General features: G+C 30.5%; 6 protein-coding genes across 9 annotated transcripts; 1 reads left to right on the top strand and 5 right to left on the bottom strand.

Moving 5' to 3' along the window:
- Positions 1 to 9,020: 9,020 nt before the first annotated feature.
- Positions 9,021 to 10,840, bottom strand: LOC124930501 (protein IWS1 homolog 1-like). Its single transcript, XM_047470839.1, has 7 exons — positions 10,781 to 10,840; positions 10,643 to 10,705; positions 10,017 to 10,097; positions 9,652 to 9,740; positions 9,511 to 9,561; positions 9,278 to 9,431; positions 9,021 to 9,140 (listed from the first exon to the last, which is right to left on the bottom strand). Exons 1-7 carry the CDS (start codon positions 10,838 to 10,840, stop codon positions 9,021 to 9,023), a joined length of 618 nt encoding a protein of 205 aa, XP_047326795.1.
- A 1,168-nt stretch (positions 10,841 to 12,008) lies between these two features.
- Positions 12,009 to 13,603, bottom strand: LOC124930500 (11S globulin seed storage protein 1-like). The gene is made up of 3 exons (XM_047470838.1): positions 13,019 to 13,603; positions 12,479 to 12,937; positions 12,009 to 12,401 (listed from the first exon to the last, which is right to left on the bottom strand). The coding sequence occupies exons 1-3, from the start codon at positions 13,586 to 13,588 to the stop codon at positions 12,009 to 12,011; spliced, it is 1,422 nt and encodes a 473-aa protein (XP_047326794.1). The 5' UTR covers positions 13,589 to 13,603.
- Positions 13,604 to 18,549: 4,946 nt separating this feature from the next.
- On the bottom strand, positions 18,550 to 19,250 carry LOC124930499. The gene is made up of 2 exons (XM_047470837.1): positions 19,175 to 19,250; positions 18,550 to 19,124 (listed from the first exon to the last, which is right to left on the bottom strand). Exons 1-2 carry the CDS (start codon positions 19,248 to 19,250, stop codon positions 18,550 to 18,552), a joined length of 651 nt encoding a protein of 216 aa, XP_047326793.1.
- LOC124928558 lies at positions 19,195 to 20,088 on the bottom strand. The gene is made up of 2 exons (XM_047468797.1): positions 19,451 to 20,088; positions 19,195 to 19,365 (listed from the first exon to the last, which is right to left on the bottom strand). Exons 1-2 carry the CDS (start codon positions 20,001 to 20,003, stop codon positions 19,304 to 19,306), a joined length of 615 nt encoding a protein of 204 aa, XP_047324753.1. The 5' UTR covers positions 20,004 to 20,088; the 3' UTR covers positions 19,195 to 19,303.
- An 11,391-nt stretch (positions 20,089 to 31,479) lies between these two features.
- On the bottom strand, positions 31,480 to 32,046 carry LOC124930497. Its single transcript, XM_047470836.1, has one exon. It carries the CDS (start codon positions 32,044 to 32,046, stop codon positions 31,480 to 31,482), a length of 567 nt encoding a protein of 188 aa, XP_047326792.1.
- Positions 32,047 to 37,506: 5,460 nt separating this feature from the next.
- On the top strand, positions 37,507 to 42,305 carry LOC124931525 (inactive poly [ADP-ribose] polymerase RCD1-like). Of its 4 annotated transcripts, none has more exons than XM_047472006.1 (7): positions 37,507 to 37,641; positions 38,528 to 39,546; positions 40,020 to 40,261; positions 40,708 to 40,754; positions 41,353 to 41,484; positions 41,581 to 41,673; positions 42,024 to 42,305. In XM_047472006.1, exons 1-7 carry the CDS (start codon positions 37,540 to 37,542, stop codon positions 42,036 to 42,038), a joined length of 1,650 nt encoding a protein of 549 aa, XP_047327962.1. In that variant the 5' UTR covers positions 37,507 to 37,539; the 3' UTR covers positions 42,039 to 42,305. The 4 variants fall into 4 exon arrangements, with proteins under 4 accessions (XP_047327962.1, XP_047327965.1, XP_047327964.1 ...); XM_047472008.1 differs by having other exon boundaries at positions 37,554 to 37,646; XM_047472007.1 differs by lacking the exon at positions 37,507 to 37,641 and adding an exon at positions 37,960 to 38,013.
- The last annotated feature ends 14,279 nt before the right edge of the window (positions 42,306 to 56,584 follow it).

Raw genomic sequence — 56,584 nt, 5'->3', positions numbered from 1 at the left:
TGAATATTGGAGTACATGGAAGTTGTTCATTTGTTGTTGGAGCTGAGTTGTCATACTATTGAAAACAGTAACTACAGATGGGCTGAGTGAGAACGAAGTTAGACGCTTCTTCGGTCGTCTAAAGGAGTTAGACGACGTCTAAATGAACTTTCCTTTAGACCGCGTTAAGGAGTTAGACCTCGTCTAACTACGCTTCCCTTTAGACCGCATCTAAAGGAGTTAGACCTCGTCTAACTGCACTTTCCTTTAGACCGCGTCTAAAGGAGTTAAACTTCGTTTAACTGTGTTTCCCTTTAGATCGCGTCTAAAGGAGTTAGACCTCATCTAATTGCGCTTCCCTTTAGACCGCATCTAAGGGAGTTAGACCTCATCTAACTACGCTTCCCTTTAGACCGCGTCTAAAGGAGTTACACCTCATCTAACTACGCTTCCCTTTAGACCGCGTCTAAAGGAGTTAGACCTCGTCTAACTACGCTTCCCTTTAGAACACGTCTAAAGGAGTTAGAACGTCTTCTTTAGATCTGTACATGCATAACGACAAATAACCCAACTTAGTTTTGTTCAAACCAAATCATCAAAATTATGTTGTTCATATTCTTTTACGTTAATTAATTATTTCTATATTAATTAATTTTCTCTTTTCTTTGTTTAATTTAACCCAACATTTTACCAGTTGTGAAGGTCACTTCGTAAAACAAAAAGAAAAAAAAGGTCTTGTTCAAATACTCCCTAAATGATAAAAGTCCTCTAAAAGTCGACTGTTTTAATCCAGCTGTGAAGGACATTTTGTCACAAAGACTTAAGAACCCTTCAACAAAATTGGTCGATATTTCACCTCTTTGTGAAGGACATTTTTTCAAAACCAAAAGAGATAAGTTGTTAATTAGAGCAGCTCCTCTCATAAATAATCTCCAACTAAATATGATTTTCAACCAACTATGAAGGTCACTTTGTATAAGACCTTTCCAAAGCCCTCTTTGTTGATAGGAAAACTAAGTCATTGTTATGATTCGTAGAAGCCCTATTATAATAGGCATTGACATAGGTCATTGTTATAACCTATCCCCTTAGATTTATTTTTATCACCCTTCTTCATATAAGCCTAATCTCATGATAGGCATCCATGGAAGTTATTACTATGACTAATCTCTAACAGTAAATTCCATCTCTTGAAAGATATAGCGTGATTGTTATCGCCATTCCTGAGAAAAGTATTCCCTAATAAGAGTCTTGCTTACTCCTAACAAGCGTAAGACTATTGTGATAGTCTATTCCCAAACAAGATTCAACCTACGAATGATCATGTAACTGTCCCCACCTATAAGTCCTTGTTATGATTCATCCCTAGCTTCTGTAGTCATCTAGGTTTTTATCCTTCTATCTTATTATAAGTTAGGGTACAAATTTCGAGATGTTCAAACCTCGAACCCAGTTTTCCAAAAATAAAGTTTGTTTTACTAAAACTCGATTCAAGAGTGGCATTCTTTAAGCATAAAGGTTTGACATACCCTAATTTATAAGATATTATTAAATTATAATAATATTAAAATAATATTTTGAATTTTTAAATTCAAAATAACCCAAAAGGAGGGATTAAGAATCAAATTAGTGTTAATTATTTAGATAATTAAACCTTAATTAGGAATATTAAATAAATATCCAAAAAATAATTTGAGGTTAAAATATTGTAACCAAATTAAACTCGAGAAGGGGTTGAAATTATTTAATTGTGATTTTAAACATAAATTATGTATAATTTATGACTTAAAACAATTAAATAAATAACTTAAAATACCTAAAAATAATGAACATAATTTTTATTATGGTTCTAGAAATAAATTTTGTGTAATTTTTGGTGAAGAAAAATGCAAGAAAGAGATTAAAATTCAATTCCAAATAACCCTTTTATAATAAATAAAATTTTTAATCGGGTGTAGCCGAAAATGGGAAATTAAATTGCAGCATGATCTTGGGCCATCGATAAGCACCTAAGCATCATCCAACGCCTAGGAAGACGCCATGCACACCGTTGTAGCGGAAGCACGCACGTTCCTAGTCCACACATAATCAACTAATGGGACGTCAAGTCTATTATCCGAAATGCCCAAACGTATACGAATCTCCAACTGAATGCAACGACGCAATTTGTTTTTAAACAAAACGACGTCGTTTTGACGATTCTTCTTCACTGATGCAGGGGATCGCAAGGAACACGATCGATTGCCAGAAACGCGATCGATCAAAGACGATTCTTTCAGATCCTCCAGCTCATCCGTTTCTCAACCTTATCCCTTCATTTTTTTATCCTCGTGCACGTCTCCTCTCCGCCATCATTTCCCTTCCTAGAATCTCTACTTTAGCCTATAACTAGGCTGTCGAAGATAAGATCAAAATTAGGGATAAGAACTTCAATGGAGAAATTGAAGTTGAATTAGTCCACCAACACCGACTTATTTGAGTATAAATACTCCTAGGTGTTAAACTTCAAGTTCATCAAACAATTATCACATATCATAGTCTAAATCAAAGAATCAAGGATTCCGGTCAAATTGGATTTTTGTAAAATCCTCTCTAGAGATCAAAGCTTTGATTTAGGCTTCGGGAAAGCTTCACTTACATCCTAGGAGTGTTCTCCAACTGTTTGTAAGAATCTAGGAATATTGTATTTCAATTTGTGATTGAAAATTGGTTTTTACCAAGTTTGATCGGTTTGATTTGTTCTAGGGTTAAATTATGTGACTTCTTTGTTTAGAATCATTCCCTAGATGTTATATGAACTTTTTTTTGAAAGAGTTTTAATCAAATAAACCTAAAACAAAAAAAAATGAAAAATTAGATTTAAATTCTTGATTTTTTAAAATTGATTTTCTTGAGCTTTAAACTTGAATTTTTTAATCAAATAGTTTCTAAACATGTTAGGAGGATTTCCAGATCATTAAAATAACATCTCGATCATGTTTGATCAAACTGAAATTTTGAAAAAAAAAATGGGTTTTAATTTCATTTTCAAAAGTGGTTAGAAAGCTTGAATGATGTTATTGTTTTAGATGTGTTCAACTATGTTCATCATTTGAAAGCTAATGGAAGAAGAATTAGGCCTTGAGATGGCTTAACTCAAAAGATCCCAAATTTTGACCTAAAAATGATTTTTAGAAATTGATATTGGTAGAGATCGATTGATCGTGATTAGGATTAGGGTTTTTAATCCCCACTATCATATTAGTTATTTCAACTTACATATCATGATTTCATGATCTATATTAAAAAGTTACAACACTTGCAATTCTTGAATAATTCAAGAACACTCGGTCTTTGACGACCTAGTCTTGTAGCACCGGGACCGAAAAATTGGACTAAGAATCCTCGGTCCTGACCGAAACTAGGGAGAGTCCTTTGGTCCCTCAAATGGACAGTCTGAGTTCGAGACTAAGCCTCTCAAACCCAGGACCGAGCCCTCCGAATCCATGGACCCATGCTCCCAAGCCCTAATTCAAACTATCCCGGTCTAGACCGAGCCCGTTTGAGCCCAAATCGGACCCATACCCTAGGACTTCATTTCTAAGGCCTGTTTGGTTCCACTTTTCAAAATCCAAAATTATTTTTTTTTTATTTTGGAACCGCAATCCATTTTCAAATAATCCCGAAAGTTAAAAAATGACATTTAAATATTTTCGGGATATTTTCTAAAAAATATTTTGGATAAGGACCCATTTGGAATTTTTTTTAAATTCTAATACTTTTCTGATATTTTTTAGGGTTTTGTACTCTGTTTTATATCAACGTAGTCGTAGGTACGCCATTTAAAATAATTTTTTACAATTATTTACATAGTTTAAATCTATCATTGTTTAGGACACTCGGACTACTAATTAAAGGAAATAAATCTTATAATAGCCCGACTTTATTTTAATAAAATAAAACCGTCCTATGACGGGCTCGGATGACAAAGCGCAAAAGCTCTTTCTCGAGCGTAATAAGAAACCAAACCCCTTATAGAAACTCTAGTATAAAGTACGTTTATACACATACATTTTACTGATTTTCTAAAATCATTTGGCGACTCTATTTTCAAATAAATAATTTTTTAAATTAGTTATGTTTGATTAATTTAAACTGGGTTTTAGCCAAATTATTATTTGGTCCCCAGATTATTAAAACTTGAATAAAATTAATTATTTTAACATGATTAATTTTAAAGTCCCTCAGATATTCTCAAAATATTTTAAAATAAGATTTTCTTTTAAAATACACGTGACATGCAAACCAAGGTTGAAACGCATTGAACATCGAGCCACTCTGCGATCCCTTGTATTGCCACATGTCGTCCAAACGTGTTATAAGCTACGGAAGGGAATTCTTGGGGTTACAACATGGAATGCGATACACTCTTAGGTAAAGCATGCTTCACTTGAAAGCGTACAGCAACGACATATGAAGTGTGTTTCACCTGAAAGCGTATAACAAGCACGCTTCACATGGATGTTGGACATGAAATACTATAAACATAATATGTTTACAGTATTAATGAAATACATTACCTCACATTATTATCGTTGTTGTTTATTTCCTGAATATTAACAAAACAAAATATTGTTAAATCTTGAAAAAAATAAAACTTTTTGTTTCGTGCAAGTAATGTTCAAATCGTATCATTTTCGCGAACTATAGAACTTATTACCGATAGAGATTCGTGAAAAATGTTTCCAAAAAAGATTCCTCAAATATGTTTCCAGCAAAGAAGCATGAATCGTCTAGAGAGAAACTGTAATCGTAATAAAATTGTGAAATTGGTAAAGATCATAACTGATGGGAACGATTATGACAGATGATGTTACAAAATGGAAAAATATTTAGGTTACAAACAAAACGGGTCGAGCTTTATTGGATTAATTTTTTTAGCCCAACTCAATTTAAATAATAAAATATTTGAAAGAATTTTGATTGGTTAGCAACAAGACCATAAGAGTCTTTCGCAACAGAAGATCCAATTGAAAAGGGACAGTCGACAACTCTTTTTTTTTTTCTAATTTCTTTAATCTTTAAAACGTTTTTGAGTATAATCATTTCTTTATTTTAAGTTCCATCTGAATTTTGAATTATTTGAAAGAATAATGATTGACAATAACGTTGAAATTTGATATTTTTTGATAATATTTTTTACAAGGTATTAATATATAATTATAAAATAAATAATTTTAAAAAATATATTTTAATAGTTTGATTAATGAATTAAGTAATATAATTGATGGAACTCAAATTTTAAAAAATATTAGTAATTCTTGTTGACAATGAGTTTGAATCTTATATTCTTTTGGTTTATAAAATTTAGCTATACAATTTTATATGAGTTTTTATTAAGAAATTCTAAATTATTATTGTATATACTAAAATACAACACATGCATGCTTTGCACACTTTTCTTTGCAAAATTAAAATATCAAATTATATTTATTTAGAAGAAAAAGTAATTAAAAAGTCAGAGTTGTTTAAATTTTTTATAACAAGATATATAATAATTGACCTATATATATGTAATATATATACATACGTACAGATTATATAAACAAAATATTTTCAATAAATATTAAAAAAGATTTAAACAAAATATTAGTAAAATTCACCACAAACTTAAATATTTTTACATATATATTTTTGTAGTCTCCTTTTTTTTTTCTTGAAGTTTTACTATGATGATGAAATAAATAAATAAATATTTTTACTTATTATTCTTTATGTTCATATCAATGAAACCTATTGTATTTTATCATTAAACAAAAATTAATAAAACTTTATCTTCAAATTTATAATGAATTCGAATATGAACAATAAAATGCATTAGATAGTTGTTATTCTATTTTTAACAATTTAAGATTAATATATGCTAAAAAAAATGCTTCTATATTTGGGTGGTAATATGGCGACAAATAAGCCAAGCCGAGCTCTAATGAGTCTAAGCTCGAGCTAATCTCAATTCATTTTCTATTGGCTTAGCTCGAACTCGAACTCGGACGAGTTTGTAAATTTGAGCTCAAAATCGACTCGATAATTTATCAACAAATTTGAGTTCACCTCGAAAATTTTGAACTAGAATTAAAATTTTAAACTTGAATTTTAACTAAAGCCAAACCAATTTTTAAAATGAAAATATTAAACCACCGTAACTATGAAATCGTAAATAAACACTAACATTCTAATATCAGAAAAAAAAATGAAACTATTAAATCGTAAACAAGACTTGTCGGTTGATTGACTAACAAAAGAGTTCATGATTTCTTGCTTGTTTAATCTCTCTATCTATCTTGCTAAAATTTGTGATGATTATGTGGACATGAAGCTCTTTTCTGATTGATAGAAGGGAAGGGAGACGCCGATGAGAGTAGGTTAAGTGTGATTATCGGAAGAGATTGACTAATGGAGTATGATTTTAAATAAAATGATTATAAATAAAGATGTCTACGAAGGGGATTAAGGTTTATGAATTAGTAGTATTAGTTTTGCCGATGCAAAAGATGAGTGTGATAATACCTCAACAGAATGTGATTGATTTTTTTTGTGATATCATTATTACTACGGGAGTATGGCTATACCATGTTTATTTTTTAAGTTTTATTTTTAAGTTTGACATTAAATTTATTAAAAATAATACATTATATATTGTTTGGCTAAAAAAACTCGACAAGTCATTGATTCAATATAATATGAACTCAAACTCGGCTTAAATATTAAATAGTCACAAACTATCCAATCTTTAAAATACAAATAACAAATACCTTTTGACTACCCATATTATATCCTTTTAATATCATTGTGATCTCACTTCGAGCATCTTGCACAAGTCATCTCATTATTACTAGTTTCTTCTCATTTTAATCAACCAACCATCTCATCTCGTGATTACGATTATTCACATCTTACTCTCACACATCCCTCGTGTTCTCAATCATAAAATTTTGTACTCAACCATTTCAACATCATTACATATCTTTTACCTACACTTTGATCAACCAACAATCTCATTCAAATAATTAACCATCAATAATTCTTCATATAAATTTTAGTAATTGTTTCAAAATTACGTATGGCGGATTCAAACATATTATTGTGTATTATAAACAATTTAACCATGAGAGAACTTAATTTATATTTATAAATTTTTGTATTAATATATAATTGATATTATTAACCATTCAAGATAAATTATTCAACTTAAATTGAAAAGAAACTTTATCCTCTAACATAAAAAAAATATATATAAGCAATTAATAAATAGAAAATGTCATAGGTTTATCGTTGTATGTTTATAAAATCATTTAGCTGAATTTTATATAAAAATGTCAAGTAACCTAGTTAGTTATAGTGTTGTAGGTCAAATAAATTAGCATAAAGTATTATTAATATTATATATATAATATATTAGTTAGAGTGCATATTTAGGCCTTGTTCTCTTTGGGTTTTTTAAAAAACCCACCCCAAATCAATTTTTCAATCAATCACTTCTCAACAATCACATCACTCATTTCATTAACCAAAATACTAAAATACCCTCTATTTTAAATTATTATTTTTTATTTTATTCATATATATCAATACTCTTTAAGTCTTTTTATCAAAAATAATCATCACCTCTTCAAAATCATCATTAATCATTACCTTTTTCCCTCTCTAGGTTTTTTCAAAAACCCCAATACGAACAAGGCCTTAATGATAGGTTTCAAGTTCAGCACATTTATATATCATTTTAGTTTTATTTGTTTTTTTATTATGAGTAAAAAATACTTTTATTTTGATTTCTTTTTTATTATTTTTTTTTCTACTTTTTATATAATTTTATTTAATTATTAATGAATTAAACTAAATATAAATAACCTATAATTAATTTTTTTTTTGGACAAATCTCAAAAAACTAAAAATAAGCTTTTAGATGTAACTTTTTTAAAATAATAAAATATATATAAAATTAAACCTTGAACCTTAAAAAATAATATCAACTATCCATTATTAGGTATATTTTTAGTATAATGATATTATTTTTCTTATTTTTTATTTTATTTAAAAATGGTTGAAACTAATTAATTTATATAATTTATTTAAAATATATTGTTTTGAATTTAATAAAATTTAAAATTAAGTTAAAAAATTCAAGATTGTAATTAAATAATAATAATAATAATAACAGAAATCAAAATAAAGTTATAATAATATTGTTTTAATTATAAAAAAAATTGTAATTACACATAACCACATTGTGTGTCTAGCTATAAAAATAAGTTATGATATAATAGAGTAAAATTAAACAAAAATAAATGTATAATGAAGTTTATAAACATGTTAGTGTGAGGAAGATATTTCAAACAAAACATAATGTACAAAGAGTTTTTTTAAGAAATTAGTGTAAATGAAATTATATCAAACAAAATATAATGTACAAGGATCAAAATAACTACTACCGTAACAATATAGCTATTACCCTAATTTATATCTATATAGAAATAAAACGACTACACCAAAAAATTGAAAATAAGGACGAAATGACATCGAAAATCCAATATAAAATCATTTAAAAAAGAATTCAAAGTATCATTCTATTGATAAAAGCATTTTAAAAAAGAATTCAAAGTACATAGACAAACAAATCATAGGCCTAAAAAACATAAAAAAAATAAAGAAAGAGCATACAGTCAACATTATTTAATTAAGATAAACATCCAAATAGTTTTAGGACATTGTTTTATAAGTTATGAACCATACCATTTTAAGTTCACAAGTCATAACTATCAATCAATTTATTCAACAAAATCCAAATAATCCATAAATAAGAATAGTTCATGAACAAGCAATGTGGTTGGCTTAAAAGACCATTCCACGGCCTTCCACACTTAGCTTTGTGGCCTGCAGTTGTTTCATTTTAGGTGCTTTCAACTCCTTCCACTTCTTTTGCATCTGCATAAATTTAATAATGCGCCCATCTTATATATATTTTGAATCTATATAAGACTAAATTTAGTTTCAAATTCTGATACTCATATTAGCTTTGGTAAACTTGATAAAATAATCCTCTCTTCTAGCCTAGCAGTAACAAGATGTGGATATCCTCCATCTTCCTGAGAGCTTATGGGTTCGAGCCCGTTAGACGGAAAATTCTGCGTGTGGTTAAATGGTTAAGTGTGTTTGTGGATTATGTGCTTAATCCTTTTGTGGCGAGGAGCTATGGTTTTGGGGTGTCAAGCTAGTTCTCCTTTAATTAAAAAAAACATGATAAAAAGAGTAAAAAATAAACCTTAAGTTGTATATGATCTCGAACAACATGCTTAGAACGAGCCCTTATTGCATCAGGGTCAACTTTAGATGGTGGGCGAACAACAAAGTCCATTGGCATTGCCTCAGGCCTTGAAACATGATTCCGAGAGGATGAGTGTCTTGAATTTTGACCCCTGCAAGTTTAACCAATAGAATTTAGTTTAATGAAAATGCATGCAAGAAAAGATATGTAAGTAGCAATGAAATTCCTACTTTGGTAGTTCAGCAAAGTTAATATCATCATCCCTATATTTCATTCTTGTCCTGTCAAAAACATTTTCAAATATATTACATAAGCTAAATTTTATATAAAAAACAAATAAAAATTCATAATTAATCGAATAACAGCCCTACTTTTTAGATGACTTCCGAGATGGAATCCTCTCATCCCCGTACTTCTTCCTGTCTTCAAATCTTGCGTTGTTATTGAATATTGATCGACACTGCACTCCATTAAGGATATTGGTTAGTAATAGGAGGGTAATCATCACTGCTTTGAACTTTAACTTTAATCAATCAAGGTGTTTTCATTCAGAATCTAAACCGAGACCTCAAACTATTACTTCAATACTCTTGTAAGAACCACATTAATGGGTGAAGTTAGTCAGTAGTAATATAGATTTGTGCAAACATGTATTTTCAAGACAAATTTATGAGAAAAATGACATTGCAATAAAGAATAAAGACAAAAATGATAAATGGGAAAATAAAACAATTACCCATTTATCAACCTGTAGTTCCTTTGCAAGTCTTTTGTTGGACATGATCTCTTCATCTGACTTCGATAAAAACATAATCACCTATATAGAAAAAAAAAACAAATTTGGTAATGATTGAACCAGTAAAGTCTTTGAAAATAAATGCCAAAAAAAAATTTAAGTAAAAAAATCTTTTATCCTTATAATCATATATATTGTATATATAATGATGTTTAATTCGAATTTATCGGTCGAATGATTAATTTGAATATAAATGAGACTAAATAGATATTTGATCGGATTATTGGTTAACCCACCCATATTAATAAAACAGTTAAATTTTAAAAATAAAATGCAAATACTATATATAAGTCACATACTTACATCTTAATAGTATAAGTACCATATTTTAACCAACTAATTTTATTAAGTATGTTTGTTTAGCTGCAAACCTTATGGAACTAAGTCATAGTCTCATAAGTTAACTATTAAAAAAAATGATGCAATTCAATTAATTTTTCGAGTTAAAGTTGTGTTTTAATGAATTTTCTTAATCATATATAGCTTATTAAAAAAAGACAAATTTTTAAACTTAATTTGAGTTATCACTCATAAATATTCCCACAGAATACAAAATGAAGCCTGACCTTTCCAAGACCACTCTTCTTTAGTTGATCCCTTATGCCAGACTGCTCTAAATCAATTGGAAACTGTCCAAAAAAGACAATATAAACATATTCATTATTTTGACAAAATAATATTTTGAATTATACGCAAGTTCATACATACATCTTGTAAGATCTGTAATATAGCTTCCCGGATGTTAATATTTGGCAAGCTTCCATCTGGGAGAGGTTCTAACCAAGTCTTTACATTTTTGAATAATCTTAAATAGTTAAATTATGATAGTGAGTGGTTAGAAACTTATATAACAAGGATTCAAATTTCGAGTTTCATTATAAAAAAAAATTATCATAAATTTTAGACTTAAATAAAAATTAAAATTTAGAAGGTTTATAACATACAAACATTGGAATGGAAAGTGCAGAATGATAAGATAAGGTAAGTTATAATGTTATTTGAGTTTTTTTTTTTTATTATTTTTGTTATTTCAATATTATAATTATAAGACATTTTTTAATATGTTGTTATATATATATTATATATATATATATAATATAATTATATAAAATAATTAAAATAAATTCATTTAAATATTTTATAAATAAATTTTAAAATATTTTTTTTACAAATTTATTTAAATATCTTATACAGAATTATTTTTAATATGTTTACATATATATATAATTATATAAATTATAAAATAATTCAAAAAAATTAATTTAAATATATTACAAATAAATTTATAAATAAAATAATTAGTATATTTTATTTAAATAGTCAAAATGATGCTTCATTCAGTTTTTCATTCAGTTTTACAGTCAAACTTTATTCAGTTTTATATTGTAAAACACATGTAAAAACATAATTATGTTTTTTACACCTGGTAACGTAAAATGAAGTGAAGTAAATTTAAATTTCGGATATCTCTTCTTTCAACAACCCAGTCCTTAATTGGTCCATAGGAACATACCCACTACTTGATTGGTCCATAGGAACATGGCAGTGGTTTGAACCTCTCCTCCTTTAATGTGACAAAAAATAGTCTGGTCTGAACTGGATTAATGTCTTACTTTATAATATTCTAAAATGGGAAATCTTTCATCAATCATAACATGTCATTATATATTCTGTCATGCTAATTAATAAGGGTTATAGGAAGAGACAGATGAGTTGTATGCAGCTGAGAAAGACAAAAACAACAAGTAATCTTAAGAGCAAATTATTACCTCTTCTCTTCAAAGTGTTATTTATCATCTAGTTCAATGACATATATCTCATCTCATAAAAAGGAAGCTAAAATTGAAAAATAATGCTGAAAATCCTTTTATGTGCTCGATCTATATTATTTATTTATTTATTTGGTACGTAGTTTTAAGTACTAGGATTTAATTAAGCCGCCGCCACTCTGGGGGAACGGGACCTGGACTCAAACATCAAAGTCTCCTCCCGGTTGGTCTTCAACCTCATGGCTTGTTCCCTTGAAACACGGTAAGAAGCCGCAATCACGTCGGCGGGAAGGCCGCGAAGGGCCGACGTCCGTCCTGCTAGGGTTCCTTGCATGGCGACGTCATTGGTCCTGAAGGCAACCCATTCGAATCCCTGTTCACCGGCTTGTTTAACCATCACGAAGTTCTGCGGGACCACCACCATCTGTCCTTCACGGACCACCTCATCGAACACGCAGCTGCCGCTCTGGTCAGTTATCTGAATCTTAGCGTCTCCTCTCGTACAGTATAGAATGCTGTGTGCGTTTAGCTTATAGTGAGGACTCACCAGTGCGTTCTGTTGTAGTCAAATAGTTAGATTTATCATTTAGTTTAGTTTAGGCGATTCAATAAATAAATAAATAGTATACTTACCCTGTAAAGAACCCCTCTCTCTGCGCTTAATTTCAAGGATTTGAGAATGGGTAGGTCGTAGCTGGTTAGGGTATTGAACCTGCCGGCCTGTGGGTTGAAGATATCGGCGCGGGAAGGGTCGTTGATGTTCTCGATTAACTTGGTAGAGCAAACGGTTTCTTCCAAGCCGTTGTTGTCGAATCTTCTTTCTTGCTCCTCCCTCCTCGATGGTGGGCTGATGACTTGAAAGCCCTGTTCCACGCGGACAATGTGACCTCTCTTATCGTCTTCTCCGCGAAGCTTCCTGGCTGTCTCTCTGTCTATTCCGAAAATCTGAACCAGAAGTTCCTCCTCGATTCCATGGAAGACGTTGCCGGCGTTCTGCTTCTCGCCTTTCTGGTGGGCCTGGTAGTATTTTTCTCTCCCCTGTTGTTCTGCCCCTCCGAATCCTTGTTGTGGGTTTCCAGCGAGGAAGAATTTCTGCATACATACATACATAGATATACTAATTAATTTTTATCTATCTAGAATAAATTATGTTCTGTCCGACGTCTGTCTTACGCGTGGGTTTTGGTCGAGCTGATTTAGGTTATTGCCGGTATCCTCAACGACTATGGCTACCACATCCTCGTTACCGTCGTTGTAGCACCAGTGGGTCCAGCCGGCGCCGATGGCAATGACGTCTCCTTGTCGGAATCGTCGGATCTTTTGGTGCTGGTCGTGGAACCTAGTGGATTTCTCATCATCCTGCTGCTGGGATTCCTGGGATGATTGGAATGTCTCTGGGCATCCAGGCATCAAAACTCCAGACATACCGTTACCTTTTACAATGTACATGAGGAGAGGGGCGTTGGAGTAGGAAGGCAGGAAGAGTCCACGTGGGTTAATAGTATGCCTGGCGGCGACAACTCCGGCGCAGCGGAACTGATCATCCTTCCAGTCCCAGATCTGGGACTCGCCGGCCTCGGCCTGGATTCTAAATGTGGGTTCTTGGGCATTGAGCCTCTGAAGTTGGCACTGTGCCTGGTCTTCTTGGCTAAAGCCATGTTCAGACTGTCCCCTGCTCCTGGCGGAGACAGTGCCCAAGAAGATGATGAGGAGGAAGGAGAGAGAGAGCAGTGAAGTGTTCATGGCGCTCTCTGAGTATTAATTGTTGGATGAGAATTAAGGGAAGAGAGATGGGGAATTTATAAGGGGGAGGGGGAGTATTGGATGATGATTGCATGCAGTTTTGATGCCATGTTTCATGTTTGCATGGACATGGGATATTCGAATTGCTTGTGTGCTTACAGCTAAGTGAGATGAGCAACGGCAGGTGGCCGCATCAAATGGATAATGACTTATATATACTGTGTGCTTCAATTGCTTGCAGATGTTAATGGTATTGTAATTTTAAGGAACTCTTTTATTTTGAGAATATATATATATATATATATATATATATATATATATATATTTTTTTTTTTTTTTAAAGAAAAAATATCAATTTTATCTTTGAACTATAACAGAATATTCACGTATATCACTGAACTAATTTTTGTTCATTCATACCACTTTAGTTGAGTTTAATGTTCATCTATGTCACTACTGAACAAAAACATCTAACCTGTCAAGTTTTTCGTTAAATGATGATTTGTGTAATTGATATGTCATCTTTTTAAAATTAATATATATTATATATTTATTTTTATTCACTGTTATAACTTTTTCTTATGAGAACCTTTATACTTTATTATAGGTAAGAATGTCAATTTTATCACTGAACTATAATGGAATATTAACATATATCATTGAACTAATTTTTGTTCACTCATACCACTGAAATTAATATTAATGTTCATCTATGTCACTATTTCACCAAACCTCTAACTCCATTAAATTTCTTTTAAATGAGATGAAATGTGAAATTGACATATCATCTTTTTTTAATTAATATATGGTGGGATTGACATGTCATCTTTTTAAATTAATATATATTATATATTTTTTTATTTATTTAAAATTCTAAATAATAAAATATTTATGAAGTCATTAATAATTTCCCTCTCCTACCCTAATTAACTAAGCCCGCTATTCTTCTTCTCCGATTCTTGTTCTTCAGAGATTCGATTTCTCAAATAAAGATATCGAAGGAAGACTGACGAGTTAGCGAGATAGCGAGAGAATTGAGGGCAATGGGAGATGAGATTTTGATTTCAGAACCCTACCATGACCAACTTTGACATTTAGCCGAACCTTAGACCTCAACTTTTTTTTCTTACTTCGACCCGTCTCAAACAAAGTTCAAAATAAACAAAAGTAGATAAGGAAGCATATATAGGAAGAGAACAAAAACAATATTCCAGAAATAAGTCTTCAATTCTCCCGCTAACTCGTCAGTCTTCATTCGGTTCCTTTATTTGAGAAATCGAATCCTTTGAAGAAGAAGAACGGGAGAAGAAAAATGTTGGACTTAATTAATTAGGGCAGGAAAGATAAATTATTAATGACTTTGTAAATGTTTTATTATTTAGAATTTAAAATAAATAAAAATATATATAATATATATTAATTAAAAAAGATAACATGTCAAGCCCACCATATATATATTAATTAAAAAAAGATGACATGTCAATTTTACCTTTCATCTCATTTAACAGAAACTTAACGGGGTTAGAGGTTTTGTGGAGTAGTGACATAGATGAATATTAATCTCAACTTCAGTGGTATAAGCGAACAAAAATTAGTTTAATGATATATATGTGAATATTCCATTATAGTTCAGTGATAAAATTGACATTCTTTCCCTTTATTATATGTATATATCTATTAAACTATAATTCTAGATTTGCAAGAATTAGCTGGTGAATAATTTGATTATTTTTAAACAAAATGAATAGAGTTGATTCATTTAAATTTAAACTCCCTAAGTTAATGGATATGAATATAATAAATAAATAATTAGTTGTGAAAAATCATTAATAAAATCACTTATATAATTATTAAATCGCTTATATATATATTTATTTTTTTATCATTAATTTTTATATTTATATAATTATTAAATCTCTTTTATATAGAATATATATATATATATATATATATATATATATATATATATATATATATATATATCATTTATTTTTATCTATACATATTTATCCCTAAATTATTTTAATTATTTTCCTCTTTTATATATAGATAAAATATGAGAAAAGAAATGACGGGCACTAATCCTCTATGTCTCGTCTCGAGATTTAGGTAAATTTGAAATTGGTTCTCTCTTCCTCTTCCTCTTCCTCTTCCTCTTCCTCTTCCTCTTCCTCTGAAATCGCAGATTCTCTAAAGAAACCAAAACTCTGATAAAAAAAATGGATTCGCGACCATTGGTGGCTTTACTCTCTCCATTAATCTCACATCTTTTAGGTCTCTTCCTCATTCTCATTCTTTCCTTTTTAACAATTCCTCTCTCAATCCCTAATTCTGTGTTCGACAACGCATTAAAATAGAATTTTCTTTCAATCATAACTCACTTTGTAACCACGGCCGAAATCGTCGCTTCCTTTTTCTCTTTCCTAGAGAAATGATACGTATAGATAAAAAATGATATATATATATATTTCGTCTATATATAAATATAAAAGAAATTTAATAATTATATAAATATAAAAATTAATGATTAAATATAATATATAAAAAATAATATTTTAAGTTTAACCCGTTATGTTTAACCAAAAAGTTAACGGAAAGTTCATTGGTGACCTTTTTAAAAGTTGAAGGGGAGAATTGTTTTAAAAATTAATTTGAGGGTTAAAAGTAAGCGATAAGAGTAATTAGAGGGTCGCCCAGGTAATTTTTCCTTAATAAATAGAATTTCAAAATTTTTGATTTTCTTTTTAATTATATTTTTTCCAATAAATAAATAATTATATATTAAATATTTATATATATATATATAACAATTTAATTAAAAATTAATTTATAATATATTTAAATAAAAATAAATTAATCTAATTTAATTATTTGTCTATAATTTGTATTAACATATTTTCTCTCTCCATATTTATTAAATTAATTTTTAATGTTTTTTAATTTAAATTAGAATATTTTTAACTTATCTCCATATTTATTAGATATATTATTATTTTAACTTTTTTTTCTTAATTTAATTTTTTAAATAAATTAAATATATATATAAAGTATAATTATTTTATTTGTATTAATTATTTTATAATATAAAAATTACTACTTTTTATATATTCTCTCTATATATATTATTTATTTAATTATATTTTTATTATTATTTAATAAAATGATTAAATATATATGCATACATAAAATTATAAATTAAACTTAACAATCACAAGTGGTCCAATGATTAAATGATTAACATTTCAAACTCTAGAATAAGATTTCAAGTCTCACTTGGTATAAATTTTAAATTTTGTATAATAAAATTATGGTGTAAATTTGAGGGTGATCGATGTTAATAATGAGAATTAGAAGGAATGATTTCGAGTCTCACTTAGTGTAAATTTTAGAGTTTGTATAATAAAATTATGGTGTAAATTTGAGGGTGATGTTAATAATGAGAATTAGAAAGAATGAGGGAACGATTGTATGAATTTGATGGTGGTGTTAATAATGAGAATTTGAAATAGATGGATTGAGGGAATGGTAGTGTAAATTATAGAATGAAATCTTTGAAGGCTTTGAAAGAAGATATAATGAAATATGTGAATTCGAATTTAAAGAAATTGAAAGGAAATTTAATAGTGGAATTCTAGAAGGATAAGATATGATGAAATATATGAATTTCAATTAGAGATTGATGAAATGGTGGTGCGAATTTGAAGATGAAAGTGAATTATGTTAATTCAAATTATGTGAATTTAAGGAAATGTGGAATTAGAGAGTTGAGGGAATAGGGGTGCGAAGAATGGCTTTGAAAGATAAGATCTCATGAAATATGTGAATTTGAAAGATAAGATCTCATGAAATATGTGAATTCGAATTAAGTGAATTGAGGAAAATGTGAAATTTTTTAAGATTAAAGATTAATGGTCATTGTAGTTAATAATGAAATCTTTGAAAAATAAGATTTATAGTGAATTTTTTTTTCTTAAATTTTAAGAATATCTTATAATCTTTTTAATAGGTCATTTTATATCTATTTTACTAATAATTTAATAAATGTATATCATTAATAGTAAAATAGACATAAAATCACATATTAAAAGAGGTCAAATAAATGTTTACCAAATTTAAATTCGATATTATAATTTGTCCAATAGAACAGATATAAATTTAATGTCACTATTCTTTAATGTCAATTTTGCTATTATGTTTTGTCTTTTCTTCCTGTTATATTTTTTTATGTTAATTTAACTGGTTAATTTAAATATTAAAAATTAATCTTAAAAATGCATCTAAATGGGATAAAATATTTATGTACAAAGTATGTTTCAACTGTTCTCAAAAGAATCTACAATGGGCATCTCTGTCATACGGAATCTTCATGTACCTTAGCTTCGTCCGATCTGTGACTTTGAATTCCTGATGTTTGATTCTTCTTAGACCACCCACAGCAGGGTGTCAAAAATTTTCATTTAACACCCTGCCACGTCAGCTTAACACCTCTTTTAACACCCACTTTTTAACATGTCATACAGCAGCGTGTTATTCAAGGTATCAAAATTACTTTTTCACTTTCTCTCACTTCCACATCATTTAAACATATACATAATTTCATTTTTTTTAACCACAAACAATATTATTCATCACTTGATAAATCAAACATACAAATATTATTTAAAACAAAGAAGAAAACAAACACTCTAAACATTGGTAATTTTTTAAATAGTGTTTTTAAAACTCTAATCGAGAGTTGTTCCAAATTTATTACAAATGTGCATGACAAGATCTTTCTTCAATTGAATATGTTGTGCTTTGTCACGTAGATCGGCCCTAGTATGAATATTTGATTCAGATCGGCCTTAAACATGCACTTGAAATTGAGGTAGCACTTCTCTTTGGACATTACCTGAGGAACTAGACCCGGAATTATTCGAACGTTCGAAGTCGATATTTTCCCAATTTCGTGAATACGAATCTCATTCATCCTCCACAATCATATTATGTAAAATTATGCATGCCCTCATTATTTTACCTAGGACATCAATATTCCACATCCTAGCTGGTTGGCGAATAATAGCAAACCGTGCTTGGAGTACCCCAAATGCACGTTCTACATCTTTCTTGCATGCTTCTTGTTGTTTTGCAAACAACTGCGCTTTGTCTCCTTGGGGCATTTGAATTGATTGGACAAAGACGGGCCATTTAGGATAGATTCCATCAGCAAGATAATAGGCAAGATTGTATTGTCGACCATTCACAGTGAAGTTCACAGTAGGAGCTTCACCAGACTCAATGTCGTCAAAAATTGGTGACCTGTCTAATACATTAATATCGTTCAATGTTCCGGGCATGCCAAAAAAAGCATGCCATATCCACAAATCATAAGATGCCACTGCCTCGAGGATAATTGTTGTTGTGCCCTTGTGTCCATTAGTAAACTGTCCTTGCCAATCCTTAGGACAATTCTTCCACTCCCAGTGCATGCAATCAATACTTCCAATCATTCCAGGAAAATCGCGCTCTTGTCCAACTTGGAGTAACCTCTGCAAGTCTTCATCATTTGGTCGTCTTAAGTATTCATCTTGAAACAAGACAAGTAACCTCCACTTTTTCTCTTTGATCCACTACTTCCAGATTCATTTGCTCCTACCATATATCTTGGTTGGTCACGGACCATCTTCCACTCTTCCAACAAGGAAAACCTTTGCTTTTCATTATCGCGGTACAACTCTAAAGCCTTTTCCACGTAGTTATCATCGGACCAACCACTACACTTAGTTCTGCATGCTGAACTATAATAACCAATAAAACTTGCGATTTTTTTATTGATGGATCAAAAATGACTTTTGCATTGTAATACAGTCCTTGGTTTCTCACCTTCAAACTTGTCATTTACAAATTCTGCAATTTTACCCCAGAAAGTGTCGCCCTTTTGGTTCCTCCCCAATTCACTATCATTACTAAAATGGAAATAACCATTTAGTAAAGCTTTGTTGTCCTCCGTGCTCCAAGGATCGTATGATTTTCGGGTTGATTGTTGGGTTGGAGCAAGAAAAGTGGTTTGGGTATTCCCATCAACATCCCCTAGAGATATTTGTGTAGAAAAATCGGGAATATCAGTTGAACCACTACTGAAACGTTGTGTGTTTAAATTATTTGGTTGTTCACTGTTTGGATAGTTGGTATGAGCGACATGAAAGTTATTTCCAGAGATAGGTGGATAGCCATAAGGCATATAATGATGGTTATACGGGTATTGCATGCCAAAGTTGGGTGGCATCATATATTGTTGTGGAATATTAGGATGGATTCCAGTATTCATGGGATCTTCCGGACATTCAATGTTTTGGTTCGAAGGTTGTATATTTGGGTTTTGAGCTTGATTTGGGAAGTAATTTGGAAAGAAGTTGTAGTTTTGTGAAGGATCCATGAAAGAGTTTGAAGATTTCAAAAGAAAGGTGATACAAACAAGGATGATAATATGGTAGAAAATTTCTGAAATTTTTTGGTGTCCAAATGACACAAACCAAGTCTCTATTTATAGATCGTGAAAAATAAAAAATATTGATATAATTTTTTTTTATTGATCAATTATTATTAAAATGTATTTTTAAAATAAGAAAACTAAAATCAAAAGGTAGATATTATCCTGCCACATGGCAGCCTCTCATTGGGCCAAACAAAATTTGACACCCACTTTTGCCCCCTGCCTCCCACCCTCCTCTTTTGACACCCAAATGACACCCCAAATGCCCCCCTGCTGCGGCTGGTCTTAGGAAGATGGAAGTTGGTGGAAACGATAAGATAACTGAATTACTCTAGTTATGGAGTTCTTGAGGAGGCGAACATCGTTTAAAAATACAATACAAATGATGCCGCAATTTATCGCAATCGCATCAGGCGATCGCCGAGGGTAAGCCGTGGGCGGGATTCACCTGTAGTGAAGGAAAACCTAGGGTCAAACTAGAAAAAACCGTTGCTTGGTGGTCGTAAGACAGGGGATTCAGGTGAAAATATATTTGGATGAGAAAGTTTGGGTAGTTACGACTAGGGATAGCAATGAGGCAGTTTGAGTCGGGGGAATTGTATTAACATACCTGCCCCGAATCTACCGATCTCAATCTTAGGCGATAATTTTAAATAAAAATTATAATAATTTTCCTACTTTTGACCATTTTCGAACACCTCATAATATTTTTGGGTGGTATTAAAAACTGAAAAATAATTAATCTTAAATATAAATAATAACAAAAAATAATTCATATATTTAGTTATAAGTTATAAATTATTAAAATATCAAATACCAAATAAAAATAACATTCAATAACAATAATTTTAAAATATTAAATACTCAAACAAATAAACATTTAATAATAATAATTTTTGAAAATATAATATAAACTTTAAGATTGCATTAAATAATAAAAAAAAAAAATTTTAGTGAAAAAAAGTAATGATTAATTAAATAAGTATATATTAATTATTATAAACTATTATTAAAAAAATCTATTTTCCGGTTACGTTTAGAGATCGGTGTGTGGGTTTTCGGATAAATATCATCCCGGATCAACATATTTTAGGTTTTCTCCAATCTGCCCCGATTCTTAGTCAAAACGGAAAAAAAACCATACAAATCAATTCGGTTCGAATCAATTACCGCGGAATGGTTTCAAGTCCTTAGTTACGACGACAAAAGATAAGGTTAATATCGTTAACTGGATGGAAGGGGACTGAGATGATTTAAAAAACATTTATCATATTACTATAATTTTAATCATTAAATTTATTAATTCATCAATTAAAATATTAAAATATAATTTTATTTTTATTAAATTTTAATTTTAAATCAAAACATTTTTTAATAATTAAACCAAATTAAAATACAAATAACACTATTTAATATTATTAAACAAAATCTCAAAATATAAACACTAAACAAACTTGTAGATGTAATTATTTTTAAAAAGAATTTTTTGTTTTATAACAATTAATATATTCATATAATTTATTTTGAAATAGATTATTTTTTAATTTAAGTAATTTATTAATATTTAAAAATAAGTTAATAAATATATATATATATATTATAAAAAAATCATATATATATATATATATATCATATTGATTATAAAATAATATTAAAATAAAATAAAAATATAAGCTAAGCTTATAAGCTTAATCAAATATACCTACAGTTCTAAGACGGGATCTAAGAAAGCTTGGGTAGTAAAGGAGAAATTAATAATGAAACAAGTGAATTAATGTGGATTTTGCATCTCCAGAAAGCTTGGGTAGGTGCTTGAAAACTAGTAATAAAGGAGAAATTAATAATGAAAGAAGTGAATTAATGTGGATTTTGCATCTCTTCTTTTAATTTAAAAAGTGAATCTGAATTAAATTGAGAAAAAATAAAGAATTAAAGGTAATGTCATTGTAAATTACTTTTAAAAAATTAAAATATATAAATTTAAATTAATTATAAAATAGAAAAGAAATTATATATATAAAAAGTTATATCATGACTCGAGACCACCTCCTCTAAAAGATCCAATAGTAGAATCTTAAGTTTACTCTTAAAATCTTACGACTTTAGAGAAGTTTAACGAGTCTGATTTTAAGTAAACTCTTAAATATGTTAACTCTTACGATTTTAAATTTACGATAATAAGATTTTATAATTTTACGAGTTTATAAATTATTTTGATTTTACGATTTTACGTTAAAATAAAAAAAATATTTATAAATTAAAAAATTATTATTTAATTAAATAAATAAATTAATATAATTAATATTATAAATAAAAAAATTATAGTGTTATTTATTTATTATTAATTTTATATTTAAATATATAAAATTTAAAAATTGGTTAGTTATAAAATAATTAATTATATATAAAAAAAAATGTTCCATTTAATAAAAAAAAATCGTTTAAGCACACAATGATAAAAGCGTGACATGAAAAAAAAAGTTAGGTACAAATTGATTACAATAGAATAACTAATTGACTCGAAAATTTTCAATGAGGGCAATAAGATCTTCACACGAATCCACTGGTTTTCCAGATCTAATTTTTGACATTGTCATGATAATGGCATTGTGAATAATCTTTAACGACTTATTTTCGTTGTTAAAAGTTCTCTGATTTCTTTCCAACCGGATAATTATATATAAAATTAATAATAATATATAACTAATATTTTTTCAAATTAAACTTTTACAATTTCATGTAAATTCTAGATTTTACGAGTTTATAATTAGCCACCGACTTTACGTAAACTCTCGATTTTGAAAGTTTACTAAAGAGATTACTTATTTTTCTGTGTAACTTGTTGTTGTTGAATCTTTAAACAATCGATTCAATTGTCAACTATCCCTATTGGAAATAGGATTGGTCAAGGGAACCAACTTAGTCTTTTTTTTTTTTTTTATTGACATAATTCACGAATGAGAATATAAAATAATTAATTACTATTTATTTTACATAAATAATTATTATTAACATTATTTTTAAAAGACTAAAAATTGTGTTAGATAAAACTAAAAATTAAGATTTAAATATTTAACTCTAATTTTATGTACTCAATAACATAAACATTTAGAGACAACAAAAATTGAATTAATCAAATAAAAAAATCTAAATTTTAAATACTCAATTTTTTTAATTGATTTAGTAATATCTAAAATTAATATTTTAAAAAATACATCATACTACTTAATAATTTCAATATATTAAATTATATAATTTCATAATTTCAATATTAAATAAAAATACTAATACTTTTTTTTAACTTTTATGTTAAATTATTAATTTAAAATTAAGGCCAAGATTTTTGATCAAGAAGTTTCATAAAGCTCCCAGGATCATAATGAAAATCATCTCAATGTGTTTAACCAAAACAATTTTAATATAAAAGTTGAGTTTTTGGTTTTAGACTTTAATGAAGTGTAATGAGTTTGTCAATAGTTTTCTTATATTTTATATGATTGATTGAAACTAAAACATTATTGGAAATTTCTTTTGATCAATTCAAAAACTTAAAATTTTCATTTTTTATGAAAATTTTGATTTTGATCAAACATGATCGCGATGGATTGGAACCGGTTCAAATAGGTTCTCAACATCATTAAAAACATATTGGGAAGCCTTTTGGATTGTTCTTCAATAATATTTCAAGAACAGAAAACCCAATTTTGAATTTTTCAAATTCAAATTTTGGTTTTTCTGATTTAGATCGATTAATGGTGTTTGTCCACAATAGAAAGCTCACAAATGATCCTAGGATCGTTTCCCAATCAAAAAATCAAATAACTAGACATTATACAAAACTGTCAAAACTGAAATGTAAAAATTCAAATTCAAAATGGTAATTCAATATAGAGGATGTTTGGAGGCTTATCAAGGGTTAGAGAACACTCCTTAGACCTTAGGAAAACTTTGGAGATGCCTGAATCTAGGCGATAATACCTTACACAGAATTTCCGAAAATCCAGAAACTTGAAACTTTAATGGCGAATTCTAAAAATTTCGTTTGGAGGCTTGAGAGAATTTAACAAGAATCAAGGTCAAGAAGTGGTGCAAATGAGATAATCAGAAAGAGTAAACAATGAACACAAGAATGAGAGAAAACTCCGATAGGGGATTTGTGATATTTTATTATGTATAAATAGTGTCACAAATCCATTTCAAGTACAAAAAACTTCCACCTAGTCTAAATCAGTCTCTCAACAAAATATATGTATAAATTATACCTCAACTTTTATATTAGTATTAATTAACCTAACCATGGTTATAACCACTCTGACTAATTACTAATGGTTATAACAAATTAACAAAAACAGTTTAACTATCTAACAAGATTATAACTAAACATTAATGAATCATTTTGACATAACTTCTACACTCACCCTCAAGATGAAAATCTTGTAATTGTAGCTTGTGTCAAAGATTCAAAAATTGATTCGTTTCAAATCATTTAGTAAAGATATCTGTAATCTACATACTAGACTATACATGTATTAGTGAAATAGACCAGACTTGTATTGACTTCTTACTACGTGACCATCAATATCGATATGTTTTGTTCGTTCATGAAAAACTGGATTTTCTGTAATGTGTATAGTTTCTTTGTTGTCACAATAAAGTGTAACTGATAAATCAACTTTAATCTGAAGATCAATAAGCAAATATGTTAGCCATTGTAGTTCACAAACGGTCGCTGCCAAGCTTCGATATTCAGTTTTGGCTGAAGAACGAGAAACAGTTTGTTGTTTCTTTGTCTTCCAAGCAACAAGAGAATTTCCAACAAATATACAATACCCTGTTAATGATTTTCTAGAATCTAAACATGATCCTCAATCACTATCTGAATATGCAGATAATTTAAAACTTGCATGTGATGAGTAAAATAATTCCAAAGATGGAGTCCCTTTGAGATATTTGACAACTTGTTTGGCAGCCTCAAAATGGGATTTAAATGATTTATTAATGAATTGACTTAATTGTTGAACACAATAAACAATGTCAGGTCTTCTAAAGTTTAAATATAACAGCCAACCAACAAGTCTTCTATATTGATTAACATCACATAAATCATCATTAATAGGATCATTAACAAGTTTTACTCCTTTTGTTATAGGAGTTGCAGCTGGTTTGGAAGTAATCAAACCTAGATCAGAAACAAGATTCAAAATGTATTTTCTTTGATTCACATATATACCATCCACATTATGTATGATTTCTAATCCTAAAAAAAACTTAGTATTGCCAAGATCCTTAATAGAATATTTAGAATCAATAATGTTTTTAATGTTTTTAATGTATTTAATATCTTGTAAGGAGTTACCTGACAACAAAATATCATCAACATAGTAATAAACAAGTGGTTTGTTCTCCTATTCTTTTAATGAATAGGCAATGATCATTTTGTGATTATAAAAAAACAATATCTAAAAGACTTTTAGAAATTTCAAAGTGCCATTGTCTTGAAGACTGTTTCAATCCATATAAACTCTTATTGAGTTTACAAACTTGGTTTGGATATTCACAATTCAAACCTTTAGGTATAGACATGTACACATCTTCATCAAGACAACCATGCAAAAAAACATTATTCACATCAATCTGTTGTAAATGCATTTTACTTGCAGTTGTCAAGGCTAATAATAATCTAACAGTTACATTCTTTTCTAGTTACATTCTTTTCTAGTTACATTCTTTTCTACAGGAGAAGAACTTTGGTGAAAATCTACACCATCAATTTGATTATATCCTTTATCCACTAAACGTGCTTTACACTTATTTATACGACCATCATAATTAAATTTTGTTTTATAAATCCATCTACAACCTATAGCTTTTTACCTTTTGTTAGTTGTGTAAAAGTTCATGTGTTGTTTTTGTTTAAAGCATTAAGTTCTGAATTCATTGCTTCAACCCAATCTGAATTCATTGCAGCTTGTTTGTATGAAACTGGATCATGTGATTGATCAATATTTCCTAAAAATTCGGTATAATTTAAATTATTACAAACACTAGTAAATGGAAAAGTTGAAGGCATAAAAACATTCTTCCTTCAATGAACTGTTTTTGCATGGTTTGTAAAATCTTTCATCCATGTTGGTGTATGTGAAATTCTAGAACTTTTCCTTAAAACATTTTTAGTGTCATTTTGTGTGACATAGGGTTTTGAATATGAGATGCAGGTTCAGGAAAATTATTTTCAGTATAATGATCATGAGATGATTGAGATAAATCATTTTCAGTATAAAGATCATGAGATGGTCGAGATATATCATTTTGTTCTAACTCTTCCACACTTATATCTTCCATTTCATCATCAAAGAAAGTTGGAACATCTTTCAATTTCATTTTAGAATAATCAAATGAAACTTCATCTTTTATAAATGGAAATATTTCCTCATGAAAGATAACATCTCTAAAAACTGATATATTTCCAATCTCTAGTTCATACACATTATATCCCTTTTGATTCATGTGATATCCTATAAAGACACATTTTTTCCTCTATGTGTAAACTTTGATTTATATGGCAATACATTAGTTGTATAACATAAACATCCAAATACTCTAAGTAAACTATATATGATCAAAAATTGTTTAATTAAGCATATAAATTGGAGTTTTCTAATCAAATTTCTTCATTGGTGTTCGATTAATCAAAAAAGTTGCAGTGAGTAATGAATGTGCCCAAAATTTTGAAGGCAAATGAGAATCAATCATGATAGACCTCGCTACTTGAACAAGATGCATATGTCTTCTTTCTACAACTCCATTTTGTTGTGGAGTGTATGAACATGTTGTTTGGTTAATTATACCAAGAAATTTTAGAAAGATTGGAATACCTATCATTAATAAATTCAGTTCCATTATCAGTTCTAATTATTTTTACATTTATTTCATATTGATTTTTAACAAGTATGAAAAAATTGTTGCAATTCAAATACAAGTGTCTTATGAGGAATAAGATAAATACAAGTACATCATGAAAAGTCATCAATAATGGTAATCATATAAGAACAATTTAAAATTGACTCCTCTCGATAGGGTCCCTATAAATCAACATGAATCAATTCAAATATTTTATCGATCTTAGTAACATTATCATTAAAAGGTAATCTAATTGAATTAGATAATAGAAATGAAGAACAATGTTTATTTCTTTCAAAGGTATTCAGATAAATGGATATAATAACTCGATCTGAAGGATGACCAAATCTTTTATGAAGAATTTCAAAATCAATTACTGAATTATTAAATGTTTGATTGAAACAAGTACTATCAGATATATTGTCTTTAGAACTAAGAAAAAATATATCAGAAACATTATTTGTAATCGTGTCACTAGAAACGAAATAAAGGTTCTCTATCCTCTTTCCAATCTCAACATTTGATGCTAGCTTATGGTCCTGCAAGATTCATATTGTTTTTGAGAAAAGACAATTTATCTTGTTATTGAACGACGAAGAAATCTACTCTTCGTTAATGATCGGAGCATGGAATGGAAATACGATTGAAAAGAAGATGAAAGAAGAGAATGAAGACGGTTATCAATTCAGAAAAGAACTCAAATTTTATTAGGGTATTTTGTCATTGATATATAGAACAAATATACAAACAAGTCCCTAACCTTTTTATATTATTATACATTTTGTCTAAACTATAAAATTCACAATTTATTTTCCTAATAACTAAAATGATTAATTTTATTTGATTCTTATTTTCTTATATCACCTCCTCAAGATGATAATCTTGCAAGTTTAAGCCTTTTATAAGGTTAATTAGATGAGTTCCTTCAGTGGATTTTGTGAAAATGTCTGCGATTTGACATTTCGTTTGAATATAGTTTAGATTGATAAATCCACTTTTATATTGATTTCGTATCGATGTGTTTAGATTGATAAATCCACAACATGACAATCAATATCGATGTGTTTGGTCCTTTCATGAAAGATTGGATTTTGTGTGATGTGTATTGCAGCTTGGTCATCACACCACACTTGTATTGGTAATTGAATTTCAATTTTGAAATTCTTGAGAATATACAATAGACATTACAATTCGCAAATAGTGCTTGCAAGGCTTCTGTATTTGGTTTTTGTCGATGATCTTGATATTGTTACTTATTTCTTGGTTTTCCATGAAATTGATAAATTTCCAAGAAAAATACAATAACCAGTAACTGACTTTCTACTTAATGTGCATGTTACCCAATCAGAATTAGAGTATCCCTTTATATTTATGTTTCTATTTGATTAGTAAAATACTCCCAAAGATGGGTTTCCTTTGAGGTACTTTACAATTTGAATAGCATCTATCATTTGGTTTTTATTTGGTTTGAGCATGTACTGTGATAACTGTTGAACACATAAACATATATCAGGTCTATTTAGATTTAAGTATATTAATCGACCTATCAATCTTCTGATTGGCTCAGGTTCAACTAATTCTTCATTAGCTTGTGGTTCAGCTTTAAACCCTTTAGCCATAGTGTATTTGTTGGTTTTGATCCCATTAATCCAACATCATCAATAATGTCTAGAATATATTTTCTTTGGTTAATATATATTCCTTTGGAATTTCTTGCAATTTCTATTCCAAGAAAATATTTTGCTTCTCCTAAATCTTTTATTGAGAACTTTGTGTTTAGATGAATCTTCACTTCATCTATAGTGTTCAAGTCATTTCCAGGTATTAGAATATCGTCTACATATACTAATAGAGCTGTAATTTTGTTTTTTTTCGATTTAACAAATAAGCATTGATCATGCTTAGATTGTTTGAAATTTAGGTCAATCAATGTTTTGGAAATTTCTAAATTCCATTGTCATTGTTTTAAGCCATGTATATTTTTCTTTAGTTTACATACTTGTCCAGTTTTGGACAAGTCATATCACAACGGTGGTTTCATATAAACATCTTCGTCAATATGTCCATGTAAAAATGCATTATTTATGTCTACTTGATGTAGAAACCAACCTTTAAAAGCTATTAAGGTCAATAGTAAACGAATTGACACTATCTTAGCCACGGGTGCAAAACTCTCATGAAAATCAATACCATCAATTTGATGGTATCCTTTTGCCACTAATCTGGCTTTATATTTTTCTATTTAACCATTAGGATGTAATTTTGTTTTGTAGATCCATTTATATTTCAAAGCCTTTTTTCCTTTAGGTAGTGTTGTCAATTCCCAAGTGTTATTTATTTCTAAAGCTTGTAGTTCTTTTTTCATTGCTTCATTCCATATTTCATATTGACTTGCTTCTTTGAAGTTATTTAGTTGAGTTTGCATATTGATGTTTGATAAAAAAAAAGTTTATATATGTTTTGTCTTTTGATTTGGTTTTAAAGGGATATGTATTTGGCGTAAAATTTTGTTCTCTTAATTTTTCATTATTTAACATTTTCTATATAGTCGTTCATCCATTAGGTGAATTCTTATGTCTGGTACATTTTTTTATTGTTTGTATTTCCTCATTTTGAGTTTCTTGATTATCATTATCATTTTCTTGATTTTGGATAGGTGATTTAGATTCTCGATATATGTTGTTTTCTGCATTTAATTTTAGCTCAAGATTTTGATCATTTTGATCAAACGTCTTTTGAGTTTCAGTACAGGTTTTAGGTAATTCTGCCTCTTGTGTTTGAGTTTCTTCTTCGTAAGTTTTAGAGTTATTTTATGTGTCCATTCTATGAATTTCTTCATAATAATCTACATTTAGATCATTTATTTTAGATTCTATGTTTTGATTTTTGAAAATCATTATGTGTTCAAAAAATCTAACATCTCTAGAAACTGTAATTTTTTTTTGTTTCTATTTCAAATAATGTGTATCTTTTTCGGTTGGATGGGTATCCTAATAATATGCATTTCTTTCCTTTATGGTCAAATTTTGATTTATTAGAAAGAATATTAGAGAGTAGCATAGAGATCCAAATACTTTTAGGTTATTGTAATTAAGTGTACATTTGGTAAGCATGTAAAATAGTGTGTTGTAGTTAGTAGTGCAAAAGACCAGAATTTTCTTAGCATTGTAGCATGTATCATCAAACTTCTAGCAACTTCAGCTAAATGTCTATGTTTTCTTTCAACTATGTCATTTTATTGAGGTGTGTAGGTGCAAGTTTTTTGATGTAAAATTCATAATTCATGAAACAAAATAGAGCATGTTTTATTTACAAATTCAGAGCATTGTCAGACCTAACTCATTTAACCTTTTTTTCATACTGTTTTTTTTATTAAATTGATAAATGATTTTAGTTGAAAATGAACCATTGTTTTATCTTGCATCATGTATGTCCATGTACATCTACTATGGTCATCCACAATAGTTAACATGAATGGTGTGTTAGTTATGCAAGATTCTTTATATGGTCCCCATAAATCAACATGTATAAGTTCAAAAACATTTTTAGCTCTACTTAAGCTAATTTGAAATGGTGTTCTATGCATTTTTGCTAATAGGCAAGACTCACAATGGTTTAGTTTTTGTTTTATATTTGGAAAGATTATTTTAATAACAGATTCAGGTGGATGACCTAATTTTGCATATAAAATATCAAATTCAGATTTACTCATATGAGTTTTCATACAATCATCAATATAGACATTGTTTATCTCAACACGAGAGATATTATTTGAACTACAAGAATCTCTCAACTTGCAGTTTTCAGTAAGTAATTAAAAGCAGGAAATTCAGATTGGTGCAATAGGTAAAGGTTGTTAAATCCTCTTCCAGTTGCTAGAATTCTCATTTGCTTACAGTCCTGCAATAAACATTTATCTTCATAAAATGTACATGTAATTTTGTTATCTTTTAGTAACTTAGCTACTGATAACAAATTATGTTTAAAGTCTGGAGAAAATAGCACATCTTTTAACATAATATCAGAGTTTAATAAAAACAGTTCCTATTTCATGGATAATTTTGATAGAGCTGTCTCGTAAATATAGTTTCATAGGATTATGGAGTTTTTTTTAAATTCATCATCAATGCTTTATTATAACATATATGATTACTTGCACCAGAATCCACAATCCATATTTTGTTGTTTTCATTGTTGTTTAATTGATTCAAACTCATACTATACAATTTATTATTTGAATCAGAAGTTTTTGACATACCTGAAGAGTATGAGCCGTTGTTCTTCAAGGTTTTCCAATAAGATTTGAATAGGTTGAATTTTTCAATTGATGGATTGTTTTCATCTTGATCCATAGGAGCATTCAAGCTGCATGTGCATGACTTTGTCCAGTATTACTCCTTTTGTCCTTCAGTTGTTTTCACCACTCAGGGTAGCAGACCAATTTGAAACAGCCATCCTTGAAGTGACCTTTCATGTTACAATGAGTACATATTGCATTCTTTTTCTTATCCATAACAATCTACTTAGAATAGTTAACACTAAATTCTTTTTTAGCAGATTTTTTTAGTTCGGTATTCATAGCAGAATGTGAATTTTGATAGAGAAGGTTCAACGCTCTCTTTTTCTCAATATTCAAAACTATAGTGAATGCCTTATGCACTGTTGGGAAATTATCAGTGTTAAGGATCTGATCCTTAACGTTTTCATAAGTCTCATTCTGTCCAAGCAAAAACTGAAGTAATTTTGCATTCTCATCGATGCAGATAAATTTCCTAATTGCTCGACAACCATAATAGCTCAACACATCACTTCCATCACATTCACATTTTATAAGTGGACTTATTCCAGCTATTTCCTCCCAATATAGCCTAATTTTAGAGTAATATTCCTCAACAGAAAGATTACCTTGTTGTATGGTAGAAATGTCACGAGCTAAGCCATATTGCGTCGGTCCATTATTTCCTTCATAGCGTGTTTTAACTTCTTGCCACAGGTCTTGTGTAGTTACAGTTCCTTCAAAATTTGCCCTAATTTCTTTTGAAATCGTGTTTAGAATCCAGGAGCAGACCATGGTGTCAACCACCATCCACTATGTGGCTCCATCTTTATCTTCTGGCTTTGCACAGGTTCCATCTAGGAAACCTAGTTTGACCTTAGCTTGTAGCGACAATTTTATGCTCTTAATCCAAGAGAAATAGTTCGCTCTAGTCAAGATGATGGAGCTTAGGATAGTATTTGGATTATCTGCTCCATGAAGGTTTAATGGATCAACGTGTTACTTTTTCTTTGGTGCGATTTTGTTCGCACTTTCATTCGCGACCAGTGGTTCGATGTTTGAGCTTTCCATTGGAGTTAAGAGAATACTACATGGTTGTTATGATACCATGAACGACGAAGAGATCTACTCTTCGTTAATGATTGGAGCGCAGAATAGAAATACGATTGAAAAGAAATTGAAAGTAGAGAATGAAGACGGTTATCAATTGAGAAAAGAACTCAAATCTTATTAGGGCATTTTTTCATTGATATATATAACAAATATACAAACAAGTCCCTAACCTTTTTATATTATTATACATTTTGTCTAAACTATAAAATTCACAATTTATTTTCCTAATAACTAAAATGATTAATTTTATTTGATTCTTATTTTCTTATAGTTATCATCAATAAGTTTAGTTGTTGATATCAGATTATATTTGAAGTATGGAGAAAATAGAACTTCACTAAGTATTAACTCATTTGAAATTATAATTGTTCCTATTTCTGAAATTGATTTACATGACCCATCAGCTAAATACATAAGCTTATGAGTCTCTAATTTCCTAATGTCTTTCATTAGATTCTTGATATTGCATACATGACATGACGCACATGAGTCTATTAACCATTCATTTTTATCTATAACTAAGTTGTTGCTGCTCGTGTTAAACTCAAAAAAAAATGTATATGAATGAGATATAAGTTCAAAACACTTACATGCAGCAGTACCACTTGAGGATGCTACGACTGCTCCTTTTCCTTTGAGATCTCTCATGTTTTTCAGAAAATCTTTGTACATTCTGTATTCTTCAAGAGTTGCATCTCCATACTCATTCTTCTCTGAAGCATTGTTGATTGTACTTGTGCTTCCTCTTTTTTTTCTTAGGTTGTTTCCATCAGTCCGAATAACCAACAATCTTAAAGAAATTTTCCTTCAAATGGCCCCTACCTCCGCAATAAAAACATAGAAGATTCTTAGACTTAGACTTGTCTGAATTGCTTCTTCCTTCTCTTACATACAGGGAGTTATCTTGATTGATATTTTTTAGATAGCTTTTCTTTTCCACATTCTGTAACATTGTAAAAGCCTTGTAAACAGCAGTCCATGGTTCTTGCATCAATATTTGATCCTTCACATATTCATACTGATCATTAAGTCCCATCAGAAATTGCAGTAACTTATTCTCATCGTCATTTGAATCATTTCAAGGTCTAGAAAACATCCATCGCAATCTATCTTAGTTCCTTTACACCTACATCTTCTAAGTGGTTTCAAACTAAGCATTTCATCACATAAGAGTCTAACCTTAGAGTAGTATTCTTATAGGTCATTTGATTATTGTTGTAGTATGACAATATCCTTTTAGAGATAATACCTTCTTGGACCATTGTTTCCTTCGTATCTTGATTTAATTTCCAGTCAGAGATCGCGACTTGTTTTAGTTTACTGAAACCTTCTTTGAAGCCTCACGTCGATCGTATTCATTATCTAGGCACGAATCATAGAGTCGACGATTCCCCATTACCTTCCATCTTCTAGATCTGTAGGTCTTGGGAACGATCCATCTATGAATCCGACTTTTATCCTAGTAGATAAGGCAAGTTTGACGCTAAGATACCATTCGTAATAGGTCTTTCTAATGAGAACATCAGTAGTTAGAGTTAGCCCTGGATGATCTGCTGGATGAATGACCAAAGGATCTTTGTTGTATTTCCTCTTTGTTGGATGAGTCGGCTGAGGCTGAGAAGTGTTGATCGATGGATTGACATTTTGAGTAGTGTTAGGGTTTAAGTTACTTGGTATTTCGTTGATATTCACCATCTTGATTTCTTTAGCAATCGTAGTAGATCAATTGACTCTAATACCATGTAGAATTTAACAAGAATCAAGGTCAAGAAGTGGTGCAGATGAGATAATTAGAAAGAGTAAACAATAAACACAAGAATGAGAGAAAACCCCGATAGGGGATTTGTGATATTTTATTATATATAAATAGTGTCACAAATCCATTACATGTACAAAAAAAACTCCCACCTAGTCCAAATCAGTCTCTCAACAAAATATAGGTACAAATTATACTTCAACTTTTATATTAGTATTAATTAACATAACAATGGTTATAACCACTCTAACTAATTACTAATGGTTATAACAAATTAACAAAAATAGTTTAACTATCTGACAAGATTATAACTAAACATTAATGAATCATTTTGACATAACTTCTACTTTGAGAGTGGATCTCTTGCCTTCGGATTGATCAAGGGAGGGTATTTATAGCCTCTCAAGGTCGGTTTGAGAAGCAAGTGGGCTTCATTGAGTCAAACGACCATGATGTTGTTTTGGCCTTTTCCGATCAAACCCTTTAAGCTTTGTTCTTTATTTCAAAAATATACAAAATATTTTTAATAAATATGACACATATTTTTTAAATTTATTTTATTTTATTTTTATATATTTTGGGTTTAATAAATAATTTATTTAGGTAAAATAGATACAATATGTATCATAAATTATTTATTTTAATCTCCTTAATTTTTGTAAATTAATTTGAGACAATATGGGTATAACATTTATCTCAAATTATTTTATTTATTTTCATTGCCATTATCTTTAATTAATTAAAACTTAATTATGACAATAATTATTTTAGTTAATCATTTAATTAAATTTTGGCATGTTTTAATTATTTCCATTTTTATTTATTTATAAATAACTAAAATAATTATTTTAGAATTTATAAATTAGGTAGATAAATTTTCTGTGCTTGTGCTTATAATAGTTACATTAAGATTTTGACAATGCTATAATGTTACTTAATAAAATAAAATAAAAACCTATTAATTAAATTTGTTGGGAGAGATATTTTAAAATGAATCTATCCTTTGTTAATTAGTTAATAAATATATTTGGAAATCATTCTTATCCCTCATTAATTATTTAAGTAAGTGATGAGAGAGAAAATAGTTATTTTAAATCTCATTATATATATATTTAAATATAATATTCATTTATATGATATTATATAGATTTTTAAAAATATATATAACATTATTTTAAATATATATATTAAAATAAATTTTATTTTATTTAAATTAAATTTTAATTGTTAATAGTATTTTACATTTAAACTTATAAATAATTTTTTTATTATTAAATGGTATTATTTAATAATTGTTAGAGATTATTTATTTATATATATATATATAAATTAAATTAAATTGTTAATAATTATAAGTTTATTTTTTTTTAAATTTTGAATAAAATATTAAATACTTTAATTAAATTAGTTTAAAAGGTTAAAAGTATTGGATTTTTAATATTTAATTAATTAAATATGTTAAAGGTAAAATCTTATCCTTCTTTTATTATTTTAAATTAATATAATTTTATTGATATATTTTTTTAGTAATTTAATACTTTAAAAATATATTATTATATTATTATTATATATTTATTATTTAATGTATTAATAATAATAAAAATCATAAAATAATTTAGAATTTTAAAAATAAATAAATTAATTAATAAAAATGATATGTGAGAGAATTATCAGGTGACTTACATTTCTATTCCAATAATTTAATTTTTTATATTTATATTTATATTTTATTTTAATTTATATTATTTAAGTTAATATTTTATTTTAATATTTTAATTTAGTATATTTAATTTTAATTATATATTAATTTTATAAAATTAAATAATTTATAATTTGAATAGTGATCTAAATAATATAGAGAGACATGTTAATTAACTTGAGAATGTTAATATTAATGTGGGTAGATTGGGTAAGGAAACAAGAGTAAAGTAGGTAAAAATTTATTGAATTTGTAGTTGACATATTTATAAATATATTATTATTATATTATAATTTAATGAAAGGTGGGTAGAAATTATAAAGATATATTATTATATTATAATTTAATGGAAGTGGATAGAAAATATAAATATATATTATTATATTATTAAAATTATTATCATATATTTATTATTAATGTATTAACAATAATTTAAAATATTAAAAATATTAAAAATTAATAAGAATAATATTGCTCACATTTCTATTCATATAATATATTATTTTATTTTTTTTATAATATTATGTTAATTATAAATATTATATTTATAAATTTAAATAATTTATCAATTGAATGATAATCTAATAAATTTAGAGAATGTTAATTTAAATGTGACTAGCTTAGATCATGTAACTAATTGTGTTTATGTCGTTTTAATGTGTATATTCATGTTCGTGATTTGTCTCTATTCGTGTTTTGTCTGTGTCAACTTGTGATCGTGTTATAATTGTATAAACTCATAATTGTGTCGTGATTGTGATCGTGTTGTCTCGTGCTTGTGTCGTATCAACCAAATAACCAAATACTTGAGTGAGATAATATCATGTTGATTCAATCCATTGTCCAATTCTACTTCACTCCAACATCAATTTTTAATATAAAATAATTATTTCTCATTATTCTTCATCTTTATTTTATTTAATAATAAAATATTTTTTCGTTTCTTCTGGCTCTTCAACCTTATTTTCTTTAGTTTTTAAACTCTTAAGTCCTTAATAACAATTAATAACAAGTGATTTATTATATATTTTTTTTTATCTCTACGACATATCCGAGTATGTGTTTATTTATATTTTTAAAATTTTAATATTACTAATTTTAAATTATTTTATTATTTAATATTTAATATATTTAAACATTAATAAATATAAATCAACACTTTATTCGGGTAATAAAATACAGGTAGGAGTTCAAGAATTATATAAATAGATACCTGTCAAATTTAAAATCCAACTGTAAGAATCAAAGTCAAAAAGAAAATTCATCACTTCTTCCTCTCATTTAATTCTAACAGTAAAATAAAATTTAGATTGGAGAATGGATACTTCAATATCAAGTAACAGATGACTACTCTTTGTCATCATTCATATTAAAATTGAATTTATTGGATTATAATTTAGATTATATTAATATTAAAATTGTATCATTATTTAAATTATATTATGATGTTTATTTTGTTATTTGATATAAATATTATTTTTTAATGTTAAATCAAAATTATTTTATGGATTATAAGTCAAAATATTTTTTAAATTAATATAATATTTTTTAAACATAACACATTTAGATTAATTTTTTCAAATAATAAGATAATGATTCTAGGTTAAAATGTGAAATTGCTACAAGTTCAAGGACAAATTTTGGGCTTTTCTTTCTGATTAATGCAAAGAAAGACAAAGAGTAAAAAGTAAGGCGGTTAACAAAATGACCAATATATAAATTGGAAGGTTCCAAAATGGGTCCCGAGCAAAGATTAGGGTTGTCAAGTGGGCGCAGCAGGAGTAAAAAAAGGGAGAAATTTTCTCCGAATTTGGTGTCTGAATTCCTCTTGCTTGTTGTAAGGTTTGCTTGATCGCCGTTTTTTATGCATGTTAGCTTCGGATGAGATGTTTAATTTTGTCATTTTTGTTTTGTTCATTGATGATTTAATTCAGTTCACGGTTATCAACATTTTGGAATTCTGTGATGCATGTTGCATTTTGTTTAATTGATTTGTTTGTTCTTACGGATCTTGCATTTGATCCGACAATTCGGTATCATTGTCTCAAAATCAACGTTTATGTGCTGTGAAAGTTCCTTAATTTGAAAAAAAATGGTCTAAATTTATATGGACATCGGTTTGCTTACACAAATCTTCTACTGTTGAAGATAGTGAATGTGAAGAATTTGGATGGCTTCACTAGTGAAGCATGCCCTAGGTAGGAGTGGGGTAAGACTAGTTTCTTAAATTTCTAAGATAGATTTGAAAATACTTTTAAAATATGTTTTTTAGGATCATTTAGTTGCAAAAAATTCTGAATTTTTCTTTTGACTAAATTTAGTTTCCAAATGATTTTGTATCCAGATATAAGAACATAAATGAAATGTGTTTCCAAATGGGTATGAGATCCTTGTACTGATTTTTCTGAATCACTTTTACAAATTGTTCAAATACATTATTTTTATAGTTTATTTCACATTTTGAATGAATACCTTTTTAATCACAAAATCACATAAGATCTTAACTAAATCCAGAGCTAATTAATGTTTTCCATAATCTTCTTTTGTATTTGCCCAATGTCATATCTTTGATTTGTCGTTTCTTTGATTTGTCGTTTATTTGATTTGTCGTTTCTTTGATTGGTTGTATCTTTATTTATGGGCGCTTTATCATCAATCAGGTATGCCACTTATTATGAATATAATTATTCATATTTTTATTTAACTGTTGTATCTGTGAACAGGGGATTCAGTTGGTTGAAATGGAAACATCTGATAGAGAGAGTAAGACTTCGATGGACTTGAAAAGAAAGCGTCCTGCTGAGGGTGAAGCACAATTCACCGGCTTAAAACAGATGCAATCTCTGCAGTGTAATGCTTTGGATGATTTCCAGAGGCTGATCAAGAGCGGGAAGTTAAACGCGTCAGTCAACAAGAGTGGTCCGTCTCCCCGTCCTGTCATGAAGTCTTTGATTCACTCTTATTCAAACTTCATGACCAGTCAAGTCCCTCAACGAATGATGTATTATCAAGATGGTCAATGGTGTGATTCTCCTCAAGATTTTATCAGTCTAATTAAGAAAGATTTCCAATTGAAAAGGGCAGCTACTCTGATAGAGTTTAATGGTCGTCAGCTTTTCCTAGATTTTATACATATGCTGCAATTGGATTTGAAAACAGGTTTGCAGCAGTCCATTGCATGGATGGATGAATCAGGTCAATCTTTCTTGCCGAATTCTTATGAAGATAACCATTTAGAGTCGCCTCCAAACCATGATGATATTAGGCTTCAGCTAGAGATTGGGATAAATGGATTCCATAGCACTAAGGCGCAAGAATCAAATGCAATGCTTCCCAATCGAGTTAACGAGGTTGAGGTTGAGGTTCAGGTTCAGGTCGAGGCTACACAGATGGTGGGAAACTTGTCTGAGTTTATTGATTCTAGAAGCGCAGATCCGGACACAGATACTGTGAGAAAAATGTTTATAACGGGTATGAATAACATCAAAGGTATAGAGATTGTTGATATTTATCGTGGTTCTAGTGCTTCAATGGAAGCTCGATTGGAGTTGTTTCACAAGCAAGTAGAAATTACCAAAAAGAATCGAGGTGATGCAAATGTTCATTATGCTTGGCTTCCTTCTAGTAACGAAATGCTTTCTAGTACGATGATGTATGGAGTTGGGGACACTAGAAAGCTCAGATGTCAGTCAAAGTTTGGAGATTGTGTTCATTTAATACCCTTAAGAGGCACTATTTTTAGGTAAATATTATCAGCACACCTTTATTCGGTTTGGCTCACATTTTTTTTTTGTTTCCTCTGTATTTGTTAAATGTCATGATCGATAGATTTTGTTGAACCCTTGGATTCCATGCTAGAGTATTTAAGTTTGGGCTGGAGATGGTAAATATCATGATCGTTAGACTCTAGAAGTAGCATTTATTAGTATTATCCTTTCAAAGCTATGTATGCTCACACAGTTTTTAGGTTGATTCGAGTTTATATTCCTTGTGCTGTGTAAGAGCTTTTTTTATGTAGGATTACTTGGGCTAAACAACTAAAATATCATTTGGATTTAATATTTTAACTTCTAAAAAATAAAGTAAGGGTATTTTAGTTGATGACAAAGCCTAATTGATATCTACGAACCTGGATTTATTTTTTTGTCAGTTTCATGCAGTAGTTCTATGTCAAGTTCTTACATGCATTTACTTTTCTCTTCCCAATCTGAACAGTGCAAGAGCTAGTGCTGTTGACATAAATGGGGCTCGACACATGGTATTCTGTCGTGTTATTATGGGAAACATGGAGGTCCTTCATCTAGAATCGGAACAGTTCCATCCTAGTAGTGATGAGTATGATACTGGAGTTGATAATCTTCTTAATCCCAGACTGTATATGATATGGAACATGAATAAGAACACACATATTTTCCCAGAATATGTGGTTAGTTTCAAAGTGCATTCTGATACTAAAGGTGATACTGGCTCCTTAATTCTATTCTAAACTCCATCTGCTCAAAATTAACCTCGTTTGTAAACACTTATTGTTTTTGTTTCTGTATTTGTAAAATTAAATTTCTGAATTTTTCTGTATCTGGAAACAGATACAGAAACAATAAGTGTTTCCAAATGGGGCGCTATTTCCTATATATGTTTTAATTGCTTTTGTTTCTGCGTACGAATTTGGATGGTTTGAGACCAGCCGGATGCTGTCAGCTGAGTGTCAAACTTGGATTGTTAAAGTTGTTCTAGAAGCTGCTGATTGGGTTGAAAGCTATTTCACTCATGCATGTTTTATTCAGTTGGTGGACTGATGAGATAGTGATCTACATCGTCGAAGAGGAGATGTTCTTCCTCTTTCGCTTCTTCTATGATAGCTCTCAGTTCTGGAGCCTGATTATGTTGTATCAATCTTGTGCAGGATTTCCTGCTGGGATTGTCGCCAGACCTCAGTTACAAATGGCACCGGTAAGATCCGAGGATTATTTATTTGTTGCTAGCCTTTTTGGTTCTCTTATTATGCATTGCTGAATGTGAGTTACACTGTTAAGATTAATGCCTTGTTTGATGTAGTTCTTTGTTTTGTGAAAAGAATAAACCTTGTACTAATAAGGAAAGGATTTACAGAATTTTAATGAGATACATAACATGCTTAGTTCTCATTTTCAAAAGAAATTATTTTGATCAAAATCAGCTACATTTATTCAACATGCGTTGTGGATAACATTGGATCCTGATCCAATCCCCATCCTCTGCACAAGTCCAATTGGTGAGGTTGTTTGGACTCTGCTTCTACACTCTACTCCGAATCACCGCATTTGAGTAGATTTCTTTCCATTCATCTTGTCTTCTTGTTTTGTTTGAATAAAATGTAGGTTATTGAAAGTCAAGCTATTTAGGTAAAACGACATTATGGATACAAATATATAATAAAAAAATATAGGGTATTTTGGTAGATGATTTGAACAATTTGGAAGATGAGTATATTGTTAATGCTGAAGACATGAAACTGAAAATGTGTTATCTTTTCATGAAGTAATAATGTTATCATTGTCGTTGTTTATAGGGATGTGGAGGAGGATTTCAAGGAAGGGATGCTTATTCTAAACAGAATTTCTTATTATTATTTGCTGTAATTGCAAATAAAATACCTCCAGCTAGTATGGTGTTAGTTAGAGAAAGTTATGATTTGCTCCAGGTAATGTTTACTTTGCTGCTTCTATATTATAATGTATTTTGTTTACTACCTTTCTTGGCCCTGTTTTGCTCATTCTTTTGTATGAGAATTTGGCAGAAATTGAACATTAGTCGGAGTGAATTTATCAAAAGGCTAAGGATGATTGTTGGTGATCCAGTATTGAGGTCTTCAATTCAAAGCCTACCAATGGTACTTTTGAACCTTTTTTATCGGTTAAAATCCTTCTTTATGTGGCTGTCAATTGGAAACACTCTCTTTTTCTAGATCTGGTCTAGATGAGAAATCCGAAGAAAAGAAAAAGTGTTTATCAAATGGGGCCAATATTATTTACCTCATCCTTTGCATGCAAAGGAAACTTGTCTAAGGCTATGTTTGGTTAGGAAAACCCGGTTATGTTTGGAACATCATTAGAATTCTAATTGCTAAGGAAACTGGTTTTAATTGCCATTCTAATTCTTTAGTTCAAGTCGTCAACTTCTTTGAGTCATACTAGTTCTGCCTTAGAAATGACTCAAATTATTTAAGGTTTCCTGTTGCAGATGGAGCGAAAGTAAAAAATAAAGAAGAGGATGATCCTTTGTATTTGCATCTATTAAGAGAAAAAGGAATGGAGGAAGAAGAAAGAGATCTGTGTGCTGCTCTGCTTGTTGTTTTCTTTCTTTCTGGTTCTTCATTAAACTTTTAGTCAACCTTTGGATGTGAAAAAAAAACTTTAATAAAGTGATATATATACAGTTTACCATAGTTGAAACATGTGAATCAACTTTATAATACTTGTAGTACTCATATATGGTTTACTTACCCTACTTACCTTTGTTGAATCTCTTTTTTTTTTAAAGAAACTTCATGATTCATTTGTAGCATCCCAATCCAAATAAGTTAAGTTCAAAGTGCTTACATGGTTTGGTTCACTTTTTTAGACGATTGAAAGATACAAAGTTATGCACATTCAACTTCACCTATCTAGCAATTAGGGCAATTATTTCTACAACCATTAGATCAGCTAGATTTGTTAGAATATAAGAAGCTGCTTTCATGAAAATCATTATGTTATCTACTTCTCTTTTCAAAAGTTAAATAAATGCAGTCTTGTTAAATGCTGCAAGGCACGATGGATGAGAGAGAGAAAAAAATATGCTGTATTTTTTTTTCCGTTTTTATCAAATTATAGCTTTCTCTTATCAATAGTTCAAAAGTACGAACTTTAGATTTCTCTCTGAATGAAAAACTCAAATCGAAGCAGACGACGACCTAATCATAGCCTTCTACACCAACACCTTCTTCACATACACTTTTTGCATCAATATCTTATGCACCAACACAATTGATCCACTTCCCGTGAGAGTAAGGGCTAGAGGTTGACCTCCAACCAAACGTAAACAATCTATAATCGAAAGAGTTATGAACAAAAAGGGTCAAAATAAGGTTAGTTTCTAAGATGTGATTTTATTTGGATATTTGTAAACTGTTAAAAAAACTATATTGAAATGCAAATTCCATTGTTTTTTTATTAGGAAAATATAGCAACAACAGCAATAGTGCAGGATTCAACACAACTGGAAAGATCCAGTCTTGACTCAATATTCTTTCACATCACTTTTGTCCTCTCAAACATATCCCGAAGATAATGCTTGTGGGAACAACATTAATCGAAGATAATGTTGTATGTTATAATATAATACTTGTGAGGACAACATTCAACGTTAATATTTTAATGTAAAAGAAATTGCAGTTCATTATATAAGAAATTACATTTCGGTATACAATTTCTTCTCGAACATGATATATTCAGGATCATTTTTTTCTGAACATGATCATGTTCGGGATCATATTTTCCGAACATGATCATGTTCAGGACCGTTTCTTCTTTTTTTTATGTTTGAGTTTTCATTTATCTTTATCTTTCTTTTATGTTTGAGTTTTCATTTACATTTATTTTTTTTTATGTTTGAGTTTTCATTTGATATTATTATCTAATTATTAGAAAATAAGCAAAAGATAAGATGTCATAAAAAAATACACTTAATTTGACCTTTGTCTTTTGTGGAAGTAATTCTTGTTAAATAGCTAACCAAGAAGATATTGAAAGTTACTTTTGATAAGAACTCAATAATCCTATAAAAAGTTGTTACTTTATAGTTAAACATAGTTTTCTTTTTACTCTAATCAACATAACTCTAATAAATAAAAATACAATTTTTCCCCAAACATAACCATGTTTGGGACCAATTTGTCCCCAACATGACCATGTTCGGAACCATTTCTTCCAGAATATGATCATGTTTGAGACCATTTCTTTCCAAACATAACCATATTCGGAAACATGTTATTCCGAACATGACCATGTTTGGAACATTTCTCTAGAACATGGACATGTTTGGGACCATTTCTCTAGAACATTGACTGTTTTCAATATAATGTATCAACCAACCAAACATTTTAAATAATTTTCAATATAAAATAAATGATATTAATTTACAATTCATTTCATATGTAATGTAGCAACCAAACAATGTTACAATATTGCAAATGGTTTTATTTTACGATTCATTAGATATTCATTTTCTAACAATGTAGCAGCTCTCTTTAATTTTTTAGGGATTTGGATATTAACATTGTTCACTTTTGACTTCAGGAGCGATGAACCATACTTTATCCTCATCGACTCAATTACTGATTTAACTTCAAAAACACAAATTTCAGCAGGTTAGTACAGATAATTCTCAAACGATCTTAAAACTATATTACTTATAGTTTCCTTGTTGTTAATCTCAAGAAACGGTGATGTTTCTTCTCCGGTAAATGACCACATTTTCGACATGCAGTATATTCCACAATATGTTTTATTATCACAATATTGTCAATGAAGTTTCATAATATTGAATGCGAAGTCAGCTATTGAAGCGGCGAATCCCAAGTCAACGGTCTTCATGAATTCAATAAAAGTATTCTTCTGTTTTACCAAGGCAAGAAAAAATATAAACATAAATGTGAAATATAAACACTTTTAAATAGAGAAATTCAGCTTATTACCAAGGTCATAGATGTATCATATTTTTTCCCATAGTAAATCTTCGGGAAATGGTAGGTTGTCAACTATTGGATTTCTTTTTTTGTTGATACAGTATAAATAATAATGAGAATGTTCTAAAATAGGAAACATAATCTACAAAACATGACCATTTTATATAAAATATCATATAGTTAGATAGCCAAAAAATGAGAATGTTCTAAAATATTGGAGAGATTATTTACAAGGTCAGCCTTCTTTAAGTCTTCAAATGATAAATGAAATATTTTTATTTCTTTAATTATAGTGGCAAAACAATCACCACCATAATGATGAGTACTCTACAAATGAACAACATATTATATATATATATATATATATATAATAATCATATAAAAAATTTACATATGTAAAATAAGAGAAGTGAATTTTTCGGATGTTGTTGAGATTTTTCTTTGTGCGGTGATTAATCAATTGGCTCCAGAAATCAATTATTCTAGAGTCCAAATATGTATCATTTCTCAGGGAAAGCAAGTGTCCTCTATTCAGCATGACTCGTTTGTTCTGCATAAAACTTCACTGCAAAGACAAATGAAGAAAACACATCCTTATAAGAGTTAAGAAAATATATTAATGACTATAAAGAGTTCTAAAGATGTTACCTTGAGTCAGAATCTACAAAAATTAAGCCCGCAAGTTGTTAATCAAATTCAGAAAATCGGAAAAAATCGAAGACATGGGATAAATTATTCCTAACTATTATCATGTAAGGAGAGCAAAGAGCCGTCCCAGGTTTTTTAATCCTCTTATGTTGTGTTTTAAGCGGGAATGAGGCTACTTTTGAAACATCTACGGATTGAGGTTCTAATTTTATAACCGGAAGTGGTGGTGTTTCAACTCGAACCATTGGCCGATTGTTAATCATTAACTTTTTCTTCCTTTTAGGTTGTGTTCTAAGAGGGAGTGAGACTTTTTTGCAACCTCTGTGGGCTGAGGTTCTTTTGCCCAGAATTTCTTAATCGGCTGCACCACTTCGGATGATTCAAGTATAATCTTTCTCTTAGACTTCACCACTTCAGATTGATGATCTATGGCAACAAATGCATCCCACCACAACTTTGGGTGGTATTTCAACTCGAACATATGCGGGTTGATGATCTATGGCAACAGTTAAATCCTCCACCACCACTTTGAGTGGTGTTTCAACTCAAACATATGTGTGTTGATGATCTGTAATAGTCGCATCATCTACCACCACTTCGGGTGGTGTTTCAACTCGAATATCTACGGGTTGATAATCTATAACAGCCGCATCCTCTACCACCACTTTGGGTGGTGTTTCAACTCGAACGTTGAAATAATTGTATTCTTCTACAAATGTGCATTTGTGAAATAATTATGAATGACATTCCTGATAAATTGATTTGTGTCCATAGCCTCGTACAAGACATGGATGGAGAATCAAATATGACAGATGAGTTGAGTTTTTGTTATTGTTATTGTGATCTTGTTGGGGTGTTCCTTTCCATTGCGGACGGGTTTTAAATTCCGGGTAAACGGGTTAGGGTTTTCTGTTATGAAAACAGGTTAGAGTATTAATATTTTTTGGGATATTTTTCTCATAACATAGTAAGGTTGAGAGAGAGTGAACGATCTAGGGTTTTCTACTTCTTCTTGTTCTTTGGTTGATCCAGAGTGAGAGGTGGGGGGAGCTTTTGATTGTGGAGGATTCCAATCATTCCTAGTGTAATCATTTCTTTCATTTGAGAGTAGGGCATGTAAGTTTCTACTATTGACATGTATTTGATTTAGTGAAACTTATCCCTCCCGTGGACATAGGTCGATTTTGACCGAACCACGTATATTGTGTTGTCGTTTATTGATTTGTGCTATTTTAGTTCTTGGTAAATCTGTTGTTCGTCATAGATGGTTTGTAAACTGGTTTGTTACAAGTTTGATTTCTAAGAAGATCCGTAATTTTGCTGTTGCAAAACCCAACAGTGGTATCAGAGCAGTATTGATTGGTTATTTGTTTTAACATTGGAGCAGAGTGCTCTGCTGGTTACTTGACGAAATTCAAAGAGGAGATCAACTAGTTTCTTTTCTGGGTTTTTTGTCAATTGTTAAAGCAGTAATAATGGGGAAATCTAGACCTAATATAATGAGTCTTAATGGTACAAACTACAGGCAATGGAAACTGATGATTAGTGATCTGTTATTTTCAGATGATTTGAATGAAGCAATTGAAAATGAGGGTGTTAGACTTGAGACTACAAAAGAGGCTTATTGGAAAAAGACAGATAGAAAGGCTTGCAGTTTATTCGTTCCTGTGTTGGTGTAAATGTTGTGCACCATGTTGAGAACGAGACTACGGCGTATGGTGTGTGGAGCAAACTTGAAGCTCTCTATGCTGGAGGTCAGTAGGGAATAAAGCAGCACTGGTACGAAGACTGGTGAATCTGAAGTATATTGATAATAAATCAATTGCTGAGCACTTGAATGAATTTCAAAATACTTTGAATTAGTTGAGTAGTATGAAGATAAACTTTGATGATGAGGTGCAGACACTTTTAGTCCATGAATCTTTGCCTACAAGTTGAGAGACACTTATTATCACTCTCAAGAACTCAGCACCAAATGGTAAAGTCAACATGGCATTTGTCACCAGTTCCTTACTTGATGAGGAGAATCGAAAGTGGGATAAACCCTCTAAGTTTGATATATTGGTGACTGATAGAGGAAAATAAAATTATAATAGAAGTTGTTCGAGCAGGGGCAAGTCTAGAAGTAAGTCTAGAGCTCCAAAGAAGGATGGTGCTTGCCATTACTATGGCAAAATGGGTCACTAGAAAAACGAGTGCTGGAAATTTAAAAATGATAAAGCGAAGGGTACAGTGAAGCCTAGAGAAAAGAAAGAACAGAGTGCAGATACATTTGTTTATGCTTCAGATGGTGAACTGACATATGCTTCTAACTGTCAAGACTCTTGTCTTAGCACATCTTCAAATGAAACAGCATAGATTGTTGACACAAGTGCCTCATTCCATATTACTCCACACAAAGGTTACTTTCAGTCCTACAAAGCTGGTGATTATGGTGAGGTTCACATGGGTAATAATGGTGTTAGAATCGAGACAAACATGGGTTGTTTCCTGACATTGAGAAATGTAAGACATGTTCCTACATAAGAATGAATTTGATTTCAGCATGTAAGCTCGATGATGGAGGCTACCATAATGTTTTCAGTGGTGGAGCATGGAAGCTAATCAAGGGTTCATTGTTTGTTGCACGAGGTAAGAAATGTTGTTCCTTATACAAGACAAATTTGAAAATTGTCTATGATGCAGCATATTCTGTTTTGATGGAGTCATTCTCTGAGTTATGGCACAAGAGACTAGGTCACATTAGTGAAAAATTGCTGAATGTTTTGATCAAGAGGAATGAGTTGCTGAATCTCAATGATGGTCATCTTGAAAATTATGAGTATTGCTTGAAAGGTAAGTAGAACAGAGTCTCCTTCAGTAAGTCGAAAGTGGAACTGAAAAAAAATGTCCTTGAATTGGTCCATACAGATGTTTGTGGTCATATGAAGATTAAATCCATATGTGGTGTTTCCTATTTTGTAACCTTCATAGATGATGCATCTAGGAAAGTTTGAGCTTATGCTATAAAGTCCAAGGATGAGGTTGCAGCAAAGTTTGAGGTCTTTCACAAGCTAGTTGAAAGAGAGACAAGAAGAAAACTAATGAGGGTGTGATCAGATAACGAGGGAGAGTACATAGACTCATTTGATGATTATTTCAAAGAGTAGGGTATTCGACGTGAACAGACTGTGCCCAAGACTCCACAATAAAATTGTGTGGTAGAGAGGATGAATAGAACAATGTTGGAACAGATGAGGAGTATGCTCTCCCATGCCAAGTTGGCTAAGCATTTCTGGGCTGAAGCCATGAGCACTGCAGTGTATGTGATCAATCGTTCTCCCTCAAAGCCATTGAATAATAAGTGTGCAGAAAGCGTCTGGTCAGGTAAAGATGTCAATTATGACTATTTACGTGTTTTTGGTTGCAGAGCTTTTGTGCATGTTACAAAAGATGAGAGGTCTAAGTTAGATACAAAAACCAGACAATGCATATTTTTGGGTTATGGTGATGAAAAGTGGGGATACATGTGTTATGATCGAGTTGACAAGAAGGTTTTAAGAAGCCGAGATGTGGTATTCTTTGAAGATCAGACTATTGAGAATTTTGAAGATGGTGAAAAGCTTGATGCATATATACGTGACCTTTCTGGTCTTGAGCTATCTCATTATGTTGAGGAGACAAGGCCACATGTAGCTTCAGACTCAAATAGTGATAATGATGTTCCTCAGGGTCAAGTTGTAGGCCATGGAAATGATACTAATACTGAAACCGATCTTGGTGATAATGTTGAAGTTGATTTTGAAGTTCAACAAGAAGATGGAAATCAACATAATCAACAAACAGAGGTACTTAGGAGGTCTACTAGGGAGAAAAGATCAAGTTCTAAGTACCCTTCTACAAAGTATGTCCTTCTAACTAATTGTGGGGAGCCTATATGCTATAAGGAGGCTCTTGAGGATGCTCATAAGAAAGAATGGCTAGCTGCCATGGATGAAGAGATGACGTCATTGCTGAAAATGGCACATATGATCTAGTTGAAAGACTAAAGAACAAAAAAGTATTACAGAATAAATAGGTGTACAAGATCAAGTAAGAAGGTTATGATAGCAAGACAAGATATAAGGTTAGGCTAGTTGTCAAAGGTTTTGGCTAGAGGCATGGAATCGATTATGATGAGATTTTCTCATCGGTGGTGAAGATGACTTATATCCGGGTGGTGTTAAGTCTAGCTGCTTGTATGGATCTTGAGGTTGAACAACTTGATGTCAAGACTGCATTTCTCCATGGTGATTTGGATGAAGATGTTTATATGGAGCAACCTGAAGGTTATAATAAGAAAGGTGAGGAAAACAAGGTGTGCAAACTTGTCAAAAGTCTGTACGGTTTGAAGCAAGCACCAATGCAGTGGTATCTTAAGTTTGAGTCGTTCATGACCATCCATGGGTACATAAAGACGTCTACAGATCACTGTGTCTTTGTGCAAAAGTTTGCTTCTAATGATTTTATTATACTTCTTCTATATGTTGATGACATCCTGATTGTTGGGAGAGACAAGCTCAATATTGCCAAGTTGAAAAAGTATTTGGTTAAGTCTTTTGAGATGAAAGACTTGGGTCAAGCAAGACAAATTCTTGGAATGTAGGCCATTCGTGATCAGGTGAAGAAAAGGCTATGGTTGTCTCAAGAGAGATATATTGAGAAGATTCTAAATCGATTCTGTATGGACAAGGCAAAGCCAGTTGCTTGTCCATTGGCTACACACTTGAAAATAAACAAGACAATGTCTCCCAAGAATGAAGAGGAAAGACAAGAAGTGTACAGTGTTCCATATGCTTCAGCAATAGGCAGTCTGATGTATGCAATGGTTTGTACAAGACCGGATATAGCTCATGCGGTTGGAGTACTTAGTCGTTTCCTTTCAAATCTCGGTAAGACACACTGGGAAGCGGTTAAGTGGATAATGAGATATCTTCAAGGGACCTCCAAATACGCTTTGTGTTATGATACTAGAAAGCCACATGTTGAAGGGTTTTCTAATTCAGATATGAGTGGTGATATTGACACAATGAGATCAACTTCAGGGTATTTGTTTACTTTTGGAGGAGGAGGAGTTGTATCATGGCAGTCTCGTCTACAGAAATGTATTGATTTGTCTACTACAGAAGCTGAATATATTGCCATTACTGAATGTTGTAAGGAAATGAGATGAATGAAAGAATTGTTGAAAGAAATAGGCATTACACAAGACAGGTTTGTGGTGTTTAGTGACTCACAAAGTTCTATACATGTGAGCAAGAATCCAAGTTTCCATTCACGTTCAAAACACATCCAAAGAAGGTACCATTGGATCCGTGAAGTGCTCGAGAAGAAGGAGTTATACTTAGAGAAAGTGTATACAGATGAGAATGGGTCAGATATGATGACAATGGGTTTGCCAAGAGGCAAGCATGAGATATGTTGTGCCAAATCCGAAATAGTTCTGGAAGGAGCGTCACGATGATGAATGTTTATAGCAACATTCTCCCATGGCTCGGAAGGGAGAGAATTGTTGAGGTGTTCCTTGCCATTGCGGGCGGGTTTTAAATTCTGGGTAAACGGGTCAGGGTTTTCTGTTATGAAAACGGGTTAGAGTATAAATATTTTTTTGGGTATTTTTCTCATAACACGGTAAGGTTGAGAGAGAGTGAACATATCTAGGGTTTTCTACTTCTTCTTGTTCTTTGGCTAATCCAGAGTGAGAGGTTGGGGGAGCTTTTGATTGTGGAGGATTCCAATCATTCCTAGTGTAATCACTTCTTTCATTTGAGAGCAGGACATGTAAGTTTCTACTATTGACATTTGTTTGATTTAGTGAAACTTATCCCTCCCGTGGACATAGGTCGATTTTGACCGAACCACGTATATTGTGTTGTCGTTTATTGATTTGTGCTATTTTAGTTCTTGGTTAATCTGTTGTTCGTCATAGACGATTTGGAAACTGATTTATTACAAGTTTGATTTCTAAGAAGATCCGTAGTTTTGCTGTTGCAAAACCCAACACATCTGTCAACACTTGTGTTGCTTTAACTATATTTTGTGTAGATCTAGCCATGCATATTCTATGCAAATCCAACCATGTTTTGTGCAGATTTAGTAGTAGTGTCTAATGCATTTTTAACGATGAATGAGATCCAATCTAAGCCCCTTCCACATTATCTACCACATGATATGCCACCTGATATGTCAGATTATCTTCCACCTAATCTTCTAGATGATTTTCCGCCTCATCTTCCACTCGATCTCGCACCTTATCTACCACCGTCTCAGTCTCATCCTAGTGGGTTCTTGGAAGTGGAAGGCGTCCAACATCACTTCCATATCCAAATCCTTCTTGTTTCATTTCCATCTGAATACTTCACAGTTTATTGTCATTCTAACATGACAATGTTTATTGTCATTCTAACATGACAATATCGAAAATTGTCATTCGTATGTAGTTGTAGTTCAGAGTCCGTAATCTTATCTACGTAGAACAACTGAAATAATAAACAATATGTTAGAACATTTACATTGACATTTAAATAAACTACTGAATTAAAGTACTGACAAAAATTACTTACAATGAGAATTGTCTACGGTCCAAAAAATGACGACTTTTATTTTTTTTTCACTGCTGAAAGACTTCAACTAAGCCTTTCATTGTAAATTGGCACCAATTTAAGTTTCGGATATTATTGATATCAAATAAATATTTCAGAATTTTAAACATGCATGTACATAATTTAATGGTTCTTTGGATTGTAAGTTTTGAGAATGTTAGTGTATACTTGCACTGTTATTCTGTGAGGTAGAGAAAGCTGCTGACACATAAACTACAAAGTCTATCTTAAAATTATTGTTAGTTGCTCTGTTGTTTATAGTCATCTTTGGCATTGCAGTTGTTCTAGGACTAGAACGATTTTGTTTCATTCCCCATCGTCTCATGTAGTCCCTCAATTGTTCATCATATTTAGGGGACTCAATATCGTTTCCAATAGACTCAACAATTTGAATTTCCCATCTAGGGATGCCCAATACACACTAAACATCCTCTTCCTCAATTTTGACTTTCTCGTCATTATGTAGCTTGATCATACAATTATCGCAGTTGAATGACCTGATGAGGTGTCGAGAGAGTTCGCCCGAACATTTTGAAAAACTAAGTGTAAGAAGCCTTCTGAAGCCTATGGTCTTCACAGCTTCTTTTTTTTCTTTTGTCAATTGTTTTATTAGTTTAAAAAGGTCATTTTATGAATCATAATCAAGAAAATATTGTGTTCAGATTATTTTGGGGAGGGAGGAGGTGAGGGAGCTAGAGATGAGGGAACGGAGGGTGGGGGAGCTGGAGATAATGAAACAAAGTGTGAGGTGGAAGCTGGAGATGAGGGAACAGAGGGTGAGGTGGAAGCTAGAGATTAGGGAGTGGAGGGTGTAGTGGGAGCTAGAGGTGAGGGAGAGGAGGGTGTAGTGGAAGCTAGTGGTGAGGGAGAAGAGAGATGTAGCAGTATTGACCAGCAATGACAAAGTTGTTGTTGAGGGCCGACGACAGTTTCTGTTATATACTCTACAAAAAAAATTAAACATGATATTAGCATATAAAGCCAAAGAAGAAAAAGAAGAAAAATGATATTAGTAATGATATTTCCAAATAAGAAATAGTTCTAGACATGTTCATGTTCGGGAATAAATGGTCACGGACATGGTCATGTTCGAAAAAATATTCCCGAACATGATCATGTTCGGAAAAAATATTCCCGAACATGATCATGTTCGAGAAGATTTTAAGTAGCCTATGAAACTATCAACCTATGAATAATCAACCATAACTCAAATTTCAACACTCACAATCTGTCTTCCTTAAAAAACCTAAATATCTTCTGATTCATTGTCCGAAACTACCAGTTATAAAATTGATGTATCATCTTCTCCAAACATAACTCAAATCTTGTGATTTATTATTTGAAACTACCATTGTCTAAGCTTTCAATTTCTAAATTTTCATTAATGTAAGTATTTACTATACCATGTCCTCAAATCTCCTAACTTAGACACAGAAACCAGAAACATAAATACAAACAGTTTACAAATATTATAAGTTCCCAAACATGGACATGTTCGGGAACTTACCTTCTGTTAAGTGTTTGAATTGGATGTAGTTGAAGGAAACTGATTCTCCTGAAAAGTATAAGTAAAAAAAAATTAGAGTTTTAGTTGTTAGGGCTTAGCATTTTCGAAGCTCGGAAGAAAGAAGAAATCGCCAAAGTTCGAAGTTGCGAAAGAAAAAAAGAAGAAATCGCCGAAGTCCGAAGTCTCGTAAGGAAGAAAGAAGAAGCAGAAGTCGCGGAAGAAGGAAAACAAACTGTTCAAAACCCATAAATCAAAAATGGAGAGAGTGAGAAAGAAAGGGAATAGAGAGGGAATGAAAAATGATAGGGATTACAAAAATTAAAAATGTTTTATTTTATTTTATTTTAGTTATCCGTGGCTTCTTTTCCACGGTGGCTTCCAGGTGGGGCGTCGTTGTCCCAGTGTCGCTCTCCCTATCATTTTTCATATAAATATAAATAAGTCTTATAGGAGAAAATTATGATACATATAAAAAAAGAAGACTATATTGCATTGTGATCGGTGATAAGATCTTATTTTTTACAATAATCTACTTGTTCAAAGGTATTGGGACCATTCTCCAATTGTGAATGAGTGCAAGCCGACAATTAAAATGTCATTCCAAATCTCACTTCATACTCTTTTGACTTAAGTATTGTCTTGTATTTCTTTCAGCTATTCATTGTAGATAATGAATCTAAAAACAATTCAATAAATTAGAATATAAATTATTTATCCTTATATTTTCAATCATGAAATTATAATTGCATTGAAATTAGCAAGAGAGGGGAAAAGAATTAGAATTAATCATAATGAATAAGAAGAATTTCAGAATAGAACTCAATAGATAATCGAATGAAAGCAAAATTGGTTTCTATTTTAACCGAAGAGTTTCTGAATTATATTCAATTAAAAGTAAACTACATATTTAAAAGAACATTAAAATTTAAGGAGCTAATTTGATCAATGGTGACGATCCATCTCCTTGGAATAATTGTAGAAAAAACTTCAATCTGACTTATAGCATAACCATAATAGATTCACCTTCTCATCCAACGATAATGCTAATTCCACCATAAATAAAATTTCAAAAAAAAAACGTAGATGAAACATGCTTACCCACAGCCCGTTCCGAATCGAAAGAGTCTTGCTTATCGAAAGAATATAATATTGTTTTAAGCTGAAAAAATATTATTGCTCTACCTAAATTTATTCATAATTTTTGTATTGATCTTCTATCCACTCATTATAAAAAACAAGCCTAGAATGGAGACTCACCTTTGAAGATAATGAAATGTCTAGATGAAACATGCTTACCCACAGCCCGTTCGGAATCGAAAGAGTCTTGCTTATCGAAAGAATATAATATTGTTTTAAGCTGAAAAAACATTATTGCTCTACCTAAATTTATTCCTAATTTTTGTATTGATCTTCTATCCACTCATTGTAAAAACAAGCCTAGAATGGAGACTCACCTTTGAAGATAATGAAATGTCTAATATATTTTTGGGAAAACGATTTAACATCATTTCATTAAAAAGCCCAAAAGTGAGAGGGGTCAATAATCAAAACTAGACAAACCCTAGTTTTGATTGTAAGATGACAAACGAAAGATCCAAAAGTTTCTGAATGGTGACAGTCAAATCACATTACAAAACACAGATTATAATGAACAAAGACTACAATCTAGCTATCCCAACCTATGTTGTCTTCATATCCGCTTTTTGACCATATTCCCTTGTTCCACGTCTCATTCTTCTTGCGTTCTTCATTAAGGGAGATTGAATTGAAGATGATGATGATGATGATGTTTGTCTGCTCTTATTGTTTAATCTTCTTCTATATGAACTCGTACTAACATAATAAAATGTATTCTTCTTTAGGATTTCAGGGCTTTTGTCACTACTTTTCTCAATTTCAGTTTTACGTGTTTGAGGATCAACAACCTTAGTTTCCTTTGTGTTTTTCTTCTCTGTTGTATCTTTGATTTCATCTTCTACCTCTTCAACTTCATTGTCTTTAGGTTTATCTTCTTCAAAATCCCCTATTTCATTAGTTTTGTTGATTTCTTCATTATTTGATTCTATCTTGTTTTCTTCTTCTACATCATTATTTTCTTCCTTATATGATTCTTCCATGATTTCTTCCTCTGTATTTTTTCCTTGCTGATTTTGTTTAACTTCCCCAATATGCTCTTTGATTCTTGATTCTTCCGTTTTATTTTTTTGTTTTTGTTCTTTTGGGGCTTTTAGGATTTTATGCTCTTCCTCAACTGTTTTTTCACATTTAGTGCTAGCATGTTGAAAAGTATTACAGAAAACACACATGTTTAGCCTTCATTCATATGAGATTTCCATGATTGTAGACTTTCTTTTCCTATCAACTACTGTCATGTTCTTTGGCAGCGTACTTTGAGGATGCACTTCAATGCTTATTCTAGCAAAGGTAAGTTGTTCTTCTTCTTCTGTAATTGAGTCCATGTATAATGGTTTTCTCAATAAATTTGCAAAGTGACTTAAAGCTTCTGCATTATACATGTGTGCTGGGATGTTCCAAAGCTTAAACCATATTTGAGATGTTTTTTTTTGGTTTGCTTAGCAGGTTCAATTTTTCAGACCATCTCTCCAGCTTCATACAATTTGATCCAATATAAGTATGCCCATATTTCAGAATATCATCCAAGTTTGATTCCTTCTTGTACTACAGAAAATAGAGATCATGTATATTTGCAGAAATCTTAACTAGTCCCTTCTGATCCCATTGTTTCATTAAGGCTTCCTTGGTGACTGAGAATGATACTATATTCTTCCCTATGTAGTTTCCAACCACTACATTTTCCCATTCTTTAACACATTTTTCTTTCACTTCAGTTAGAAGTTTAAATTCAAAAGGAGAATTGAGTACATCCACTTTTGTTTTAACGTTGTCCAAGTAGATTTTTCCTTTATAAGCATGATCCTTTGTTTTATTTCCTGTGTTATTTTTCCAGACCTTTTTTACTCTCCAACTGGAATTGCTCCGGATAGTATAGGTCTTAGATTTAGGGGACTTCATCAGCTCCCTCATTATTTCAACTGACCAGTTTACTATCTTTTCATACTCTTCCTTCTGTAGTAAATTTCAGTCCTTAAGATAGTGTACATTCAATTCGACAGTTGTTTGCTGCATTTTTTCTTTGTTGAGCACAATCTCTCCTTTCTTTGCGTGCATCAGGAGCTTTGTGATTTGATTTTTCAGTCCAAAGAGATTTGTTCTTTCATTGTAACCAACCTTCCAAATTCCTTCTTTCTTCCCCTGATTTCTTGCTACATTTTTTCAGAAT

This window comes from Impatiens glandulifera, chromosome 3 (assembly GCF_907164915.1).
Source record: "Impatiens glandulifera chromosome 3, dImpGla2.1, whole genome shotgun sequence".
NCBI classification, from domain to species: Eukaryota; Viridiplantae; Streptophyta; class Magnoliopsida; order Ericales; family Balsaminaceae; genus Impatiens; species Impatiens glandulifera.
Note: the sequence above shows the minus strand (reverse complement) of the source record. Positions and strands in the feature narration are given on the sequence as shown.

What these genes read in the sequence shown, in the direction of transcription:
- LOC124930497 (XM_047470836.1), bottom strand. Translation starts at nt 32,046, where the DNA reads ATGGTGGTTGACACCATGGTCTGCTCCTGGATTCTAAACACGATTTCA.
- LOC124930501 (XM_047470839.1), bottom strand. Translation starts at nt 10,840, where the DNA reads ATGGAAGCTTGCCAAATATTAACATCCGGGAAGCTATATTACAGATCT. An exon ending in AACTTTGCTGAACTACCAAA is followed by an intron (nt 9,432 to 9,510) that starts GTAGGAATTTCA and finishes TTAAACTTGCAG; the next exon opens with GGGTCAAAATTCAAGACACT. An exon ending in GAGATCATATACAACTTAAG is followed by an intron (nt 9,141 to 9,277) that starts GTTTATTTTTTA and finishes AACCACACGCAG; the next exon opens with AATTTTCCGTCTAACGGGCT.
- LOC124930499 (XM_047470837.1), bottom strand. Translation starts at nt 19,250, where the DNA reads ATGGTCCGTGACCAACCAAGATATATGGTAGGAGCAAATGAATCTGGA. An exon ending in ATCAAAGAGAAAAAGTGGAG is followed by an intron (nt 19,125 to 19,174) that starts GTTACTTGTCTT and finishes CAAATGATGAAG; the next exon opens with ACTTGCAGAGGTTACTCCAA.
- LOC124930500 (XM_047470838.1), bottom strand. Translation starts at nt 13,588, where the DNA reads ATGAACACTTCACTGCTCTCTCTCTCCTTCCTCCTCATCATCTTCTTG. An exon ending in AGCTCGACCAAAACCCACGC is followed by an intron (nt 12,938 to 13,018) that starts GTAAGACAGACG and finishes GTATGTATGCAG; the next exon opens with AAATTCTTCCTCGCTGGAAA. An exon ending in AGAGAGGGGTTCTTTACAGG is followed by an intron (nt 12,402 to 12,478) that starts GTAAGTATACTA and finishes TGACTACAACAG; the next exon opens with AACGCACTGGTGAGTCCTCA.
- LOC124928558 (XM_047468797.1), bottom strand. Translation starts at nt 20,003, where the DNA reads ATGGATCCTTCACAAAACTACAACTTCTTTCCAAATTACTTCCCAAAT. An exon ending in TGTAAATGACAAGTTTGAAG is followed by an intron (nt 19,366 to 19,450) that starts GTGAGAAACCAA and finishes TGGTTATTATAG; the next exon opens with TTCAGCATGCAGAACTAAGT.
- LOC124931525 (XM_047472006.1), top strand. Translation starts at nt 37,540, where the DNA reads ATGGGTCCCGAGCAAAGATTAGGGTTGTCAAGTGGGCGCAGCAGGAGT. An exon ending in TTAAGAGGCACTATTTTTAG is followed by an intron (nt 39,547 to 40,019) that starts GTAAATATTATC and finishes CAATCTGAACAG; the next exon opens with TGCAAGAGCTAGTGCTGTTG. An exon ending in AAAGTTATGATTTGCTCCAG is followed by an intron (nt 41,485 to 41,580) that starts GTAATGTTTACT and finishes AGAATTTGGCAG; the next exon opens with AAATTGAACATTAGTCGGAG.